At 55.3% G+C, this 70429-nt stretch overlaps 1 long non-coding RNA gene across 1 annotated transcript; it reads left to right on the top strand.

The window, feature by feature from the left end:
* The first annotated feature begins 21689 nt into the window (after positions 1 to 21689).
* On the top strand, positions 21690 to 26917 carry LOC131826011 (uncharacterized). Its single transcript, XR_009351396.1, has 4 exons — positions 21690 to 22044; positions 24080 to 24181; positions 26200 to 26342; positions 26558 to 26917. It is a non-coding gene; the product is annotated as an uncharacterized LOC131826011 (long non-coding RNA).
* Positions 26918 to 70429: the final 43512 nt, after the last annotated feature.

Below are 70429 nucleotides of genomic sequence, written 5' to 3'. Positions count from 1 at the left end.
CTGAAGGACAGACAGCAGCGCCACGGACATGCTGAGGAAAGTGCTCTGATGTTCTCCTTCAGTGTCCGCATCCTGCCCTGGCTCCCATCTCCCTGTGCTACTCCCTGCACCACTGGCTGCCACGTGGGAGCCAGAGCATCTCGCTGCTGCTGAGTGGAGCTGACCCGGCCGCGAGGAGCCTGCGTCCCATCTGAAGTTAGCCCGTCCATGGGCGTGTTTCCCTCAGTCGCTGTGTTTCGTTTCCAAAAGTTCTACTTCATTCCTTCCAAAATGCCTTGCTTTCCTGGCAGGGTCTTGTGTTCAGTTCCATGTTTCGCATCTGGAGTAACTGTCAGTGCGTTTGCCGGAAGCCATTATCCGAGCATCTTACTACCTGAGATTCTCCGGCATTTCATTTCTGTCTTTGTCGGATCTGCCACCGAATTGTCTTCCTTGCGCGTCATAATTTTGGATTGCGAGCTCATGTTCACTGGGGCCATGCCCGTGAGAGTCTGCTGCGCTTAGGCTGGGGATTCGTGGTGCTCAGACTTGGGGTTGCCCTGCCAGCCTGTGATCACCCCGTGCGGATTCCAGGGCCGAGGAGGAGCCAACACTACCACTTCCCAAGGGCCATGTTTTTTCCCATCCACAGCACAGGCCGAGATCCCCATGCTTTGGGGTGTTTTCCCTTTGCTGGAGGCGGGCATGGTTCCTTGTGGCCCCTTCAAGGGTATCACACAAGCCTCCGAGGGTGGAGACAGCGCTGGCCTTTATGTCTCTTGTCTCTTTTGGCCACTGGAGGTTTCACCCCTTTACTTTAGCTGGTCGTTTAAGAGGAGTCCCACATTTTATCTGACCTTCCTGGCTGTGCGGTAGGGAAGTTCTCATCTGAGCCCGTACAGGCAAGGGGCGGGTCTCATCCTATTGACCATTACTGGGGTGTAGAAACAGTGTAAGCGGTGGCATGACTCACTGGGTGGCTATGGGCGTGGGCAGGGTTGTTGTGAACAAGCTGAATCTTCATCTTCCATAGCTGGAAATTAATACCTAAAATACCAAACAGAAGAGGTAAACAAGTGGTAGGTAAGCATGTGATGGGCAAGTGTGAGAAGAAAGGGTGACAAGATTTGAACACGGGCTGCCTGTCTGGGAGAGTGAACCCAGGGTGGGCCAGCCGTGAGCAGGGAACACCTTCTTCCTGTGGGATGCTGAAGTACCCAGGTCAAGGGGATCTGCTTTCAGTTTTTAGGGCAGCTGCCGTGACTTTCACCATCCACACAACAAACTTTCTTCAGCATCTCCCGTGGCCGGTGACTGGGGTGGGTATGGAGAGTTTCGGGACTCTCACACAGAGGAAGGGAGGGTGCGTAGCAGTGATGTCCCTGTTGTACATCCTGGCTGACCCCAAGACCTGCCCCACTGATTTAGACTGGGTCGCCCGGCTTTGTGATTAGTCCACGGCAGCTTTCCCCTCCCTGCAGAGACACCTCAAAGGCTTGCGGTGGCTTCTTGGGAAGGCAACATGACCAGGGAGCTTTCCTTCTCATCCCTTTTGCCCCGGGTGGGAATCACAGATGTTTACTTGGCTCTGAGTAACTGGGTGGGGCTTCCCTTCCGAGCTCGTTCCTCCTGCTCTACCCCCTCCGCCCAGACTCCAGATTAGCCTCCCAAGGAAGCAAAAGCCTTTGCCTCAGACTGAGGGATCCTGCTTTTGGGCCCCAACCAGGCAAACCCATCTACTTCACGTGGCCTCGGTGGGTGGTGGAAGGCCAAGGGGCCCCACCTTTGCCAACACCGCCTGTGGCCCGCCTGGTGGGTGTTAGTGAGTCAAACACACCTTCCATTGCCTTGCATGGGGACCTTTATCATGGCAGCAGCTTCCATGGAGACAGAACACAGTACTGGGTCAGGACACCTCAGTCCCAGTCCTGGCCCTGCCTGTCCTGACCTGGTGTCCTCGGTCAAGGCTTGATGCCTGAAAACAGAGCAGATCAAAAGTTTTATGTGTGGTGGAACACCACAGGTGGCACGTACCTCAAAAGAATTGCAAGTAGGGATGCAAATATGTTCATGTACACCGTGCTCATGGCACCAACAGGGAAACAACCAAATGCCCATGAGTGGATGAACGGATAGACAGGTGTGCTCTACCCAGTCGCCGGCATGTTGTCAGCTATAAAAAGAGCGGAGTCCCGATGGAAGGTCACATATCGTACGATTCGACGTATGCGAGATGTTCAGAACGGGCAGATCCGTGAGACAGGTGGGTGGTCAGCAGGTGCCAGAGGACGGGGAAGGAGGAGAAATGGTGGGAGGGGTCAAGGGTGGTCACGTTAGAGGATGGAGATGCAGAAGCTAGACAGAGCCGCGGTTGCACAGCGTTGCGAACGTGCTGCCCCCGATTTTTACTTGGAAATGGCTTCCTGTATGTCATGTGTACTTCACGTCAATACATTAAACAAGTGTATCTTGACTCCTCAACAGAAGCAAATCGGAGGACAAGCCAGAACCCGAAGAGCACGAGCCGGTGGCCGTGGCCCGAGTCCCTCTTGTGAATAAGGTGGGTGTCGGAGTGGCTCCCCAGGAACTGAGCCCGGGTGCTCCCATTCCTTGCATCAACTCTATGACTATTTTATGATTTGCCCAGTTGCTTTTACAGGTGCATTAAGTCATGGAACCCAGCTGTGCAAGATGAAGAAGCCAGACTCAGCGTTCACTCCTTCGTCCATTTCCTCCATCCGTGGATCTGTGTTTATCTCCCAGGACCGTGTTCCTGCCAAGCACCGTGGGTCATTTCCTCTCCTCTTGTTTATAAAGAGCCCACCGCCTTCCCTGTCACTCTGTTCACCTTCTGAAGGACAGGGGGTGATGGAGAGAGCTGGCCTTGGGGAGAGCGAAGGAAGGAAGCCCAGAGATCCCCAGTCTGGAGGGTGAGCCTCCATGTGGCCGCTGGGCGATGGGCCTAGAGGCCAGCATGCCGGAGGTTGTCAGGGTTGGGCCGCTGGGACTCACCTGGATGCTGGTGGGAAATGGGCTTTGTGAAGACAGGGAGCATCCTGGGGTCACCCCCAGAGTGAATTCTGGACCTTTTTGGAGAGAGCTGCTAATGAGGCGTGAGCCTCCCAGCCCTTTCTGGCCGTTTCCCAGTCGAGAAACTGGGGCCCCACTTCTCTGGGCTGGAGGATGGGCTCCCACCAAGGTGGCTGTTCGGCTCTCTCTGTCCCCACGCTCCTCCCTGCCTGCAAGCGCTCCTCCCCAGGCAAACTCCGCGATGGGACCTCTGTCTTGGTGGGAGAGGGGCAGCTCAGGCAGGGCCCCAAGCCACAGCTTTGGTGGGAGTGCTTCTTCTTTTTTTTTTTTTTTTTTAATTTTAGTTATTTATTTTGACAGAGATCACAAGTGGGCAGAGAGAGAGAGAGAGAGAGAGAGGAGGAAGCAAGCCCTCTGCTGACTCGATCCCAGGACCCTGAGACCATGACCTGAGCTGAAGGCAGAGGCTTAACCACTGAGCCACCCGGGCGCCCCGGTGGGAGTGCTTCTAAAACAGCAAAACGGAAAGGCTCTCAAGAAGGCAGAGGAGATGGACGCAGATCTCGTGGGGGGTGAAGCGCTGTGTAGCCGCACACGCGCTGTGTGAGGCTTGGTGTTTATCAGCAGTGACAGTCATGGAGATGACGGTCTCCACTCTGGCCGCGGGCATGTTGAGGGTGGAGGGGGCTGGCATAGCCAGTGGGGGAGGGGTCTTCCAGGTTATTTGGGCAAAGTCTGACCCACTCAAAAGGTTGAAAGGTCATCCCTGGCCAAGCCTGGGGAGCTGGGTGTCTGAGGCTTCCAAAGGCTTGAACTTCTTCCTGGTTGTGGGGAAAGGAGCAGCTCAGCGGGCCTCCTACACCCTGTTTGTCAGGGCTTTCCAGAGAAACACAGCAAGAGGAGATGGATGCATGAATATTAAGGGGTTGATTTTAAGGAATCAGCTCACCCAATTATGGTGGCTGGCATGGCCCAAAGAGGCAGGGTGAGCCAGCAGGCTGGAGACCCAAGGAAGAGCCAGTGTCACAGTTTGAGTCTGAAGGTCACCTGCTGGCAGCATGCCCTCTGCTTCGGGGGAAGTCAGGTTTTTGTTCTATTAGGTCTTTCAACTGATTGGATGAGGCCCACTCACATTACGGAGGGCAATCTCCTTGATTCCAAGTCCATAGATTAAAATGTTAACCTTATTCTTAAACACCTCATAGTAACATCCAGAAATAATGATTGACCAAATGTTTGGAGACTCTGGCCCAGCCGGAGTCTGACACATAAAATTAACGGTCACATTCCCCTGACCCTTACGAGAAGCCCTGGCCACTAAGGGTGACCTGAGATTGCTAAATATTCAACCCAGGCTCCTCCTGCCCCCCCCCCCCGCCACTGGATGGGTGTCTCTGTCCTTGCTTGGCATCCAGGTGAGCTCAGGGGCCCGAGGGGACCAGCTTCCCTAGGGACATGGTGTGGCCTGGGGGCCCCCCTTGGTGCTGGGCCCTGCTTCCCCTCTGGAGAGGAGCATCGGGTGGGAAGAGTTAGCCAATAACCACACAGCTGCTGGGGAGGAAAGTCACCAGAACCGCTTCTACTTATCTGGGCACATTTTTCTCTTGTTTATCAAAGCTGGCGGTGGCCTGTCGGGACCTGTCCCAGCAAGGCCTTCCCGGGGCAGGCCGGCCTCTACCTTCCGGCAGCCTCCCCCGTCCTCACAGCCAGCCTCCCTGCATTGTCCACCCAGAGGAAGGGCTCCCTTGGGTCCCACCTCACCTTGGAGGGAAGCTTCTGAGGGCCTGCTGGAGTCTGGGCATCCCAGCCAGGGGCCAGCTTGCCCTGACTTTGTTCCCTAAAACGGAAGCCGATGCCGCCACTCCTGGGGGATAAGGAGGGGTGGGCTTCCTGTCTGTCCCCACTGAGGACCCAGAGTGTGTGTCAGGGTCCAGGGGACAGCAGTGGGAGCCTCGGCCTTGGGTGCTCACACACAGCGAGAATTGTGGTCAAGGGCACGAGGTCTGGGTGTCGGGGAGACCTAGGGCTGACTCCCAGGTGACTGCAGTGCCTGGCATGTGGGACCCCTGAGGGCCGCCACCTGTAAGGGTTAGTCACCCCCACCTCCCTCCCCCGCCCCGCACCTGCCTTCTCTTTCCCTGTCTCTACTGCAGGCACCAGTGTCCTGCAGCCATCTGGGCTAGGACTGCTGCAGTATCCCTCAGCCTCGCCCTCCTGCCTCTCTGATGCTTAGCTTTTAGAACTAGCCCTCTGCTTTCTGCCAGGCCTTAGCCCAAGGTCTAGAGCAGTTTCTGGGACACAACCAGGGAGTGTCACGTCCTCCAGTGGGTGAGGGAGACCTCAGCAGGCTCAGGGCACCGTGCCCCAGCCCAGCTGGCCTTCCAGCCTCCAGCTCCCAGGGAGGGGGCACATCTGCTCCCAGGAGGTATGTTCCTCCTTGCCCCGCCTTGGCTCTTGCAATTCCCTCTTGGGGCTCGCTTCCCTGCCTCTCTGCCACAAATAAGCAGGGCTGCCTGCCCCTCAGGCCACCTGCCATGTCCCCCAAGAAATGGCCCCAGGCCCTCTGTCCCGGCAGAGGACGCCCTCTTGCCCTCGATTAGCAGCACTTCTCTATGGTGTGGAATTTGCTTCTGCTTCGCCCTGGTCGTGGTTGCTTTAGGAAGGAAGGAGGAAGGAAAAGAAGAGAATCAAAGAACGGACGGAAGCAGGGGCAGGGGCGGGAGCGGGAGGGAAAGACCGAAAGGGCCCCAGACCACCTACAAGGCCATTTCGCTCCACACATTTTAGGGGGCTGAATGCTGTTCCGCCATCACAGCGGGTCGGCCTGGCTCCCAGCTCTGGTCTCCTCCCCCGGGGGGAGCCTGGCTCAGGGTGGCAGCGAGACCGGGACGTGGGGAGGGAGGCCCATAGAGGCCCGAGACCAGGAGACCAGCGCTGGCCCAGAGGCCCCGGGCTGTGAGACCACCCCTCCCCCACGTCATCCTCCACGATGCCTCTGACTTGGCCGGTTCAACATGGGCTTTTAGGGAAACTGGGAAAACTCCAGAACCCTCCAGAACGGAGACGGGCATGCATCACGAGACTGGGGCTTGGGTGGAAAACATCCAGATTGCTGTGAGCCACTGCCAGGATGCTAGACGTTCGTTCACAGAGGGAGGTGCCCCAAAGGGACAGGATCGCCGGTGTCTCCCCAACATCCAGGCTTGGCACGTCCTGGGCTGTGTCCCGTTGGGGGGCACGGCTTCACCTTCTCCCACTGGACTCGTGCCTGATCCATCTGCATGTGAGAGACACGGGTGGGAGGGTGGGGAGCAAGCCTGGGAGGGACCTGGTGTCCCCGATTTACAGGTGGTAAGACTAAGACCAGAGCAGGCTAGGGCTGAAGCCCAAGGTCCAGAGCAGGGGTGAGGCTCAGTGCACCTGCCACATGCCCCCATCCCTCTCAGATGGGCTCGTCCAGCGTGTGGACGCTGGCTTGTCCCGTGCAGCCCCCGGGAAGGTGTGAGCTGCTGGTGGTGGCCAGACACACCCGGTTCTTACAAAGGGCAGGCCCGTGCCCAGGCATCACGGGCTCATTAAAGCTCCTCGCAGGCTTAGCAAATAAAAACACTGGATGAGAAAGAATACGGGGTGCCCGGTTCCGTCTGAATTTCCCACAAACAATGAATCATTTTTTAAAGTATGTCCCAAATATTGCGTAAGGCAATAGGAAAAAGTTATGCATCATACAGTTTATTAATTTTTATTAGAACTTCATACTCCTTTTTACTAACATTGTGTTTGAAATTGGTTCTAAAAATGATGCATAATTTTAAGTGTAAGGATATCTCAAATATTGCATGGGACTTATGAAAGTTGATAAATAGTTTATGAATACTTATAAAAGTCTAAATATTTATAATTTATATTTGTACTTTATTATTTAGAAATGCTTATGCTAAATTTTTTTCATCTGAAATTCACGTTTAACTGGGTGCCTTGTACTGTATCTGGCAATCTTGCTTTTATAACATGTTCCTAACAATGCTTGGTTATTTGAAAAGTGTAAACCTTTGTTTTTAAATGCTCTGGAATTTGGATTTCTCCCAAGTAAGTTCATTCTGCAGGCTTCACCATAACCGGCACATTCCATAACTGTTACCGAAGACGTTATATTACCTCATTTATGTAGAATACATTCGTTGTTATTTGCAAAAGTGGAAATAAAACGGACGGATTGGGTCTCTTCACAATGTTAAGTCCCGGGTTGCCTGGGTGGCTCAGTGGTTAAGCCTCTGCCTTCTGCTCAGGTCATGATCTCAGGGTCCTGGGCTCGAGCCCCACATGGGGCTCCCTGCTCAGCGGGGCATCTGCTTCTCCCTCTGCCTCTGCCCCTTCTCTCTCTCTCTCTCTCTGTCAAAAAAATGAATAAAATCTTAAAAAAAAAAAAGTCCTTTAATGGTTAGTCCTTGTGTTGGCCACCACGGGCCAAGGACTTTGGGGTGCTGCCCATGTGATGGGGTCCAGGAAGACGCGACCCCAGGGGGCAGAGGCCGCCGGCCCCGTGGCAAGCCCTGGGAGCACATGGAGCGCAGGGACAGGGCACCAGGGCCAAGCCCGGCCACATGCCGACGGGCTGAGGGAGGCCAGGAGGGGTTATGAGGGGGCAGAACACACGAGGGGGCCGGCAGGACTCCACGGGCTCTAGGTGCCAAGTGTGAAGGCCACGGGCCCACGGTGAGCCGCTGGTCAGGGGCGTCTGACTCAGGCCTTCCTTCCTTTGAGCACGATCGGCTCCTGGGGTTAAGTGAGGACAAGGCGGGGACCGCCTCTCTGAGAGGCTCAGGGGCTCCTGGCATCCTTCCGGCTCATCCCCGGGCCTGTCCCCCCGCAGGGAACTAAGTGAGGGAAATGGACTCACCCCCAGGCCCGAGGCTCCTGCAAATCCTTCAGCAGCCTCTTTGCCCCATGAAGGACCTCCTCCCCGCTAGCTTGTCCCCAGCCCCACGGCTGGTCACCATCCCAGACCTCCATCCCTGCCCCGGGGGGTCCAGCAGCCTCGCGCCGGCCCCTCCTCCCAGCCTCACCCGCCTTCCTCCTGGACCGGCACGGCCACTTTCTCCAGGAAGCCTCCCCGGCCCACACCCAGGCGTGTCCCCACCTCGGACCCCGTAGGAGGATGCGTTTGTCCCCTGATCATGCTTTCCCACGTGTCAGCATGGAAGGATCCAGCGAGGGCGTCTTCTGGGACATCTCTCCCCCAAAGCACCAGAGAACCCCACAAAGGGGGCACCTCGCACCGGGGACGAGTGTTCTCCGTCCCGGGAGGTGCCCGGGAGCTGGATGTACTCAGTGGCAGGGCTTGTGGGTGGCCAGGCAGAGAAGGACAGGGTGGCGGCCCAGGGTGTGCTCCGGGCGGGAGCTGCGGCCAGGGACTTTCATGCAGCTTGCTTGGAGTAGGCGTTCGGATGATGAACTTTCACATGCACGAGGAGGGCGGGGAAGGTGGTGCGTGTGCATGTGCAGGCGCGTGGGTGTGTGAGGCTTCCTGAAATCCCAACCCTCCGGAACTCGAAGCGCACACCCAGCCTCTTGCGAATGGAGTTTTGACCCCTCGTGGTGTCTTGTCTACACCGGACGTGGAGTGTAGGCAGGCGCGGCAGTTACCTTTCTACCTTCTTGTGATGCGCCTGGTGCAGGAGGGAGCCCAGCCCACTGCACGTTCTCGGGACGGATCTGCGGGACGTGGGCCGGGTGGAAGGCGTGCGGGACAGAATTCTGAAGTGGCCCCTGTGGCTTCTGGCCTCTGGGGCGGGCGCACACACCTTCTCCAGCTGTGCCGACAGCGGACTGACCTCGGTGCTGCCATGAGGGGCTTTGCAGGTGTAATTAAGGTCCCGAATCCGTGGGACCTACCAGGGGATTACCCAGTGGTCGGATGGAATCACGTGAGCGCTCTGAGTCTGGGTCCAGGGGTCAGGAGAAGGGAAGTCAGAGACTTGACGCGTGAGAAGGATCAGTATGAGGGGGTGTTCCCACTGCTGGCAGTGAAGACGGAGGGCCCAGGCATAACGGAACATGGGCGGCCGCCCGGAGCCGAGAGTGGCCCTCAGTGGGGCCAGCAAGGACACGGGGACCTCAGTCCTGCAGCCCCAGGGTCTGGGTGAACTTGGAGATGGGTTCTCTGGGCCGGGCTGTTGCCAAACTGTGCCCCACTTGGTGGGGGGAGGGGAGAGGAGCCGCGCTGGGCTGCAGAGCTGGGCTGCAGAGCTGGGTGCAAGTAAGCAGGGCCATTCTGAGCTGCAGGTCTGTGCTGGTCTGTGCTGGTCTGTGCTGGTCTGTCACACAGCAATGAAGGTCTCTGATCTCGGCATCTTTCGGAAGCAAATTGAGCCGTAGCTGAACACTTAGGACACAAACACCCTTCTTCTCCTTGGCCTCCATCTGCTTCAAAATAATAAATACCTATTTATTGAGCTCCAGATTCTAGACCTACGTTACCTCTAACCTGTCCACCCCCCGGGAGCTTAGTGTTGTTCTGGTTTACGCACCAGGAAGCTCGGAGGGGGACGTGCTTGACTCCCGACCACACAGCCAGCTCGGTGGACCCGTTCAAACCCAGGACTCCAGCCTCCAAAGCCCCAAAGGTTGTCCCACACCCTGCTGCCTCTAGGACCACCTGATCCTTTTCAAAATCACTGTTGCTTTCTCCAAAAAAGTTATAAAGATGGCCCATAAGCCCACGAGGGAATGCTCAGCGTCATTCGTCGTAAGGGGAAACGCAAGTCAAAACCACAGGAGGTATGACAGTGCACCTGTCAGAGGGAGAGAACACAGGCAGGGGTGAGGAAGGGGGCTTGGATACCAGCGGGGGCGGGTCACTGCCTTGGACAACCGCAGGGCAGAGCAGTAACTACTGCTCTACCGTGTGACCCAGAAGATCCGCCCCTGGACGTGCACGCAAGAGAAATGAAGAGTCCACATGACACCGGTCTGGGAACGTCTGAGGCCACAGCTTTATGCATAATAGGCAGGAAGTGGGAACAGCCCGAGTGTCACCAACCAACAGATACACGCACTGGGGTCTCTCCCTACTGTGGAATATTATTCAGGCGTAAAAAGGAATCGGAGCCCTGACAGCCGCTGCAACGTGGGTGAACTTTGCAAACATCATGTGGAGGGGAAGAAGCGATGTTAGGACACCGTAACTTCGGACACTCAGCCTACAGACTGAGGGAGAAGAAATGTCTGCTGTGTGGTTCCCCAACCGGGGTGGGGTGTTTGCAGAGAACAGGTGACTTTCAGTCTACACTTTCAGTCTACACTCGCGAGGCTTTGCCAGAGGAGAAAGGCACCCGAAGGGGCGCAGGCCTCCTTTCCACACGCGGATGGAGCCTGGTTTCCTGTCCTAGACCTTGAAGGCAAGCCTTAGGGACCTTACTGGTACTCCGGTGCAGGGTTGGAAGACTCCAGGCTTCAGCCAGTTACCTTCCCCGGCTTCCGAGTCCCCGCTAGAAACCCAGCCTGTTAGAGCAGGGCTCGCAGGTCAGACCTGGGGTGTCCATACTCAGAGCCAGGACTGTGAGTCCTGGAGGCTGAAGAGGCAAGGAGGAAGGGCGGGAGCCAGCAGGAGGGATGGCAGGGGATCAGCGGGGAGGAAGGGCGGGAGCCAGCAGGAGGGATGGCAGGGGATCAGCGGGGAGGAGCGAGAGCCAGAGGGAAGTGCGCCGGCGGTGGGCGCAAGTCCTCTTAGACGTCTTGGGGTCGGTCTGGACTGGGTCTCACTGGGTTAAGATCAAGGCTTCAGTGAGGCGGGTTCCTCTGGAGACTCCAGGCAGGGTCCTTTCCCTGCCTTTTCTGGCTTCTGCGGGCTCCTCCTGGGCGCTCCCAGCCAGCGATTCCATCACTGGAGCCGGTTCTGTCTCTGCCGCATCCCTGTCGTGAGGACCCCGTGAGGACACCAGCCCCTCCTGGATAACCCAGGTCTCCCAGCTCGCCGTTCTCAACTGACCCTCATCAGCAAAGCCCCTGTTGCCATATAGAGTGACCTACCCAGGCTCTGGAATCCAGAAGTCCTCACCCCCTGTCGGGGGCTGGCGGCGTGGGGGGTAGTGGGGGGACGTTGCTCTGTCCACCGTCGGAGAGCAGAGACACTGGACTTGGAGGAGCCTTGAGAAATGTGTGTTGGATGAAAGAAGAGATTGTGTGAGGCCGCATCTGTGCTAGCAGGAGCAGCCGGGTACCCGGAGGGGATTCGTGAGCATCTCTGCTCACCCACCCGCCTGCTGCGCCTGCTGCCCGGAGATTGGCGGGGGGAGGGGCCTGGAACAGAACCTGTGCTCCGTGGACCCTGCTGCCCTGGTCCTACTGCAGGGGGGTGGGGGGTTGAGACGGGGTACAGGCTTCTCCCTGAGCCCCACCCTGCACGTCTTGGGGTGCTGAGCCAGCACCTGACTCTGCCCTCAGGGGCGCCCGGCCACTTTGCCTGGTGCATTCAGGAGCCAGAGAAAAAGACCCGGTGCAGAGCAGGAAGGTGGCTGGACTACGGAGGGTGAATGATAACAATTAGGCTGGTAAACAGAGGTCTCGGGAATCTGCCTCCCCTCCGGGCCCCTGGTCTGAACCTTGAACCCCACTGAAAGCTCTGTCTCCACCTCAGTCTCCACCGCAGGTGTCCTGGTCTCCACGGCAACCAGGTAGCCCCTCCCTAGCAACAGGTTGTGCCTGGCAGAACCAGGACCTTAAGGAAATCTCCAGGCACAAAGTTTTCATTTCCACCACCGTGGTAGGAAGGTGTCAGGCCAGGTCTCAGCCCAATTCTGCTCAGAATGACCAAGTGCAGGGAGCGGGCCTCCCGGCTTTGCCCAGCAGCAGGATGGCTCTGGTCAGTGTCGTGGTTAGGTTGCTTTGGGCTGTGAATAACAGAATTCCTCTCAGAGGCTGAAGCCGTAGTGTTCATTGTCTCAGATACTGTGGAAGGAAGGTATTGAGTCTGAGATTTTCTTGGTTTTCCCCACAGTGGCAAGATGGCTGCAGGGGCTCCAGGCATCACACCTTGCAGGACGACATCCACTGCAGGAAGGAGGTGTTGGCAGCCAATGGGCTTCTCTTCTCATAGCTCTTTGTTACCTTTTCTAGAAGCCCTCAGCACCTTTGCCTTCCGGCTCAGAGCCTCTGCTAGACATTCAAGAACTTTAAAGAACACATGCAGGGTTGGGGGCTTCCTGAAGCCTCCAGTCTCTGCAGTGAAAGTCCCGTGTCCCCCCACCCCCACCCCACCACACACACTCATGTGCACACACCCACGTATTCACTCTCTCTCTAGGAGCCAGAATGATCCCTCTGCTCTGGGGGCAGGGGGAGTCACTGCAAGGCAGGAAGGGGAGGGCGCAGGAGGCACAGATGTTGGCTGGAGAAAATTGGAAAGTATAAATAAGAAACTGAAAGAGGCCTCCAAGCCCAGGAGCCAGAAAGATGGGCTGTTGAGGGTTCAGTGTATTTCTGTCCAGTTTTTGCCCCTTGAGTGTCGCTCAGCGTCCCACTAGGAAATCACACGTGTCGCCACGAGGGGTGCAGGGCCTAGAGAAGCTGGGCCAGACCCTTCCTGTGGAGAGTCCTGGAGGGGACCCCAGAGTGGCCGGGTGGCTTCTGGCCATGCACACAGTCAGGTGCCAGGTTTGCGTCTGTCCTGGGTGACCTTGACCGCCGTGCGACTGCCAGTGCCTTAACCCTTGGAAAGGTGAGAGCCGACAGAACCAGGGCGGGGGGTGGGGGTGAGGGGTGCTATGGCTCCCTCCCCCCAATACAAGGGTTAATCATTCATGGGGCCCTGGGACCCACGGCGTCCAAAGTCCACCCTCCCCGCCCCCAAGCCCACACAAGCTGCCCTTTGGGACTCCGGAGCCAAGGAGGAGGGAGCAGTTGTCACTGGAATCGCTGACATACTTTCTATGAGGTGGACTTTGGCAGGAAAAAGTTAGACACTATAGAAGAGTGTAAACTAGGACATGAAAATGATCTGCGAGCCACTAACTGGAGGGAAGGGCTGTTAACGTTCTGTGTGCTTCTGGCCGGGGCCCCCGGGGGGAATCCGAAGCCCGTCTACACCTGCTGTGTTTCAGGGGGAGGGGTCGGCAGCTCAGCGACCTGAGAGCCACGAGGGCAAGCAGCGGCTTTAAGACTGCGAGATAAAATTTAGGACTTCCAGGTGTATGTGAATTCTAGATAAAACGCAAATAATATTTCAGCGTAAGTATATCCTGTTAAATGTTTATATTTAAACTGAAGTTCCACAAGGCATCCTTTTCCTCCCATAAATCTGGCTGCCTGAGGTGGAGAGGCAGGCCAGCCACCGGCGTCCCCAGGGAGACACACTCATGCACATGTAGAGTGCACGCACACACGTGTGCACACACAGAGCACAATGCACGCATGTGCACACAGTGAGAGCACACACACACATGCGTGTGCACACATGCAGAACACAGACACCTGAGCACACACACACACACATGTGTGCGTGCACAGAGCACATGCACACATGCACGCGCACATCTGGAGCACCTACAAGTGATCACACACACACATTGCACACACAGAGCACACACACACATGCACACAGGTAGGGCACACACAGAACACACACATGCATGCCCACATATAGAGCACACACATGTGACCGCACAGAGCACACACACAGAGCACACACACATTGCACACATGTAGGGCACACACACGTGATCACACAGAGCACATGCACACGTGCACACACACAGCACCCACACACGAGCACACATGTAGGGCACGCACATGTGACCACACAGAGCACACACATGCACACCCACATGCAGAGCACATGCGCACACGTGCACACGCACACCCACATTCCTCTGGAGCACCCCCTCTGCGGGTCCTGGCAGGGAGTTGACGGGACACACAGAACCAGCTCAAGGCTCGGTCTGGTGCTTTGTGGCAAGGACCACCCTGCGCGCGCAACTGGCCCTGCACTGTGCTGTACGGGCGCTGGGCGGAGACCGCCACGTGGCCCACGTCATGCGTCTCCCAGTCCCCAGCACCAAGGAGCTGGAGGAGGCAAGGAAGGGTCCCTCCCCAGAAGCCTTCAGAGAGACCGGGACCCGCAGATGCCCAGATCCTAAACTGCCGTCTCCAGAGCTGTGGGAGAATCAGTGTCCGCGGTTTGCTGATGCCTCATTGAGGAACCCAGCGCGCGAACATGGGATGGATCCGCCCAGTGCGGGGAAAGGAAGTGTCCCTTCCAAGGCCACCTCGAACGAGGAGTCGTGTGCACCCGACGATGTGGTCCAGTTTGTTAAATAGTTCTGTGTCCATCAACATTCTGAGAATATTTTCACGACGCAAAAGGTTTGCTTGCTAAGAGCCTGTCTTACAAAATAAAGAACCTCTTTGGAGATCAAATTTAGACCCTTATTTTATCGGTATGGTCGCTGGCCGGCTTGCTTTGCTCTGAAACAACAAACCTGTGCCTGTAAATGTTAGGGCATTAAAAAAACAAACAAAAAAAGGCAGTGGGTTACCTCCTCTCCCAGGACTTGGTTGCAACCACAGTCTCGCCCAACCCTGCTCTGGGAGCCACCGTGTGGGTTCAGTGCCCACCATCCCATTTTGAAAGTTTCCCTCTGCCCTGGGAAGCTGCGTGGGGGAGGCGGGAAGAGCACAATCATCTCCATTGTCCGCCAAGCTCATGCCTGCCGTGGAAAATATGATGGTATTGATTCTGGCCGCAGGTGAGACTATTTTTAGCACTTGGACTGGCCAGCAGGAGGGGGGGGGCGGGGCAAGCTTTGTGTAGGGTGTGGGGGGAAGGGCAGGGCCTCCTCCTGGAAGCCCTCCAGTGAGGAAGGAGCACCCACACTGGCGCTGGCGCCGTCTCCTGCAGCTCCGTGTGAGCGCTCCCCGCTGCCCGCTGAGTCATCTCCATCAGTGTGCTTGGGCAGCACCTGGACGGCTGTCGAAATTGGGAGAGGACACGGCAGTTTGGACCCGGTTCTGCTCTGATCGCACAGGGAAGATGGCCCAAACCTGGGGAAAGATGGTTCTGGCCTGTCTGGTGCTGGGCTTTGACCTCCGAGGGGGTCTGAAGGCTGGGGGCACTCGGGAGTCCGGGCTTCGCCGCATCTCACCGCGCTCAGAGATGACGGCCGCGCCTCCTTCAACGGGTCTTGTGCAATGGACGCCCAGTGCTCAGCCCAGGCATGAGCGGCCAAGCAGTGTTCACCTTTGTGATGGTGGCCACAGTCCCCTGGCCGGCAGCAGGCCCCGAGGGAGGGGCATGTGCTGTCCCCAGGCCTGGCCTCAGCATTCCTCCCCTTGGGGGAGCCTCCCTCTCCCAGCAGCCCGCCCTGCTTCTTGGTCTGTGGGGCTGGAGGGAAGGCCGTGCATAAAAGCGTGGAGGAGCTGGCTATCCTCAAAGAAACCTAAATGCTAAGCCTGAGTCCCCTGCAGGGAGGCCATGAGCCCACACCAACCCAAGGTCACCGACGAGCTCACTGAGGGGCTCCACATCATCCTGAGGCTCGTTAAAGCCTGTCACTTGGAAAAGGATTTGGAGAACAAATCCTCTTGGTTAAATGGTTGGCAGGACTTCTCAGTGCCTTGTCTGTGCTCAGGTGCTCAGGGACTCAATGAGCAGGGATCCAGGTGCAGCATATCCCAGGTGTTTCTGACTTTAACTGATGTTTACAAGTCAGGTTTACGGAGACTAATTCACATACAAGAAGACTCCACTTGGGGCGGCTGGGTGGCTCAGCGGGTTAAGCCTCTGCCTTCGGCTCAGGTCATGATCTCAGGGATGTGGTATTGAGCCCCGCATTGCATCCGGCTCTCTGCTCAGCGGGGAGCTGTCTCCCCAACCCCCCGGCCTGCCTCTCTGCCCACTTGTGATCTCTGTCTGTCAAATAAATAAATAAAATCTTAAAAAAAAAAAAAAAAAAGACGACGACTCGGGTTCTGAGTTTTGACGGAGGCACGTGCTGTAGAACCGCTCTCCTAATCGAGACACAGAGCGCAGCTCTCAACCCTCAGAGCGCCCCCACCCCCAGTTTGCTGTCAGTCCCCTCCTCGCACCGCGGCCCCCGCAACCACAGATTGGTTCCCAGGCTCTACCGTGTTGCCCTTCCCAGAAGGGCATCTCAGCGGAGCCCGTAGCGTCTGGCCTGTCATTCAGCCGTGGGTCCGAGCATCATCCGTGCCGTGGCTGTATCCGTAGCTCCTTCCTTTCTGCTGAGTGTCACCCGTCGTCGGTCGCCAGAGTCTGCTCAGTGATCAAGTGAGGCGGATAAGGGTCGTCTGCAGTTTGGGGGTGAGTAGAGCTGCCGTAAGCACGTGGCTACAGGTTTCTGGGTAAACATTAGTTTGTATTTCTCGGGTAGATACCTAGGATTAGGATTTCTGGGTCATTTGGTCAAATATATGTTTAACTTCATAAGAAACTGCCCACCTGATTCCCCCAGGGCTGTGCCGTTCTGCATCGTTATCAGCAATTTATTCCTCTGCTCTGCCTCCTCACGGGCACTTGGTTTTGTGCAATTATTATTCCTGTTATTATTATCATTTTAGTCACTCTTGTGGGTGTGTAATAGTATCTCACTGTGGTTTTATTTTAATTTCTCTAATGATTAATGATCAAGTATCTTTTCGTGGGCTTCTTTGCTGTCCGTTCATCTTTTTCTGCCATGCTTGTTTTGCTTTTTGTTTTCTTGCCAGAGTATCCCGTGGGAAATGCTTTCCTCACCCAGTGTCTTCACTTTAAAAATGAAGAGGAGGGGGAGCCCGGGGGGGCTCAGTCCGGGAGGCATCTGCCTTCGGCCCAGGTCATGATCTCGGCGTCCCAGGATGGAGCCCTATGTCAGGCTCCCTGCTCAGCGAGGAGCCTGCTTCTCCCTCTGCCTCTGCCCCTCCCCCTGCTGGTGCTCTCTCTCTCTCTCAAATAAATAATATCTTTAAAAAAAAAGTTATAAAACAAAGTGACTGAGTGAGATTGTTCTTCCTACTCAACACAAAAGAAGAAGTTTCCTGACTTACAAGGAAACAAATTAGCTCCATGGGCCTTGACCTTTCCTGGGGCATCAGGTTAAACATCGTAGATTGTACTTTGATTTTTTGATCCTGCCGAAGAAATCTGGAAAGGTAAGAGGTCAACTCGGCAGAACAAAGGGAAGGGAGAGGAGGCACCAGGGGAGGGCTGCTCGTGCAGATTCCTGTAGTCGGCCTGTGGCGGACAATGCTAGTGGTCTCCTCAAACCCCTTCTCTCTTCCTCCTTGCAGACAGAATCCCAACATCAGTGCTGGCAGTCGTGTTCCAATTAACTTGTTTCTCAGCATTCGTTGTGCCTAAAGATGGCCGTGTGACTCTGTATACAGAAGTCTGCTGGGGACCCCAGGAAAACCCCGTTCCTGACATTGGAGCCATTCGTTCTTCTTTACTTTGTTACTTTTCTCTCTTTCTCCTGACTTGGAATGTGGACATGCGGCTGGGGTGGAGGGGCTATCTGTGGCCATGAAACGGCCCTGAGGATGGGAGTCACCTGAGAAGACTGTGCTAACCACAGGAGGCTGCTGTCATAGCCACGGATTGCTTCGTTCCGGTAAGAGAATCAAAATGCTGTTTGAGCCATTGGATGGGATTCTGTTACATGCAGCCACATGTGATCCATAGATGGTGAGCTAGCACAGCAGACCCGTGAAAACCGAAGCGGAATTGATGCTCACTGACCTGCACGAGGTCAGTGAGATCTGCACTGCAGATCTCCGGAATGGCTGTGAAATTGGAGATACCAGGCATCTTTGAAAGTGGAAGTGAGGAGTTGGGTGAATACTGTAGAAATCAAGTGCTGAGAATATGCTGTAAGAAACATTTAAACCCTAAGATCTCCTCCCTTGCTGCACAGAACCAGACAACAACCCAACTGCCCCTGCAGAGAGCTCAGGGAAATTAAACCAGACACGCTCTAAACCTGGTGCCTCAAGAAAGATCAAAAAGAAAAGAAAGTCATCAAGGGAGCAATAGGAGAACTGTACAGTCCCAGAACGGTAGGACATCAAGTTTCCTGATCGAAAGAGCTAACTAAGTTTCTAAACAAGAAATGCAAATAAACCCACATCATTTTGAAAGATCAAAATGCTGGGGATTTAGGAAGAAGGACCATAAATATTTATAGGACAGAAATAATAGAATATTCAGAAGATCAGAATTTCTCAGTAGCAATACTGGAAAGCAGAAGATAATGGAGCAATGTCTGCTAAATTCTAACTAAGAAATGTTTCACCTGGGAATTTTCTTATTAATACAAGCAATCAAAGAAAGATGTTCAAAGATAGTTGAGATTTACAAGTTGTACAAGTTGTACCTTGCAGGCATCCTTTTTTTTTTTTTTTTTTTTTTAAGGAGGTTCCTGGAAGATGTTCTACTTGAGCAAGAAAGTAAATCCAGAAAAAGAAAGACAAAGATTACAGGACACACTATAGCTAACATGGAAAGCTAAAAAGAGGTTCTCACTGAAGTTGAAGGGAGTCCTCAGGAGGGCAGAGCTGTGTCACAAGCCAAGAGATCAACCAGTCCAGATACATACAGGAGGGCAGAGATCTCCAGAAGGGATATCGTGATGAAAAAAAAAAAAAAACAACAAAACAAAGTAAAAATGAATGATTACCTGATCAGTGTGACTTTGCTGAGAGGAGCTTTTCAGCTTTATCAAATAATTTGGGGGAGTAGTTGGGAAGTTGTATATAAAAAATGAAGGATATGAAAAAAAAAAGTGAAGCAACAACGAAGTCCAGGCAAACCCAAAAAGTTGCATCAGAAAGAAAAGGCCGTCTGAGTGTCCTAACTGGCCGACTTGGAAGAGTATTTATGGAGTCATTGTAATGTCAGTGCTAATTGTTGTTGTGGCTGAAGATTGCAATATAACTAAAGTATGGAGATGGGGGCAGCATGAAAGAGGTTAAGCGTGTGTGTGGAGTGGTGGCCAAACTGAAAAACCAAGAAATCATAAGGTAAGTATGTGAGTTAAAAATGCAGAGGTAAAGATTTAAAAAACAACTGTTAAAAGACTTGAAAAGCAAGACTCAAGGTGGGCGGGAATGGGAGGTGGGAAGGTGCATCCTGACAACAACAACTGTTTATCACGAGCTTTGCAACACGATTTGGATTTTCAGACAATTAAATTTTAAAAGGAAGGAATCATAATCTGGTGAAAGTTGTGTACTCTCCCCTCTGGAGAAAATCAGTATAAGCACACCCGAGTGTATCCTCTGAGTTGGTTTTAGGAGCTCAAGCCCCGTGGTGTGGACCTTGAGGTAGGCACCGTAGGTGGTCTGAGAGTCCCCTCTTTGCTGTGTCCAGCGGCACCAATGGTGGTGGCCGTGAGCACGGGCACATGTACCAAGGAGGAATCATCTCTGGCTTTTGGCACATTTAGAGCCTAGTATGAGTGGATTTATGGTTATGCCGCCAGCCACCAGTTAACAAGGGTGGGGTCCCGACATGTCCTACTAGCAACACGGGCAGTGGCAGAAATGGAAACTGTCCCTCCAACACTGTCTTCTTCTCCTCACTGTCTTCTTCAGAGTCTTCTTGTTTTTCTCTGGGTGGAACCCAAACCCTGGTGTTTAAAGCAGCAAACGAGCTTGGAAGCTTTCTCCAGCCAGACAATGGGTTTCCTGCTTGTCATTTCTTGTCCTGCTCAGACACTCCAATGTGCCTCCTTTGGACACTGGATGGGGGAGTCTCCGGCAGCAGGGTCCCTAGAGGGTCCCTGGGGTTCCTGCTGCCCTAGGGGAGAATGCAGAAGGGGCATCCCTCTGCTCAGACTACAAGACCACGTCTGACTGTGGGTCCCATGCTGAGAAATCCGAGCTGAGCTGTTTACCTTCTGCAGGAGTTCGTGGGGCTGTCCTAACAAATCATATAAATTTAGTGGCTTAAACAACAGAAATGTAATATTTCACAGTTCTGGAGGCTGGGAGTCTGTAATCCGGGGGCTGTCAGGGCCCTACTCCTTTTTAAGTCTCTGGGGGAGGACGCTTCTGTGCTTCTCTACTAGCTTTTGGTGGCTGCCGGCCATCCTTGGCGATCCTCGGCTTGTCGACGGCTCACCACGCTCCCTGCCTCCATCTTCACGTGGCCTGCTCTTCGGTGACTCTTACACTGTCCTCCGCCCTGTGTGTCTGTGTCCCAAGTCCCTTATCTTCCGGGTCCCCCAGTCATCGTGGTCCCTTTAAACACTAACTCCCCACGCCCTCCCGCCGCGCCTGTCACCCTGTCCTACCTTTTGTCTCTGCAGATCCGACTCCTCTAGTTACCTCATGTTAGGGGAATCACACACTCTGGGTCCCTTTGTGTCTGGCTGGCGTCACCGAGCGCGACCTCCTCGAGGTTCGCCCTTGCTGCGGCAGGTGTCCGAATGTCCTTCGTTTCTAAGGCTGAGGGCGACTCCCTGGCCCGAAGGTTCCGGGTTTTGCGTCCCTCGAGGGACACTCGGTTCCTTCCTTTCTCCAGGTCTTGCGAACGACGCTGCTCTGGACACGGGTGTGCGGACAGCTCTGGGAGACCCTGCTTCCGATTCTTTCGGCTTTATGCCCGGATTGGATTACCGACCATTTAGCAATCTACGTTTAATTGTTTCCGGAGTCGTGAAAGTTGCCTTTTAGAGCAGGGGTTTAAACCACTGTCCAAAGTGAGACACTTAGGGCAGAAGGAAAAACGTGCCTGAATCTCGTCAGCCCTACAGAAGGGCATGATTCTGGCTCTTCGATCACGGCCAAACGATCTCACTTTTCCGAGCCTTGATTTTCTTGGCTGTGAAATGAGAGCGCGTCCATCCGCCAGGGTTGTGTGGGGCTTTGAGAACATTGAGCTTTATTGGGAAAGTGCCCAAGGCTCGTGGCTCAGAGCTGGGGTCCAAGAGCCATCCCCAGGCCCCTGTGGGGTAAGAATGATTTTTACACACTTTCAGGACTGTAGCAAAAAAAAAAAAAAAAAAAAAAAAAAGAGGAAGACTAGACAGCAGAGTCCCTATGCTCCCTACAAACCCTAAAATATTTACACCCTAGCCCTTTATGGGAAAAGGCTTGAGATGGCCCATTTAGAGAACAGTCTCCGATTTCAGAGCTCAAGGTCAGCCTTTGCTGCATTGTGAGCCTCAAGACCTTGACCAAGCTATTCCATCCATCTGTGCCTCGGTTTCCTCACCTGTAAAGTGAGGATAACGCCCCTCCCCCGGGCTTGCTGTCTACCCCCATCACATCTCTGCTTAACACAGCCACACTGAGCTCCTTCTAGCCCATTCCCTATCATGTCTCCTGTTTTCTGGGCGGTCTGTCTCCCTAGCTAGGATGTGAGGTTCACAGGCACGGGACTTCCGTGTGCTCTGCTCCCTGATGTGTCCCCGGTGCATCCAGCAGCCCTTTGCAGGGAGCGGGTACTCAGCAAATATTTGCTGAATGAGTTCTGACCCCATCCGTGGGGTTTGGGGAGAAGGAAATGATATAACACACAGAGCATGGGGAGACGGTGCTAGAGGGATGGCACAAGCCCCCTGGGGCGCATTGAAGGTACCTTCCCACAAGGCAGGTTCTTGGGGGGGGTTCTTCTCCGGGCACCGCCGTGGCCCAGCACCACTTGGTAGTGAAAACAGGAAGCATGGTAGAAAAGTCCGGCGTGCCTCCCGGAGGCTGACACATGGGGTGTGGCGCCAGCAGGCTGTGGACCAGCCCAGTGATCCAAGGCAAACACGGTCAGCTTCCTGGGGACCAGCCCAACGAGTCCCCACACCTTCCTGGGCATCACCCAGGGGCCAGCCAAAGGTGCTGAAATGGCAGGTCCTGTTGCTGCAACGTGCTCGGGGACCTGGAGCTTCCCCGTGCCGCAGCCCGCATCTGCGGAGTTGGCAAAGCGTCCCTCCACTCTGTGACACGGCCCTGGGCACGCACCGACCCCAGCTCACTGATGGAGGCTCGGAGGCCCTCGCTGAGGCTCGCTGCTGCCGTGTGACGTTGCAGGGACTGGGTCCCAGGAGGGTACGCGGTGGGGGCTGCTCTGACGCGGGGGATGGGTGCGTCGAGAAGAGGACGGGAGAGTCACTGCATCTCTGACTTTCTGGAGAAGGAGGGAAGGCAGAGCATCTCTCCTGCCATGCTGTCTAGCCATGGTGCTTCCGGAGCCGAGGGTGGGGCTGGGGACAGGAACGGGGCAGGGGTTGGGGGGGAGGGGACCTGCTCTGATGAGCGGCAGCTGAAAATCTGCAGAAAGACGCTCCGACTCGAGGGGGACCCCCCGACTCCGTCCCTAGAGACGGCCTCCCAGGGACACAGGACTTTCGATGTCAGACCCAACAGGCGAGGAGCCCCCCACGAATCTCCACGGCCTTCCGTCTTGGCTGCGCGGGGACTGACACAAGCTCACAAATGTGCTGACCTGGTTTTCATCTCACGGCCCCGGTTCATTTCCTGCGGTTCTCCCCAGGGCAGGCCACGCTCCCAGCACCCAGGCTGGGTGGCGCACGGGGCAGGGAGGGAGGAGGGCGGAGGAGCAGAGACACACGGCTTTGTTGACAGATAAGTAAACTGATGTCACGGAACACAGGTGTCTCCCTGAACAGGAAATGCAAGAGGAGTGGCATGCCTGAGGTTTGAGAGCGTTCGTTGGTACACAATCCGCTAAGACAGGCTAACAGGACAGGCCCTGGGCTCCAGGGCAGCAGAGGAGGCAGGTCAGGGAGGCCCACTGTCTGGGGCAGAGGAACCTTCTGGCAGCTTCTCTGCCGGCTCGGGGACGCGGTGAGGTTGCCGGGATGAGGAGCCAGAAAAGGAACAGCTGCCCAGGGCCGAGAGCACGATCTTCATGTCACAGGACGGCCACACTTAGACGGTGCGAACATACTGTGACCACAGACTTTCTGCTCAGGCCCCTGCTGTAGCAAGTCTACTGGGGTTAAGATCTTTGGTGCAGACAACACCTGAACACGCAAGGACAAGCTGCTGGCAGAGACCGGGGCCGGCTGGTGGGGCTCCTTACTGACCGCAGTCTGCACGGGGTCCTGTCCTCCAGGCTGTCCCCGGAGGAGGCGGCAAACTGCTCTAGGAAACAAGTGTTTCTCGAGCGTGTGTTAGAGGCCCGGCGCCCACCCAGCCCTGCAGGTGCACAGCCTCAGTGGCCCTTCCCCGATCCCCGGAGCCGCGAGCTTCTGTGGCCCAACACAGAGAGGAGGAAGAACGGGATGAAGAAGCTTGTTTGTCCGAGCAGAGAGGGGCTCCCCAAATTCACTGCGGCTGACGCCAAAGTCACTACGCGGGCTGTTGGGAGAAAGTGAGATATGGGTGATTTCTAATTTGCTTTTGGATTCTGAGCTCCTGCTATTGGGACTCCGAAGGGGGCTGTGGCCATGCTCACCGCGGCGCAAGTCCTAGAGCTCTGCCCTCAGCCCAGCCTTTGCACATCGCAGAGCAATGGGCCTCATTATTCTGCTCAGAGGGTCAAGGGGCACCGACGGCGGGCACATCACACCCATTCACGATGGACATGGTCACGGCCAGTCTGGCTTGGGCAGCTGGTCAACCACAGGGACCCAGGCCATCCTCGGAAGGGGCCCGGCCAGTGGCCTCTAGTGTGGGGAACACAAGCTAATGTGGAAGTGACCGGGAGGTCAGGCACGACCAGCTGTGCCACGCAGACACTCCTTGTGCGGGAGCCCAAGGCCAGAGCCAAGCATTGTGCAAGCAGAGGGTGACGGGGTGGGGGACAAAGGTGTGACGGGTCTGGGTGAGAGAGAAACAAGAGCCTTCCCGCTCCCACCAGTGCCTGCTGCGTCTGGGCCGTTTGGGAAGGTGAAGACTGCTGGTGTCTCAGTGCTGGGAGCTGAGTGTGCCAGAACCGTGGGGACGCAGGAAGGGGGCATTTGTGGTGCGTGCCATCTTCGAGGGTCTTGCGCACTTGGATGGGATTCTCAACCTCCCTCCTCCTAATGGTGCCCCAACAGGCAGCGGGTCGTCAGGTGTCGTCAGGTCCCAGATCCACTCATCTGCCCTGACCTCTCCTCCTTATGCTACTGTCTAGGTTGACCGCACTGCTTTTCATCGAGACCATCACTTTGGAAAAACGCATCTCCTTGGGTCTATCACTCCTTCTTCTGGACTCCATTCCTGGCTCTGACTGTGGGTAAGTTCCTTAAACTCCAGCTCATGTCTCTGGGTGGTCATGAGCTCGAGGGATTTAGGGTGTGCAAAGGCCCAGAGCAGAGCCCGGCCACAGGAAGGACTGAGTACCAGTTGGCTATGTTTAAGATCGCTGTGGTCTCTCCTGCGGCACGGGAGCCAGCAAGCTGTTGAAAACATAGCTAATCACGTTGCCTTCTGCTTTTAGGTCCATAAAAAATTATTCCCCAAAAGGTTCTGTGAAAGGGTCCGGTGTGATCCTCTCCGGTAACTGAGACCAAAATAGTCTGCCCGGGGATGTAAGAGAGAACACAAAAGAATCATAGGGATTTCCCTCCAAAAAGGGAGAGAAACTATTTCATGGCTCTCGGTTCCGGGAAGGGATTATTGGCATAGAATTCATGGAAGGAATCCTCAACAAAGACACGAGTATGTTTGTCTACATAGAAGGAAAATGTCATGGGGGTAGAAATGATACAAGGTCAAAATAAGTGGAAAATTTTGCAAATATATCAGCATAAATATGACAAGAAAAGGGTTGAACTCCTTGATATACAGCAGAGCTCTTACCAATGAGTATGAAAAACACACTCCACCAAAACCAAACAAACAAACAAACAAAAATCCACAGTCAAAAAGCATACAATTTGCACATAAACACTAAAGTCTCAGAATTCCGAAAATGCTGATCACACAGGTCATGTTTCTGGAGGACCCTGGCCCCAGACACCAAGCTGAGTGTTTTGCATGTACGTGTTGATTCGGTCCTCACAAGGGCTCCATGAAGTGGGCCCGCCTGACCCCTGGTTTGTTAATGCACAAGGAGGCCAGACTTTCCCCCAGGTCCCCCGGTTCTAATCAACAGAGCCAAGAGCTGAGCCCCTCTTGGACTCTGAAGCCTGGAACCATTATGCTATATAATTGAATTTTTAAAGTAAGCCAATTTTTTTTTTTTAAAGATTTTATTTATTTATTTGTCATAGAGAGAGAAGCGAGAGCAAGTACAGGCAGACAGAGTGGCAGGCAGAGGCAGAGGGAGAAGCAGGCTCCCTGCCAAGCAAGGAGCCTGATGTGGGACTCGATTCCAGGACGCTGGGATCATGACCTGAGCCGAAGGCAGCTGCTTAACCAACTGAGCCACCCAGGCGTCCCAAAAGTAAGCCAATTTTTAAAGATATAATCTCACGAAGAGTCAAACGCAAATCAAACCACTTGAAGTGGCATCTTCAGCGATGAGACCAACATATGGTTTTGAAATGACGGCGTCCACTCGGGTGGGACATGTACACCTACACACCGGGGCCTGAGAAGAAGTTGCACGATCTGTTTGGAAAGCAATTCTGAGATATGTAGGAAGAGCCTTAACAAGTGTCCTTCCTAGGGGACGCCTGCATGGTGCAGTTGGTTAAGTGGCGGATTCGTGGTTTCGGCTCAGGTCATGATCTCAGGACCAGGAGATAAAGCCCCACACCCAGCTCTGCCCCGGGTGTGGAGCTGACTTGAGGGTCTCGTTCTCCCGCTCCCTCTGTCCCTCCCCCTCTATCCACCCCCCTCCCTGCTTGTGCATTTGCAGTCGCTCTAAATAAATAAATAAACAAATCATTTATTTATTTATTTATTTGACAGACAGAGATCACAAGTAGGCAGAGAGGCAGACAGAGAGAGGAGGAAGCAAGCTCCTGCCGAACAGAGAGCCCGATGCGGGGCTCAATCCCAGGACCCTGAGGTCATGACATGAGCCAAAGTCAGAGGCTTTCACCCACTGAGCCACCCAGGTGCCCCTAAATAAATCCTTTAAAAAATGTTCTTCCTCTATGACCCGGGGATCCTAGAAATCTATTGTAAAAAAGCAGAGATGTGGGCAAAGATTGCGAATCCAGAGGGTTTATCACAGCATCACTTACATACAAAAGTTGGAAACAACGCAACTACCTACCACGACCTGAGAGAACAAATCATGGTGCCTCTGGGGGGGTGGGATATTGCACATCCTTCTTACAGCACTTTTTTTTTTTTTTTGAGGGACCCGGGAAGAGCTCGCAGAATCGTGGGAGCAGACGAATGGTGCTGTGAGATTCAGAAGTGAAGACGTTTAAACCGGGTTTGGGGGAGTAAAGGGGGGAATTCCCAAGCAAAGGAGGAAAATGCTCCAGACAGAATTCAAGGTGAGCGAGGACCAGAGGCCTGAGAGAGCCTGGCGTCCTGGGTTTGTGAAGTGGCCCTGCAGGGGCCCGGCCGCCCAGGGCAGTGGCGGGCGGTGGGCAGGAAGAATCAGTTAGGAAAGCCGCGGAAGGGCCCGGGAACCAACCAGCCTTTTCAGCGATAAGGAAACAGGGTTTTTTTTAAATCTGCCACCCCCCCCCCCCAATAAATTCTGCAGGTACAGACAATCTGGAAACTCCAGCAGGTAATAAACGGGAGGAAACAACGTTGCTCTCATCTCGCACGCGGTGCAAGTGTTTATCACCGCAACATTCTGTTCTAGGCATGGATGGATAGGCGGATATTTTACAAAAGGAATAACTGGAGTTTTTAACGTAACATCAGTAATTCTTTATGATTCTGGGGGCACCTGGGTGGCTCAGTGGGTTAAAGCCTCTGCCTTCGGCTCAGGTCATGATCCCAGCATCCTGGGATGGAGGCCCACCTTGGGTTCTCTGCTCGGCCAGAAGCCTGCTTCCCCCTTTCTCTCTGCCTGCCTCTCTGCCTACTTGTGATCTCTGTTTGTCAAATAAATAAATAAAATCTTTTAAAAAATTAATTCTTTATGATTCTGTCTCCCCTCACCAGAGTGTGAACAACTCAAAATTAGGAACCGTGTCATGCTTTCCCAGCATCGGGGACGATTCCTGTGGGTGGGTGGGTAGGACTTTCTTCTGCGACATCATATTTACAAAATCCGCCCCCCAACTTCTCCCCACCTTGAACAGCCTTGCCTCCCACTAAGGAGTGCTTGCAAAAGGCCTCAATTTCTTTATCCTGGAAATGGTGAGAGCTTGTATGACAAACAGATGTGGGGACCCATTCAGGACCCGCCCCCCAAGTTGGCATAACGATTATTCTAAGTTAAGACATTTGAGATTCAACAGAGGCAGAACAAAGCCTCTTTGGAGCTTCCCTTAGTTGACTAAAAGCAGCAACTTCTGAGAAATGAGGCTGTCATATATCCCCTCCCTGGGGACATACAGCCCTGAAGAAGACAGAAAGACCATTCATACCTGTTAAAGCAAACATTATCGCAAATTCTCTCCTGCCTGTTCTCCTAAAAACTCCTTTGTCTTTCCTAAAGAAACCTATTTGTTTTCCCCACGGAAAAAGAAGCCCATCGAAGCTGTTTCTTCCCTTTCCTTATTCCTCCAAAGTTAGCGGTGTCCATTTTTGACCATAAGCAGTTCAGGAGTCCGCTACTGTTGTGTTGGATCCCACACGCATAGGAAAATCCCTCCCATTGATGGCTTTAATATACAATAACCTGAGAGGGTAGGGAAAAAGCTTTTCCTCCCCTACACAGGCAATGGCCCCAACATACACGGCAAGAGAATGAACCACAACTTCTGTACCATCAGCCCAGAATGGTCAGAACTCGGTCAGTGAGTGCCAGCTTCCCTAACTTGGGTCCTCGCTTCTAATTTAAGGCCAACCGGAGAAAGTCAAATATGCTCCCCTAACAAAACACAAAGGATGCCCCACTTCTGGGAGCCTGCTCCCGCTTCCCGTGGTGACAGCCTCCACCCAGGGCACAATAAAGCTCTCCTTGCTTTCCCCATGAAGCGTTCCCGGTCCCCTGCCTGCCTTTGAGTCTCTGCTGAACGCACATGATGGTGACTGACGCCCCTCATAGCGCAAGACCTAAACATGCAGACTTTTTGTGTTCTCTTTTGGGTGTCGTCATCATTCCCACGATGGGGATAATAATCGCTTCACCCATGTTGGGCTCTGACAGTAACTGCTAGGCAAGGAGCCTTCCCAAAGGCACCTGTCCACCCCCTGGAGCCATTGGACAAGCTGGAGAAGATTTGGCAGATGTGTATGTTCTTGGAAATGCTCTTTCCACCAGCCACTACTCAACAGAGACAGAGTGAGGAGTGAGGGCGAGAAAACACTACATCTGGGGGTTGAGAGATTCTAGCAATCGGCAGGAAGGTACAGGGTAGCTTTTACACACTTGGACTTTGGATTCAGAGCTGGATTCAAATCCTAGCTGTGCCAGTCAATAACCTTTGCCAGATACTCCCCTTCTTGCTAAAACAGGCCTAGGATGAGTGCCTGCCTCCTGATCTGCGTGGACTTGGAGAGGGCAGGCGAAGGCTTGGCCCAGCCTCAGGAGGACCGCACACATGCACTGCTCCCGGGTCCAGGGGAGCCCCTCACCTGCCATCCGACCTGGGCCAGCCCATGGCTCCAGGCTAGGGCTGAGCCTGGGAAAGGCATTTCCAAAGCAGCATCCAAAGGCCTGGTGGGCGCGGGAAGTGCAGATCGGAATGCTTATCTGCCCACATCAGCAGAAGGAGAGAGGCTGCCAGCTCTTGCTGGGGGGACAGGATGAGGTAGGAAGCAGGTTAGGGTTCTTGGAAAGGCGAAGACCCCTGAGCAGAGCCTCACTTCTGCCCTGCACATGCCAGGAGGGCTCAAGGGGGAGGGTCCCTGGGGACAGGGGAGCCTCCTGTTGTTGGCTTAGACCTCAGGCCTGGGCCCCTGGTCTGGCTGGAAGCAGAACTTTTCTGGATCTCAGCCTCGCCTTCCAGGAGAGCAGGAATCATCTTTGCCTTCCTGCCCTGCAGCGAGCTGGTGTGTGTAGTGATGGAAAATCACCATGTGAAATGACATATGGGTGTGAAATTCTTCTTTCTTTCTCAAGATTGATTTATTTATTTTAGAGAAAGTGTGAGGTGGAGGGGCAGAGGGAGACCATCCAAGCAGACTCCAGTCTGAGCGTGGAGCCCAACACAGGGCTCGATCCCACAAGCCGTCAGACCACAATCTGAGCCTAATCCAAGAGTCAGATGCTTTCCCAACTGAGACACCCAGATGCCCCTGGGTCTGAGGTTCTTGTTGATGTCCAGACTGGTTACTTCCGCTCTCTAGAGATGGGGGCAAGGTATCTCCAAGAATAAGGGGTTCAGAATAAGCTGGGTTTGAAGGGTTCCCATGGACCCCACCTCTCTTGCTTTAACAAACTCCCACTTGGAGAGACAAGGGGCACCCCACAGTTACCTGAATTTTTAACCTGCCAGAAGCCATGGAGCAGATACTGGGATGATTGGGCCCAGTCCAGGGGGTTCCCCAGGTGTGAGGGGTCCGGTTACGATGTCTACAACCTCATAGCCAAAGGGAAAGACGGTTTCAAACCCAAGTGGAGAGGATCCACGGTCTTGCCTTCAGATGAAACGTGACCTCTAGCAGGGCGTGACCACCGTATTTGTTTCCTGTGGCGGCTGTAACAAATACCACACATCTAGTAGCTTAAAACAGCACAGGAGTGTTCTCTTACAGTCCCAGAGGTCTGAAATGAGTGGGAAAGGGGCCACATCAAGGTGCTGGCAGGGCTGGCTCCTTCCAGAGGCTCTGGGAGAAGTCTCACCTCTCCCAGCATCCACAAGCTCCTGGCTGCACCTCTCTGACCATTGTGAATGCTGCTAACTTGCCTCTTCCTCTTACTTGACCCTTCTGCCTCCCTTCCTCCTATAAGGAGCCTGGAGATGATGCTGGGTCCACCTGGATAATCCAGGAAAACTTCCCCATCTAAGGTCTTTAATTTAATCCAGTCTGTAATGTCCCTGTTGCTATGTAAGGAAACATATTCAGGGTGTGAAGATAAGGACATGGACTTTGGGGGGGGGTCATTATTCTCTCTACTACACCCACAGGGGAAAGTAACAGGACTGCCTTTGGGGTGTAACTGAGGGATGAAAGGGCCACCCATGGGCCACGGCATTTGCTTGCTCTGTGGGTCTCAGGAGTAGCTCTTCAGAAGTGGAAATTTCGGCCAGAAGAGTATCATGTCTACATCATCTAATGAAAGACAGCACCCGAGCCAGGTTGGTGGAACAAACTTCTTCCTAGAACCGAATCCAAGCACACATGTGTCAGCCCTGGGCATCAGAAAGCACACATCTCTCTCTGTTTTCCACCTGCAGTGGCCAATGTCCCAGTGTGGGTCAGAACCCATGGAGGGTGGGCACCTCTGTGGGGGTGAAGCAGCGTCCTCCAGGTCTCTGGCTTTCTGCACGTCCAACCTAGCTCCGGAGCAGAATTTGGAGGATGTTTGCTGGCACCTGGTGGTGGTGTCTTCTGCTGGTGGTCTTCTCCTGAGACCTGACATCCTACATACACCTGGGGCAGGGCTGTCCTGAGGTTGCTGCAGGCTGGAGGTATGTCTCCAAGAAGCATCCTTGTGGGCCATGGAGAGCAATTGCTTCAAGCTTTTTAAGAAATACGTGTTCTCGGTGGACACAGATGCTGCCATGGTTCAGCATCTGTCTGTTCACACTCTAACACAGAAGTAAGGGGACACCGCCTTCCAACCTGGCTTGGAGCACATCTCTGGCCAGGAAACCGAGTGGAGACAGGACCCCCCCGCCCAATGTCCTCCATGGGGTGCAGCGTGAGGCAGCGTGGAAGAACACAGAGGGGAAAGGAAACGGGTTGGTGGGAGCTGTGTGGAATGACCGGGTCCCCGGGACAATCTGATGGCTCTCTTGCATTTAAAATATCTGGGCTGTGGCAACAATCACCACCTGTCCATTAGGAGCCTACCCTCTTATAACTATCCTAGAGAGAGTTCACTGCAAGTAGTGGAAAGGAATAAAAGAGGTAAAGCAGAAATGGTAGAGGGTAGAGCGTTGACCAAAGCTGCCTTGGCAGGACACCTCCGCAACAGCTGTTGACCAGGTGCTCAGAAGCACCATGAGAACCCAGGCATCCAATACGCAGTAGCAATGGGAGTGGTGGGACCATCCAAAGGAAGCGTGTTAGTTATTTTTTAAGACACCAGCTACATATGTCAGAGTCAGGCAGTCAAGGCAGTGACTCTGGGAATAGAGATCCCGGTCTCTAGCTTTGCTGCAGGAATGTGACACATCTGCCATAAGACGGACAGTTGGCTTGCCAGGATGGCCCGGCCGTCTTCTGCTCCCAGGATCCTCTGGGCTCTGGGTGTGGCCACACACCACAGATGCTTAGTCAGCCCTGGGAGAAGGCGGTGTGAGTGAGGCTGCACCAGGGAAAGGGCAGGGACTTTCTGGGAGGGCTCAGCAGGCATCAGCAGGCACCATCAGCCTTGTGCATGTGGCCGCCATGTTTGCTTTGCCCAAGTGGAGTTCCTGGGGGTCTAGGCAATGTCATTAGACATCTTTCTTGGCTTGACTCCCGCCCCCCCACCCGCTTTTTTTTTTTTTTTTTTTGAGAGAGAGCACATGTGGGAGTGGGGAGGAGCAGAGGGAAAGGGAGAGAGAATCTCAAGCAGGCTCTATGCCCAGCACGGAGCCCGATGCAGAGCTCGATCCCACAACCCTGAGATCATGACCTGAGGTGAAATCAAGAGCCAAACGCCCATCTGACAGAGCCACCCAGGGGCCCCTGAAGATTTGAAACAAAATCATTTAACAACAGGGCACTCTTGCCCACACGCCTCTATCTCGCTAGAGTCAGATACCACCCACCTTTTCCATATGGCTCTCCAATGTCCCCCCAGTCCCGCCAGCAACCCCCACTCACTGGTTGGCCCTATCACGGGGACCACGAATGCATTTCATTCTTCAAGGCAAGATGAAAACCCCTTGTCTTTAAATCTGAAATCCAAAATAAACAGAAAAGCTTTCTCTATACCTCATTTGATGGCAAAATCTGACCTGAAATGTGGCTCCTTTTTGACCAGAAATGACTATAAAAATATCATTTATGCCATTTACTGATCCCTTTCAGGGTGAAGGCTCTAGATTCTCTTGCAGAAATACTACTAGAGGACCGCACCAGACCCACTGGGGGTGGGGGGTTACCCAGTACCTACACCACTTTTCCTTCTTGAAATCCAAAGATCCTGAACACCTCTGCCCCTAAGTGTGTAGAGGGAGCAGGGCAGGTACAATAGGAGAGGCTCGTGGGCTTCCAACCGAGAACCTCTCCCACCTGGTGCTCACGGTAAGCCTCAGTGATCTTCAGGATCGCCGTTGGATGAGTGGCTTAGATCATCCCCATTTTACAGATGAGAACACTGAGATACGCAGAGGTAAGTTGCTCAAGTACATAGCCAGAATTTGAACTCAGGCATTCTGCTTCCAAGATCTCTGCTCTGAACCAACATGCCGTGCACGATACCTGACCTCAGGTAGTAAAATACACACTTTCCAAATTCATGCTGGGGCTGTGGTTTCCTAATGGCATGTGTAGAGTAAGCTTTCCCAGAGATTCCAGGCAGGCTAGGAAAATGTGCCCAGCTCTAACCGTCCAGCCGACTGATTCCCAAGGATGCACAGAGGCTCTGGCTAGGTCACCTGCCAGGTAAATCCCCAAGACATTCGGAGGTGGGCACAAAAATTGGGAGAGGACCCTTTAACTCAAGTGGTCGCTGGTGAGAAGACCCAAGTAAGGGTATCCGTTGGTTCTCCCAGAACAGGGTGACGGAAGGCTCGCAGTCGCTGCATTCAGCCGGAGGAAGGTGTGAGCCCAGGTCAGTCACTCAAGCCACGTGTCCCACGCAGCGACACCCAGGCCCCCTGAGCTGCAGTGCCCTCTACACTGACGGCCAGCATGACACCCTCATGCTTCCGAGGACTGAACCAGTGCAGAGCCTTGACAGCAGAAAGAGCAGACTGCTCTGCTCCTCCCCTTCTTTGGCTGCTCAGAAGACACACCTGCGTCCGGCCCGCCCTCCTCTTACTCCTGCTGTTTCTCTGGCATCACCTGGCCCGAGGGTCTCTTCCAAGAAGGCTAGTTAGCCAAGGCAGCTGATGGCTTGTCTTGGGTCTCCTTGGCAAATTTGCCTCCAAAGCATTAAATACAGGGCTTTCCACCGCCTTCACCTACTGGTTTCCCCTTGCCTTTGCCTAGACCGGGTGGTGTCCCTCCCCACGAAGACCACACGGCCGTTGGCACTGTGGCTGCAACCCGCACACCCCCCTGCCTTCCTGCTTCTGAAAATAGCATCAATCCATGGCTTTGATGGGGCTGGGGCCCTGGCAGCTGAAGTCCGCTGGTTCAGGTGGGCTCAGCAAGGGAGCCCGTGGTGCCCACTCCAGATCTAAAAGGATTCTGGCTTTGGAGCAGTGACCGTGTCACTGAAGACGGTAAGTTCCGTGGTGGAGTTCAGAGCCACATTGGCAGGACTGTGGCGCCCAGAGGTGCAGCTGTGTGGGTCCCCTTCCCTGGGGCAGGGGCTCCACCAGAAGTCCCTCCTGCAGAGTCAGTGAGGAGGGGGTGCTCAGGGGTGCCCTTGGCGGGACCTGAATCCTCCATGCTCCGGGAGGTGGCCCTGAGCCTGAGAAACTGAGGATTGGAGAGGCCGAGGAACTGATGACCCGGGTCTCTTTCAGGGGACACATCTGACCCTCCCTGGAGGCAGTGGGTGACACACTCCTGCTCGCAGCTCCTTCGAGGGGCCCCGTCGGCTCCCTTGGTGCTTCCCTGTCTGGAATTTGGGATCGCACGCATGTCCCCACCTCTCCCACAGCTTCCTCCATCCGCCTTCCCTTCCCCCGCTCCCCCTGCCCGTGACTTTGGGGCAGACACACAAACCTTGAACATTGGTGACCTGGGAGGGGGGGGCTGGGAGGCTGGAGGTGGAGGTGGGAAGGGGGCTTCTCACCCATTGAATCACAAACAATTTGTTTATTGTAGTAAAACACACATAACACAAACTTTACTATTTTAAGCTTTTTAAAGTACGGGTTAGTGGTGTTACGTACACTCACACTGCTGTGTAGCCGTCTCCGTCATCCACATCGGGACTCCGTTCATTCTGCAAAACAGACCCTGTGTCCCCATGAAGCCCTTCCCCCAGCCCCAGGCTCCCTCTGTCTTCCTTTGGGTCTCTCTGCACTGGACTCTGCTAGGCGCCTCGTGGGGGTGGGATCCCACAGTATTTGTCCTTCTGTGACTGCTGATTCCATGCAACACAGTATCCTCCAAGATCATTCACGTTGTAGCCGGTGTCAGAAGAGACCACGTTTTACGCACCCACTCGTCCGTCCACGGACCCAAGTTTGCTTCTGCGTTTTGGCTCTAGTGAACACCGCTGCTATGAGTGTGGTGAGTCCCTGCTTTTGCTTCCAAGTACACACCCAGAAACAGACTTGCTGGGTCACTGGTAGCCATTTCATCTTTTGAAGCACTGACCTATGGTTTTCCCCAGTGCCTGCACCATTTCGCATTCCCACCAGCAAGGCACGAGGCCTGTGATTTCTCTGCAGCCTCGCCAACACAGTATTTTCTCTTTTTATCACAATGACCACCCCTGAGAGTACGAGGGCTATTTTGAATGCCCCCACCCCACTGATTTCTGGGTTTTATGTTCCAAACAGTTCCTGAAGCTTGTTTTTGTAAAATGACTTCGAAGTCGACTTACGAGCCACACGCAAGCCCAGGGCTACCGATGGCCCCTACTGCTTGATCGTCTGTCTGTCTGATTCATCAGTGTCTGTACATATGTTGGCCTTTTCCAAAAGTCAAATCCACAAGTTCAAGCAGCCCCTGAAGTGAGAGGTAAAAAGCATCCACCGTGGGCTCTGCCTCGCATGGTCAACCCTCGCGGCAGTGTGTTCCCGAAGGCCCGTGACGACCAGCCATGACGGTGTGGCCCGGCCACACACAGTGGATGCCCAGTGGCTCTGGAACCTGGTCCCCAGGCTGAAGGCTTGAAAGCGCTCGAGCTGGAGCTCCCTGGGGCCTTCGGCTCTGCGAGCGAATGGAGCTGCCCTGCTCCTAAGTCCTGGTTATCGCTCTGGTTCCAGGAGCTACGAAGACGAGTCAGAAACGCCAGCATTAAATCTCATGCCAGTTTTCATTCTTCTTACTGTTTTTTTTTTTAATATATAATGTTCTTCACAAGCTGTAAGTTCCCCTTTGGGCTCCCTTCCCCTCCCCAACCCTTCCCTTCCTCGGTGGAGGAGGCACCGTGTTGGGATTCCGGGGAATTGAGCAGAGAGCTGTGCTCCCTGCCCTCGAGAAGTTCACCTGTAGTAGGTGTCGGAAAAGGCAAAATAGTGCTGGACCCCGTCAAAGCGGGAAGGACAGGTTTAATCGGAATGCGGCCTACAGCAGGGAGGAGGGTCCCAAGGGCGCTGTGTGCAGGTGACCCGGCATCTCGGCATCTCGCTGTGTGCAGGTGACCCGGCATCTCGGCATCTCGCTGTGTGCAGGTGACCCGGCATCTCGGCATCTCGCTGTGTGCAGGTGACCCGGCATCTCGGCATCTCGCTGTGTGGAGGTGACCCGGCATCTCGGCATCTCGCTGTGTGCAGGTGACCCGGCATCTCGGCATCTCGCTGTGTGCAGGTGACCCGGCATCTCGGCATGTCGCTGTGTGCAGGTGACCCGGCATCTCGGCATCTCGCATCTCGCTGTGTGCAGGTGACCCGGCATCTCGGCATCTCGCTGTGTGCAGGTGACCCGGCATCTCGGCATCTCGCTGTGTGCAGGTGACCCGGCATCTCGGCATCTCGCTGTGTGCAGGTGACCCGGCATCTCGGCATCTCGCTGTGTGCAGGTGACCCGGCATCTCGGCATCTCGCTGTGTGGAGGTGACCCGGCATCTCGGCATCTCGCTGTGTGCAGGTGACCCGGCATCTCGGCATCTCGCTGTGTGCAGGTGACCCGGCATCTCGGCATCTCGCTGTGTGCAGGTGACCCGGCATCTCGGCATCTCGCTGTGTGGAGGTGACCCGGCATCTCGGCATGTCGCTGTGTGCAGGTGACCCGGCATCTCGGCATCTCGCATCTCGCTGTGTGCAGGTCACCCGGCATCTCGGCATCTCGCTGTGTGGAGGTGACCCGGCATCTGCAAGGGAGGAGGAGGGAGAGGGAGGCAAGTGGGCTCCGCAGGCTCAGGGAGGAGCTCATCGAGGGCCGCCCCTGGGAACCCCACCGGTTTGCTCACCAGCACATGCAGGGGCCCCATCTTGAGGTGCCGGCTGGAACAAACCGCGAATTCTTCTGGCAGTCTTAGCTTTTCTCAGGGAGGCACGGTGAGGGGCCGGGGTCCTCCCTCCGTGGCTTTCGCTCTCAGGTGCACTGTTAGCATTTGTTCGGGTCCAAGTTTGAGTCCTGGTGGGGAAGAGGGCTCAGAGGAGCCTGGCTACTTTGGACAAGGAGAGAGTCTTTGTCACAGGCATTCAGGAGCTTGCAAACACACAGAGCCTCTGGGATGGGAACACCCTAATGTTGTCCTAGGGTTGGGTATGAGGCTGGGCACCTGAGATGCTGTGCAGGCAGAAGTACCCACGGACGCGCAAGCCCTTTCACTATTGACAGCATCACGTACACATCTGGCTCCCCCTTCGGGGAAACAGTCATGGTTGCTCGCCAACAAGGTGTGGGTTAAGTTCAGGGAACAGTAGCTGTGCACCCCGAAGCCAAGACTAGACCACCCCACCCTCTACCACCTACCGGCTGATTAGGGAGCCAAAGAGCCAGTGACCCCTGGTACCCGCGCTCCGGGCTCTGAAGGTCTGTCGTGGGCATCCCCGGCTATCAGCTGATGGCCATGTCCATGGGCATGGGACCTGTCCTGAGGCTGACGCTGGACATTCTGCAGCATCCATGGCCAACGAGCCATCCTCACAGGTGCCGTGTGTGGCTCACGGTCCTGACACCAGCTCAGCCTGGACCACGTGCATCAGACTGTGGGTGGGTCCCAGGTGGTACCCAGAAGCCGGGTGTGTGGCTGGGAGAGCTTCCAGGCACAGGAGACAGGAAGAGGCAGAAGCAGCCCGGCAGTTGGTGGGGTGGGGTCCTAGGGAGGTGTAGAGGTCGTCCTGGAAGTGAGCAAAGCAGGAGGAAGGGTCAGCGGGTCGAGGGTGTAGGAAGTTTGGGGGCAGGGCATGGAGGAAGGAATTGCCGTTTGGGAGGTGTGCTGGGAGCTGGGGAAATGCCACGGGCCTGGGGCCCAGGGTGGGCTCCGACACCTGGAAAAGCCTGGAGTGTCCAGGAGTATCTGGTGAGTATTGGGGCCTAGATATTCTAGCTCTGGAGAAGCAGGGAAACTTGACAGGGGCCTAGACACTGGGAATGTGGTGGAGACAGACGCTAGATCACGTACATGATGTGTTTCTTAAGGAACTGAATGTGCAGGTTGATGTGGTGCCAGTGGGCTAGTCCAAGGGCCCTCGGTCCCACCCCAGGCTTGGTCCTGGTGGTCGACCACAAGACGGCGACCAGAGACAGCTTCATCCTAACCCCTGGAGTGGGACTTTATGTGGCCAGAAAAGGACTCTGTGCAAGGATGATTCAGTTAAAAATCTTGAGACGAGCAGATGATCCTGCATCTTGTGGGTGGACCCTAGAGGCCAACGCATGCGTCCATCTTAGAAAGAAACAGAGGGAGACCTGACTACAGGGGAGGCGGTGGCCACGTGACCGGGGAGGCAGAGCCTGACGGGACGTGGCCACAGGCCTGGGGGGTGCAGGTGGACCAGACACTGGACCAGGTAAGGAAGGACCGTCCTGTACAACCCCGTGATTCAGCATCTCTGTATGTCAGGGTGCGCTCAGCTCGAGGACAGCCACCGTCCGTCCCCACACCGTGCTGTGTCAGCAATGAGCTCTATTCCCGGTGCCTTTCACACCCTGACTCACTCCCTCCCTCCCTGGAATTCTCTGACTTCCGCTCCCCCCACCCATTTGTCCCCCCCATACCCCCCACCCCTGCCTGCCTCTCCCCTCCAACAAGTACCACTTGTTCTCTGTTTATAGGTCTAATTCTTTATTATTATTATTATTAACATATAATGTATTATTTGCCCCATGGGTACAAGTCCGTGAATCATCAGTCATACACACTTCACGGCACTCACCATAGCACATGCCCTCCCCACTGCTCATCACCCAGACGCCCTATCTTACGCCCCCACCACTCAGCAACCCTTAGTTTGTTTCATGAGATCAAGGGTCTCCTATGCTTGGTCTCCTTCCCGATCCCATCTTGTTTCATTTTTTCCCTCCCTGCCCCCCACAACCCCCTGCTCTGCATCTCAACTTCCTCATATCAGGGAGATCATATGATAATTGTCTTTGGCTGATTGACTTATTTCGCTCAACATAATACCCTCTAGTTCCATCCACGTCGTTGCAAATAGCAAGATTTCATTTCTTTTGATGGCTGCGTAGTACTCCATTGTGTGTATGTATCCCACATCTTTATCCGTTCATCTGTGGATGGACACCTAGATTCTTTCCATAGTTTGGCTATTGTGGAAATCACTGCTGTAAACATTCGGGTGCACATGCCCCTTTGGATCACTACATTTGTATCTTTAGGGTAAATACTCAGCAGTGCAATTCCTGGGTCGTAGGGTAGCTCCTTTTTCAACTTTTTGAGGAATCTCTATGCTGTTTTCCAGAGCGGCTGCATCAGCTTGCATTCCCACCAACAGTGTAGGAGGGTTCCCCTTTCTCAACATCCTTGCCAGCATCTGTCATTCCCTGACTTGTCAATTTTAGCCATTCTGACTGGTGTGAGGTGGTATCTCATTGTGGTTTTGATTTGCATTTCCCTGATGCCGAGTGATGTGGAGCACTTTTTCATGTCTGTTGGCCATCTGGATGTCTTCTTTGCAGAAATGTCTGTTCATGTCCTCTGCCCATTTCTTCATTGGATTATTTGTTCTTTGGGTGTTGAGTTTGCTAAGCTCTTTATAGATTTTGGACACTAGCCCTTTATCTGATATGTCGTTTGCAAATATCTTCTCCTATACTGTCAGCTGTCTTCTGGTTTTGTTGACTGTTTCCTTTGCTGTGCAAAAGCTTTTGATCTTGATGAAATTCCAAAAGTTCATTTTTACCCTTGCTTCCCTTGCCTTTGGTGATGTTCCTAGGAAGACATTGCTGTGGCTGAGGTCGAAAAGTTTGCTGCCTGTGTTCTCCTCAAGGATTTTGATGGATTCCTTTCTCACATTGAGGTCTTTCATCCATTTGGAGTCTATTTTTGTGAGTGGTGTAAGGAAATGGTCCAGTTTCATTTTTCTGCGTGTGGCTGTCCAATTTTCCCAACACCATTTGTTGAAGAGACTGTCTTTTTTCCATTGGACATTCTTCCCAGCTTAGTTGAAGATTAGTTGACCATAAAGTTGAAGGTCAATTTCTGGACTCTCTATTCTGTTCCATTGATCTGTGTGTCTGTTTTTGTGCCAGTACCATACTGTTTTGATGATGACAGCTTTGTAGTAGAGTTTGAAGTCTGGAATAGTGATGCCACCAACTTTCATTTTCTTTTTCAACATTCCTCTGGCTAGTCAGGGTCTTTTCTGGTTCCATATAAATTTTAAGATTATTTGTTCCATTTCTTTGAAAAAAAATTGATGATATTTTGATAGGGATTGTATTAAATGTGTAGATTGCTTTAGGTAGCATAGATATTTTCACAATATTTGTTCTTCCAAGCCATGAGCATGGAACATTTTTCCATTTCTTTGTGTCTTTCTCAATTTCTTTTGTGAGTACTTTATAGCTTTCTGGGTACAAATTCTTTACCTCTTTGGTTAGGTTTATTCCTAGGTATCTTATGGTTTGGGGTGCAATTGTAAATGTTATCCACTCTTTAATTTCTTTCTTCTGTCTTGCTGTTGGTGTAGAGAAATGCAACTGATTTCTGTGCATTGATTTTATGTCCTGGCACTTTTCCAAATTCCTGTATGAGTTCTAGCAGTTTTGGAGTGGAATTTTTTGGGTTTTCCAAATAAAGTATCATATCTGCAAAGAGTGATAGTTTGACTTCTTCTTTGCCGATTCGGATGCCTTTTATTTATTTTTGTTGTCTGATTGCTGAGGCTAAGACTTCTAGTACTATGTTGAATAGCAGTGGTGGTAGTGGACATCCCTGGCATGTTCCTGACCTTAGGTAAAAAGCTTTTAGTTTTTCTCCATTGAAAATATTCACTGTGGGTTTTTCGTAGATGGCTTTGATGATATTGAGGTATATAACCTCTATCCCTACACTGTGAAAAATTTTGATTAAAAAAAGATTGCTGTACTTTGTCAAATGCTTTTTCAACATCTATTGAGAGTATCCTATGGTTCTTGTTCTTTCTTTTATTAATGTATTGTATCATGTTGATTGATTTCTGATGTTGAACCAACCTTACAGCCCATGAATAAATCCCACTTGGTCGTGGTGAATAATCCTTTTAATGTACTGTTGGATCCTATTGGCTAGTATTTCTGGTGAGAATTTTTGCATCCGTGCTCATCAAGGATATTGGTCTGTAATTCTCTTTTTTGATGGGGTTTTGTCTGGTTTTGGGATCAAGGTAATGCTGGCCTCATAAAATGAGTTTGGAAGTTTTCCTTCCATTTTTATTTTTTGGAATAGTTTCAGGAAAATAGGCATTAATTCTTCTTTAAATGTTTGGTAGAATTCCCCTGGGAAGCCATCTGGGCCTGGGCTCTTGTTGGGAGATTTTTGATGACTGCTTCAGTCTTCTTACTGGTTATGGGTTGTTCAGGTTCCTGGTTTAGTTTTGGTAGTTTATATGTCTCTAGGAATGCATCCGTTTCTTCCAGATTGTCAAATTTGCTGGCATATATTTGCTCATAATATGTTCTTATGATTGTATTTCTTTGGTGTTGGTTGTGATCTCTCCTCTTTCAGTCATGATTTTATTAATTTAGTTTCTTTCTTTCTCTCTCTCTCTCTCTCTCTCTCTTTTTTTTTTTTTTTTTTTTTTTTTTTTTTTGGTAAGTCTGGCCAGGACTTTATCAATCTTATTAATTCTTCCAAAGAGCCAGCTCCTAGTTTTATTGATTTATTCTACTATTCTTTGGGATTCTATTTCATTGGTTTCTGCTCTGATCTTTATGACTCCTCTTCTCCTGCTGGGTTTAGGCTTTCTTTGCTGTTCTTTCTCCAGCATCTTTAGGTGTAGGGTTAGGTTGTGTACTTGAGATCTTTTTTGTTCTTGGGAAAGGCTTGCATTGCTATATACTTTCTGCTCATTACTGCTTTTTTTGTGTCCCAACGATTTTGAACAGTTGTGTTTTCATTTCCATTTGTTTCCGTGAGTTTTTTCAATTCTTCTTTGATTTCCTGGATGACCCAATCATTCTTTAGTAGGATGCTCTTTAGCCTCCATGTATTTGAATTCTTTCCATCTTTCTTCTTGTGATTGAGTTCTAGCTTCAGAGCATTGTGGTCTGAAAATATGCAGGGAATGATCCCAATCTTTTGGTACTGGTTGAGACCTGATTCGTGACTCAGGATGTGATCTATTCTGGAGAATGTTCCATGTGCACTAGAGAAGAATGTGTATTCTGGTGCTTTGGGATGGAATGTTCTGAATATATCTGTGATGGCCATCTGGTCCAGTGTGTCATTTAAGGCCTTTATTTCCTTGTTGATCATTTGCTTGGAAGATCTGTCCATTACAGTGGGGGGGTGTTAAATCCCCTACTATTATTGTATTATTGTCAATGTGTTTCTTTGATTCTGTTATTAATTGGTTTATATAGTTGGTTGTTCCCAGGGTTAGTGGCATAGATTTTTAAAATCGTTAGATCTTCTTGTTGAACAGACACTTTAAGTATGATATAGTGTCCTTCTTCATCTCTTATTATAGTCTTTGGCTTAAAATCTAATATATCTGATATAAGGATTGCCACCCCAGCTTTCTTTTGATGCCCATTAACATGGTAAGTTGTTTATCACCCCTTCACTTTAAATCTGGAGGTGTCTTGGGTCTAAAATGGGTTTCTTGTAGACAGCATATCGATGGGTCTTGTTTTTTAATCCATTCTGATTAGATCTGATTCTTTTTGTTTATTCCTTTGCATTGTTTTTTAGATTCTATATATGAGTGAAATCATATGGTATTTGTTTTTCTCATTCTGACTTATTTCACTTAGTGTAATACTCTCTAGGTCCATCCATATTGCAAAGGACCTGTGCTCATCATTCTTTATGGCTGGGTAATATTCCAGTGAGTGTGTGTGGGGGGTGGGGAGGGCATGTCTTCTTTATCTGTTTGTCTGTTGATGGACACTTGGGTTGCTTCCGTATCTTGGCTATTGTAAATAATGCTGTTATCAACATAGGGACATTTCTGTTGTTTTAAGCCAATGCTTTGTGGTATTTGTTACAGCAGCCATGGGAAACTTAGAGTCCAAGGGTGGGGGCCTGGCTGAGCTCCTGGTTGGGCTTGGGAGCCCCCCGTGGCTTTTCGAGGGAACTGGGGTGTTATCAGCCCGCAGACCCCCCCCCCCCACTGTCTCAGGCGCAGAAAATGTGGGAAACGTTGCAGAGGTGGTAGTGTGGAGCGAGGCTTTCTCCTGCGGTTTATACCTTCCTGTAGCGCTTGGGTCTTTTTCATTTATTTATTTTTTAAAAAGGTTTACTTACTTTAGAGAGAGATAAGGAAAGCACACACGAAAGGGGTGGAGTAGGGACAAAGGGAGAGGGAGAGAGAATCCCAAACAGACTCCTCGATGGGTGCAGAGTCCTACGCAGGGATCGATCTCACGACCCTGGGAACATGACCTGAGCTGAAACCAAGAGTTAGATGCTCATGGACTGAGCCACGCAGGTGCCCCTCGATGTTTTTATTTCTACAAGTGTCATTAGGAGTAATTCTTCAGGGGAGACCTTGTGTTTCCTTATTTGTGCTTGTCTCGAGAGGGTACCTGGGACTCCCACCACCCGGGTGAATGTTACCTTTGTGAGTGGGTTACTCCCTCCTGGAGAATTTTCACCCCTCCCCCACTTCTGGCTCCTCCTCTTCCTCCTCCCATTCCTCCCTCTTCTCAGAAATCACCTGCTTCCCAGGCCTGGAGAACCACCTCCCTGCCTATGGGCACCGGGCCCTCGGATGCCTTTTCTAAAGGTGCATTTCCCAAACAAAGACGATCCCTTTTCCCAGCAGAATGCCTGCCTCCAGGTCCCTTGGCATGTTTTCACCTTCAGGCGTTTGTTGCACACTTATTTGGGGCTGTGCCACGTGTTCAAGGCTTTAAAATATTTTTTCTATCTTCACAACCATTTCACCAAGTGTCTGGCATTACCCCAGGTTTAAAGACGAGGAACAGCAGCTGTGTGGACTGCAGACTAGCTTTGGTCTGGGCTAGTGACCCCCCAGGGTGGCCCTCGTGCTTGCCTCCCCACCCCGGGGGGCTGTGGGCTCGCTCTGGGCTTGCCGGCTCACTGGCAAGGGAAAGAAATGTTCCAGAACAGATGCAGGAGGCACCGGCCAGGTAGGGGGCCCGTGAGCAGCCACAGCCGCTCGGCTGTGGGCATGCCCGGCGCTCTGCCCCGTGCTCTCCCCTCCCTGCGTGTGGGCTCCCCTCCTGCCTTTCCACAACTTGCCCGGCTGTCCGCGAAGACAGTGTGGGGGGCCACCTGGGCTGCCCAACGTTTGTTTTTCTCATCCCAAGAGGCAGATTTCTGGTTTCCCTCAGTCTCCGTGGGAGAGCCTGTGCCAGGATCTTCTCAATCTTCTGAGTCAGAATTAGACCCATTTTGCAGATAAGGAATCAGGGGCTCTAAGTGAACTAACGTGCCCCAGCTCGTCAGTGAAGCTGGAGCTCGGGCCCAGGTAGGCAGAGCCCTGAGTCCTGCTCTGGAGAGGCATGGGTCAGCGGCCCCCATCCGACGAGGCTCGTGTGTCCGAGCTCAACTGCCCGGTGAGCGTCAGGCTCACCGTGGAGCCTTCCATTCTCAGGAGCTCAGAGGCCGGTGAAGGATCCAGACCCGTGAGCAGATACTTTTCCAAACTGGGGTCAGGGCATGGGTACAGGGAGCAGCCAACAGGTGAGGGTGACTGTTCGTGTTCCCAGAAGCAGCCCGAGGGGAAGCCAGCCTTGGGAGTTTTCGGGATGGACCGTGCAGGGGGGGTTTCCTTGGCGGGTGACAGCAGGTGCAGAGGCTTGGACGGGTGATGGTCCCTGCTGGGAGGCGGGGACAGGCGGTGTGGGATGGGGGTGGTGGGCGGGGGCTGGCTTGTGAGGAACCTGTGTGCCTTCTTGTGAGCATTGCACCATGGTCAGGGTGGCCATGGGATCTGATCATATTCCAGAATGTTCTCTAGCTGCTCTGGTGGGGGCTGAAGGATGATAGATGGGCAGGAAAGTTCTCGGTCCCGGGCTTGTGCTGTCACAAATGCAGAGAAGCCACCAAGGGCACAGGACGGAAGGACCTTCATTTCCTGGGGTGTCAGGTGTACAAGAAGCGGGCGCGGGTGTCCCTTGGAGCATGTTGGCTACAGAGCCTAGCGCTGGGCCCTGAGCCTGAGAGCAGAGGCATCTGGGGGGTGTCCTGCCTCCCTCTGGAGCCCTGCGGGGGGCCGGGGAAGTGCCTGGGTGTGGGTCCTTCCACCACGGAGCCCCTCCTCGCTGCCGCCCTGGGGGGTCCTCACGTACCCTCGCCTTGCCTCCTCCTCCGAGCATCTGTGCTGGGCCCAGAGAAACTGGCTCTTCTGGTTCCGCGAGTTCAGGGGATTGAAGCAGAAGAGTCTAAATTTGACCTTGAGCCCTGACCCACAGTGGAGGGGGTGGGCCAGGAGGGCCCCGGGCTGCTCAATCTGGCTGCAGGGAAGGGGGGGTGCGGGGCAGGGGGAGGACAGGGACAGAGAGTAAGGAGGGAAGCAGGGGTGCGGGGGGCTTCGCAGCCTGCGCCTCTTCCCCGTGTCCGTGCTTCTGTTTCAAACGACGCGGACCTGCCATCTGCGGCGTGAGCCGGGTGCGGACACCAGGCAGGGAGGGGCTGAGCAGCGTGTCCCCGTTCGTGGACGTGGGCAGCCCAGAGCTGCACCACAAAGCCAGGCCGTCTGCCACCAGAAGCACACTCGTCTCCACTAGGCCAGGGGTTCTCAGGTTGGGTTCCCCAGGCAGCAGTGGCCACAGCTGGACGCTTGGGATGAATGCAAGTTTCTGGGTCCCACACCGACCTATGAATCTAGAATCTGGGGGGCGCTCAGCATTCCAGATTTGAATGATCCCTCCTGGGGACGTGGGGGCCCACCGAGGGTTTGTTCAATTAATTGCTGAGCGCCGACCGACCACAGGATGGTGGTAAAGACAGCTGCCACCATGAGGGGACCCGCAGAGCTCCCCTGTCTTCTCAGGGCCTGTGAGGAAGAGCTCTAGCCTTCCAGCAAAAGCGTCTGTAGTCAAGGGCAGTTTTGGAGCGTTCTCCGCATGCTGCGGGAGTGCCGGGAGCCCTGCAGACTGCCGACCATGGGGCGGGGAGCCAGGCCAGGAGCCAGGCCGGGAGCCACCAGTTAAAGAGAGCTGAATCCATGGGACAGAGGAGGGTGTTTCAGGCTGGGATCCCGGGGCTGGTTGAGCATGCCTGGAAATCCTTGTTAGGTGCCACCTGCGGACTTATTTCTAAAACGTAAGGGCCAAGAGGAGATTAGCCACGGTGCTTGGCCGACCCCGTGTTTCTGCTTTTGCGCTTTGGCTACTGCATGATTTTAAGAACAAAACAGAAGTGTTCCTAGAAGCGCCACGGCACGAGCTATAAGCCGGTTGCTCGTTCGGGGACAGGCTCCCGTGAGCATCTCTTGCTGCAGGCCACACCCACGCCCCAATACTTCCACATGGTCACTGGAGACCCAGAAGTGCAGACCCCCAGCTACAAAAACTATCACTTTTTTTTTTTTTTTTAAAGATGTTATTTATTTAGATTTTATTTATTTATTTGACTGAGACAGAACACAAGCAGGGGGAGTGGCAGGCAGAGGGAGAGGGAGAAGCAGGCTCCCCGCTGGGCTGGGGGCCTGACGCAGGACTCGATCCCGGGACCCCGGGATCATGACCTGAGCCAAAGGCAGATGAGCTGCCCAGAACATCATCTTTTGCACAAAAAGCAGGGTTGTGCTGAAGAGAGCCCAGCAAACAACCCTAAACTCTCCAACCGTCCTTGTCATAAAGACAGCCCGTGGGGAGTTAGGTCCAAGCCTAGCCCTGCCCCCAAATGCCTCTCAGACCCCACTGTGCCCTTTCCAAGGAGGGAAGGGGGTCCTTACAGTGTTTCTTAGGTTCTGCCTAGTCTGGCAAAGGGGCTGTCCCTGGAGACACCACCTAGTAACCCAAGGACACCTGTGAGCTGGGGAAACCGCCCCCTAAGATTCCAAACCCCACGGAACATTCTGCTGTCTTCCTTCGCATCTTCCAAGAGCCCACTCCCTTGTAGGCAACATTCCTCCTGGGCAGAGACGCCCGAACTTTGGCCTCAGAAGGTCCTTTGGGGCATCCCTCTGGTCCCTATCATGTCCTCGCCAGCTGTCCACGGTTCACCCTCTGGGCACAGCCACCGGCAGAAGCCGCGGGGCTCAGGCCGCACAGCGTCCCTTGCGGGCGTTCACTGGTCGCTTCGAGTCACCGGCCCAGCCGGGTTCCAGGCTTGCCGACCCGACGGGGCCCAGGGCTGTGGAGCGACAGAGGCACCTGGCCAACGGGCGTGGATCCAGAGAGAGGAATAACTGCGGCTCCTTTTGCAAACAGGAGATTGTTGCGTTTCATTCTCAAAGCAGCCCTGTGGGTCAGACGGGGAAACTGAGGCACGGAGCAGTTAAGTTCCTCGTTCTCATCAGGAACTGGCGGAGCTGGGACGTAAGCCCAGAGCCTGGGCTCTCACTCCCTGTATGGTGGGTCTGGGCTCTGTGCCGGGGCCCCCAGCCTCACATTCCAGGTACCAAGGTCCTCCTCGGGGCCCCTGGAACGCGGCGGGAGGCAGGAGTGGGTGGGCCCTTCCTCCTCCCTCGTCTCCCGCTGCCGGGGAAGCCGGTGGTCTTTGCCCCCGCCAAGGCCTTCCCGGGCCGTGCTCAGGTGTGGGGTTGCAGACGGGCTGTGCCCTCGGCCCTCACCAGAAGCCCATCCATCTGGACGCTGCTGGGCTTGTAAAGTCCTCGGCCGGCAATTACGCAGGAGCAAGCAAACAGCCAGCACTCCCGGCGAGGGCAGGTTGCGACACGAAGCGGGTGCGTCATGGTGCGGACGGAGAGGCAGGCCTGCGGGAAGTCGCGGAAACAGGTTGACACGGCCAGTGTCACGGTGGGCTCGGGACCGCGCTCCGCTCGCAGACCCTGCGGGCCTGGGCCCTTTGTCCTGGTGCTGCCCCGCAGCCCCCTCCACTCCCGAGGATGGCAAACTACCCCCCCCCCCCCACGTGTCAGCCTCTGTCTCGGCCACGGGTAACCTGGTCACACGTCCGTGGCAGCCGCCTGTGACTCAGAGAAAGAGCTGAGAACTGGCGAGACACTGGCAAGGGGGGCCTGAGAGCTCCCGGCAGGGACACCCCCGGTCTTCCTGTACCGGGGGAAGGACAGTCCCTGTGGGGGACGGCTTGCTCTGTCCCTGCCAGCTGGGGTCACCTACCCGGCAGCGGGCGTGATTGGCAGAGACCTGACCGGTCCCTTCCTGCTCCGGCCATGGGGGCCGAGCCCTGGGCCGTGGCCCGTCCCCTTCGGCTGCCTTGGCTCCCACCTCTGCCGTGGCTTGTCTCTGTCCCATCTAGAGAGGCCCCTTCCACCGGCCACCGGCAGCTTTAAGAAAAATAGGGAAAGAAGAAAGAAGAAGGAAAGTCTGCGTAAGAGCCAGGTCTCCCGCGGGGCACGCGAGCAAGCCCGGCACCGCGGGCGGTGTTGTGTGGACTCTCCTGTCCCTCCGGCTTCGGGCACGTGGAGTGAAGCTCTGGGCGAGACCCTCTGGTCCTCAAGCCCCCTTCACAGTCTCCGTCTTCCGCTGGCCAAGGCCGTCCTGGCGGAGGTGACAGCTTCTCCCGCCCAGTGTGTGCCTCCCGCCGGGCACCCTCCTGGTTGCTGGGGGCTCAGGGTGCGGTGGGGGACGAAGGCTGGAGGCGGGCGCAGGCGGCCACACGCAGGTGTGCGGGGACTCTGGGTGCACCCGCCGGCCTCACTCGCCAGCTCCCGCGTCACTAGCGCAGGCACGTGCCCGATCGGGGCATTGGGAGGTGTGTCCGCTGCCCCAGACCCTGGGCACCACGACTGTCAGCTGTTACTAAGCTCTTTACGTCTTCCTTTTTAGCCGTCACAGCCATGTCCGCCTTCCCCAGGGACAGCCATGACCCTTTTCCTGATTCCATCTACGCAGACCATTTCCTCTTCTCTTCTCGTCGTGGGCACTTGACAAAGAGCAGACTTCTGGCGCCTGCGAGCGGCCGGAAGAGAGGGACGCTCGGGGGGCGCGGACGCTGCCCCGGCGGGACCTGGTCCTCTGTCCTGCCCCTCGCTTCCGTGTCCTGCTCACGCGTTCGTTCACTTCTGCCTGAAAGCGCCTACGTGGTGTTGGTCGGACACTCTCTGTGCCAGGAAATCCACTCCCTTTGATCCAGAAGGACCCCTGTCCCCAGAGTGCATCAGGAAGGGTCACTTTACTCTGTGCCAAAGCCCCGAGACTCACCAGCAGGAACCGAGATGAGAAGGATGAGCTCGTCTTCGAACCGTTCATGTCCCCGGCTCAGAATCCGGCCCCTGCGGATCAAAGGGCCCCCCATCCCGGGCAGCTCCCGCCGCTCCCCGTCACCATCCCCAGCCTGCAGAATGCCAGGACTCCGTGTGTGTCCTGCACCGTCTTCTGAAGGACGGGCGGACTCGGATCCGTGTGGTCCCGTGACACGCGACACGTGCAGCTCCTTCGGGACGACCGTCAGACACAACCACACATCCCCGCAGACAGGACGCCATCGCTTTGAACTTCTCACTTTGTTTCAAAGCGGCGGCAGAGGTCCCACAGGGTCACCCCAAGACGGTGACCCGCACACCATGACGACGGTCAGCGTGGCTGTGACCCGCAGTCCTCTCTCTGTTCTTGGGGCACTCACAGCCTTGGGGACCGGATTCTCCACACGGGGTGGTGCCTCCCACTTGCCCCCCAGACCAGTTCTGGTCCCGCCACTCTGTCTCGGACCCAGTGACCTCCCCTGCCCCAGCCAGGATCCGGGGCTGGTGCCATCACGCCTCGCAGCCTTGCCAATGATGTTTGCTCCTTCGGGTCACGGTGAATGCTTGCCGTTGGCACAGCGAGTTAATTACAGTAAAGTATAAAATAGCCTTTATTTTATTTTTTAAACTTTTTTCAGATTTATTTATTTATTTGGGGGGGAGGGGCACGGGGAGAGGGAGAGAGAGAATCTCAAGCAGACTCCATGCTGAGCGTGGAGCCCGATTTGGAGCCTGATCCCAGGCCCCCGAGATGGTGACCTGAGCGGAATTCAGGAGTCAGACGCTTAACCGACTGAGCTGCCCAGGTGTCCCTAAAAATAGCCTTCAAACGGGTTACCCACTTGGTTCCCCAGTGGGCGAGGGAATGTGTCTGGCCGCTCACTCGTTGGGGGCACAGAGGCAGAGGTGACTTTTTTATGGTATTTAATAAGTGCGTAATGAGTCCTTTTCCCAGAAAGAGGCGTCTTTTCAGTTTGCCTCGATCTGTGCGGGAAGAATAAGGACCATTTATGGAGCTGTTACTGGAATTAATTGCTTTTTGAAATTTCGTATGCTCCGTCTTTTAAATCCCCATTTCGGCCGGAGGTTCTCTCCACTCGGTAGAGGGTAAAGGGACCTTGGTTGTTTGTCACCAGAACATGGTCTGGACAGCCTCCCCTGCCCCTTCTGTGCTCTGGGTTGGGGCAAGTGTCACCTCCACCTCCACCTAGTTCCTGAGCAGAGGACAGGGAGCCCTGCGTGGGCAGCCGGGAGCCCCGCCCGTGACCTGGAGTACAGCTGTGTCAGTCCTAAAACGAAGCACTTGAAATCCTTAATCTCTGCATTGTTTCTCCTCATCTGTCTCAGGAGGACCTCTACCTCCCCACACATGCCCCCAGACCGCTTAGGTGATAGGGTCTGAATTTCCAGACTTCTCTGTTGATAAACTCTTGTACCGGGGCCAAGACGCCCTGAAGGGAACTGCATTTCTCTCCTCTAAGCCTTTGTTTTGCTTGGTTACTCAGGACTTGGCAACACCCACCATCATTCTTATCTCCACCCACTGAAGCACTACCGCTTCCTCCAGGAAGGCTTCCGGGAGGCTCCGTTTCCAGGGAGAGACAGCTCCCTCTAGCGTTCTCGGGGGTCACCTGTGTGCGCGTGACCCCCGCTCCTAGAGTGAATGTCGGGGGCAGCTGGACTGTCACTTGCTCATCGTGTCCCCTCCCTTAGATCTTTGGACATAGGCGTGAAAAAAATCAAGTTTAAATGGGGGCTGGTGGGACGAACGTCAGTTTGGCATCTTGAAGGAGCCGGAAGGATGAGAGAAAGAAGCCGCTTGGCCATTCCCAGTCATTAGACAAAGACCCCCAGAGACCTGCGTATACACTGGCTTTATCTAGTGCCCAAAGAGGGGATTTGTCCATAAGAGAAGCCCAGGCAGAACTAGCTTCCTTAGGGAAAACACGCTGCCTCCCTCGAGCCGGGACAACTGCCGTCGGCCCCCGCTCCGTCGTGCAGGGACTGTGGTCCCTTCAGCAGCTCAGCAGCGTCCACAGGACCAGGTTCACTCCAGGGCTGCACCCCAGCCCTGTGGGTGGCGTGTCCTTTTTGTCGGGACCCCGCAACCGATGCCGAGACGGCGGCCGCTGTTCTGAGCGTCAGATGTCGACCACGATCTTCAGAGAGGAAGAGGAATTCCCCGACCGAGCCCCGCATCGGGCTCCCTGCTCAGCGGGGAGTCTGCTTCTGCCTCTCCCTCTGCTCCCCCTGCCTGTGCTCTCTCAATCTCACTGTCAAATAAATAAATAAATAAAATCTTAAAAAAAAAAAAAAAAGAATGAGGAAAAATATTCTCCCAGAGGCCCCCAGCAGGTCTCTCCTTACATCTCCTTAGCCAGAACCGATGACGTGCCTGTGCCTCTATTTATTAATTTTGTTTCAGTTCTTTTAAAAATAAACTTTTCAGGCAGTTTTAGGATCACAGCAAAACTGAGGGGAATGTTCCGAGAGCTCCCATCCCCCCACCCCCGTCCCCTGCACGTGCGCAGCCTCCCCCCCCCCCCCCGTCAGCACCCCCTCCCCGGAGCCACGCACCTGTTACAGGGCGAGAACCTGCGCTGACCCGCCTTCAGCACACGGAGTCCACAGGAGGGGGGGTTCACCCCATGTCGCCCCCTTTGTGGGGCTGGGTGAGTGTGTAATGCCGTGCACCCGTCACTACACTGTCACAGACTAGCTTCACAGCCCTAAACTCCCCTGTTCTTCCCTCCTTTTGTTTTTCTTTTGGGAGAAATGTCACACCCATTCAAAAGTGAATCCAGCCGTCCTGACCCTGACCTCCAGATTCGAGGCTTACCAACTCTGCACCTTGCCTTTGGTCGTCTTTTTTTTCTTCACTCTCTGCTTTGCTAAAGCATTTAAAGCAAACCCAGACATCGTGCCACTCGCCCCCCACGTAATTCAGTATCCACAGAGATACAAACGAATTACCAACATTTCTTATATAAGCACAGTGCCACTTCCACGTCTAACAAGTCCACACTAACCCCCAGTTGTACTGGAGGATGAGTTCATACCCACATCTGGCAGGCTGGCTGGAGTGGAGATCCTACGGGGTCATGCTTACTACGTTTGTTTGTAAGAGCGGTTTGTCCTGCAGAATGTCCCGCATTCCGGAGTCTTCTCTCACCTTCCTTGTTATGCCGTTGAAGTTCTTCCTCTTGCCCTCGCTTTTCCTACAAACGGAATTAAATCCGAGCTGCAGTTTTGGCCATCTCTTCATACCGTGTCACAGGAGAAGCATAGACTGTCGTGTCCCGGTTTTCGCACTATTAAGCCTGATCACTGGATTCGAGAGGTGACAGCCCGAACCCTCCATGGTCACCTCCAACTCAGGGCCAGTAGCCATAAAATTCCTTGTTTCCAAATCCCCAAATGCATTGTTTCCAAATCAGGACTCTGTCCCCACCCAGGAACCAAGGCGGGGGGGGGGGGGTGGGTTTAAAACAATTGAAATGGTATATTTTCAAAATCTTATGCACAGACTGAAATGCTCTTTTACGCTTGTGAACCAAGATCATTTTATTCAAACTGATCTACACATTCGATGCATTCCCCAAATCCCAGCAGGGTTTTCGGTGGAAATTGACAAGCCAGCTAAAGTCCACGTGAAACCCAGAGGATGGAGAGCGGTCGACCCCGCTTGGGAAAGGAGCAGCACCTGCCTGGTTTCCAGTGTCTGGCTTCAGCGATCGGTTTGGAGCTGCACGAGCCACAGCCACGTGGTGCCGGCATCAAGATAAACATGGAGCCGAGGAGAGAATCCAGAAACGGAGGGACTTTGTAAGGTCCGACTGCAAGACCCTGTCTCGAATTACCCACCAGTTGAACGCAGACGGATCGTGCCTCTGAACGCCACGCCTAGAACTCTTGAAAAGCGAGAAGACATGACAACGTCTTAACAACCCTGGATTAGGCAGAGGGTCCTCAGATACAGCCTGTGCAAGGCAAGCCGGCCAGCTGGACGTCGTCAAGATTAGGGACGTCTGCTCTTTGAAAGGCATCGAGAGATACACAAGAAAGGAAGTCACAGACGAGAGAAAAATACTCACAGGTCACATGTCTGGGGAAGGACTTGTACCACGTGAAGACCGTTGCACCAAAATTCACAACAGTTTTGCTTGTAGCTCGCCCCCAACGGAAACAACCCAATGTGGAACAGGTGAGATGGGAAATTTGTGGTCTGTCCACTCTGTGGAAGGACAGATGTGAGATGATCTTTCTTTTGACTGCCGTGATGGTTTCACTCGTGTGTATATATGTGAAAACCAATCGAACTGTACAGTTTCAATATATACAGTTATTATATGACAATTCTATCTCGATAGTGTTGCTTAAAATAAAAAAAAAAAATGCATACAAGATCAACAGTCCTTAGGGGCAAGGCTCCGCAGAGAGGCACAGGGAAACTTTTTGGAGTGACAGAAATGTTCTGTACCTCTACTGTGGTAATGGTTACACGACTGCTAACAATCACCAAATTCAGCAAATTTGCAAGCTTAAAATGGGTGGGTTTTATTGGCTATAAATTATCCCTTGATAAACCTGGGGAAAAACCTGTTTTCTCTGCCAAAATTCTTCGCTTATAAAGACAAAAAAATACAATGATGTTACGGAATTGTCATTTCTAACAAAGTGAAAATTGTGTTCATAGAGAAAAAAATACTTTCTGAAAAGCAAAGATAACATTTGTTGTATTATATTAAAGCTGAAAACAAATACCTTCTTTCCACCAATTGTCTGGATGTCAGAAAGCAATTCCTGGTGGATAATTTTTTCTGATAAATATTGCATTCTTCGGTTTTTAACTTTATGTGATTTAACGCCACGTTAGTGGTATTTTTCAGAGAGATCTATTAGTTTTTAAGTTGCCTCATTACTTTTTTAAAAGATTTTATTTATTTATTTGACAGAGAGAGAGCACAAGCAGAGGGAGTGGCAGAAGGAGAAGCAGGCTCCCCATTGAGCAGGGAGCCCAAGATCATGACCTGAGCCGAAGGCAGAGGCTTCACCGACTGAACCCCCCAGGCATCCCTTGCCTCATTACTTTCAGCTTCTACAAAAAACTGTGTGGAATCTTCTTCATAGATGTCTGATTACTTGTGTGTTGGATAGTTTGATTAAAGGTTTCCAACCGATTTTGCCCAAAATGCAACCAGAGCCTAGCAGACCCAGTTGGGTGCACACGTGAACCTAGGGTCACTGTAAGCCGTTCACGGTGAATTGAGAACAGCTCCTTGAAGGCGCTATTTCTAACATCTGGTGTATTTCTAACATCTGGCGGACGATGGGCTTCAGGCGAAAGCACGCGCCGCTGGAGGAAGGGACCTCCTGCTCATAGGAGCTGTCGCTGCAAATTTTGAGTTCAGTCCCTACAACTCTTAGATGGGTGAAGATTGGTAAGCGTTGATATCTGCTGGTTTTACGGCAATTAAATTTAAATTGCGGCTTGCTAAGACTCATTTCTGAATTATGTGTTCGCTACAAATAATTCCAGCTGCGTTTCTGCTCGACGCTTTCTTAATTTAATAATAGCACCTGATTCCATAATGCTGCGTGGCACCGGCGTCTGTGTCCACACGGAGGCCCACAAACAAATGATGTCGTCCATGGCGAAGAGTTACCTGAACTTACATTTACGTCTCACTTGGAAAACATCGCGTGACACATCTTCAGCAGAACAGATGTTCGCGGCTTTACTTTTATTTAATGATTTGAATAAAAATTAAGCAATTATTTCAAATGGGCTTAATTGGCTTTTCTATTTGAGGCATCTGATAACACACGTTATAGTAAGCCGTCATCACATTTCTGCGAAATTCTGCTCATGGAGATCATGCCATGGGGCATGGGGTCCACCACCCGTTCTGAGCGCACAAGAAACCCAGAAAACAGATGAAATTGTGAGAATTGTCATTGGCCCTGAACACACAGCCTCCCAGACGGCCGGCAGACCGGCTGCACGTGCGCAGTCTCGTCTGGTCGCCAGCACGAGCTACGGACGTCCCCGCCCGCCAGCGCCGGGCTGCCAAGGGCCACCTTGGGGCGGAGGCCCACGTGCCCCCGCACTGCCCACGTAAAAGCCCCAGGGACTGGCTGGGGTGAATAAATGGGGCCACCCACCCCACCCCCGAGGCTGGAAGGGGTGACCCACATGACCTGAGTGCACTTGGCTTTGTCAGGAAGCTCTTCCCGCTTTCCCTGAAGAAGAGGTTTTAGTTACAGAAAGCACCCAGTGGTCCACGGGGCCAATCCTCTTCCAGACCCGGCCACGTTAATGTGAGACCTTCGCTCCCCGCCCACGTCTTGCGGGAGACCCACAGAGCCCCCCTGCCAAGTGGCCGGTTCACCCAAACAGATGCTGGGGCCCAGCGAGCACACGGGTGCGGCCAGGCTTCCCCACATCCTTCTGGCCAAGGCCACCTGCCAAGGCCACCGCCTTCCTAGTCCTTCCTCAAGGGCTGCGGAATGGGGTTTTCCAGTTCTGTTCCATTCCTTTTATCAGCTCGAGTTCCCCGTAGGGAGGAACTTCCCTGCGTCAACCAGGGCTCTCTGGGTCAACCCTGACCTGCAGCCCATCCGGGAAAAGTCAAACAGCGGCTGGTTTCAGAGGAAGAGGAGTCCACTACGTTGGGCTTGCGGGGGTGGGGGGGTAGCATTTAGACCTCTTGGGTGTTTTATATGCCGAGGGTCCTGGTGCATAGCATTTGCTTTCTGCGCATGCCCAGTCAGGCCGGCGAAGTCCTTTACCTTTGGCCTCTCTGTCCTCCTGACCTGGCCCTTGGTTTCTGTCCCCAAAGGATGCCCCAGGTTCACCTGGTGTGACTCGTGCTTGGGACCTAGGGCTGCGTCCCTCTAGGAGCTCATAGTGGGGGGTGGTAGGTAAGGCCCCAGTCAGGGCACTGCCCCCCAACTCCACTCACCATCAGCTTATCGGGAGCCTGCGCTCCTGACCCCATCTGTTCAGTGTCCTTTTCCAGGGACCCCAGCTGGTCCCTGGGGCCTTCGCGTGAGCAGTGTGGGGTCATGTGGACCTCTGTCCTGAGGTGGCTCCTGGCAGCCCGGCGCCGGTGGCACCGGTGAGGTGAGATGTCCGTAGCTCGTGCCTAGGAGGGGGTCAGCGCAGGTTTGGAGGACACAAGCCTGGTGGCCACAGCCCCTCCTTGAAAAGGAAGGGAACCGCAACCAGAAACCGGGCTTGCCCAGCCTTGTTCTGTGAGCGTGTGGGGTGTGTGTGTAAGAGAGTCGGGGGGCATAGTGTGTAGGGGTGCTGTGGTGTGTGGGGACAGTGGACACCCTGCAGCTGGCGGCCCTGCAGACCGGGCCGGGCCAGGAGAGACCAGGAGGATGGCCGAGGGATGGTCCTCCCAGCAGACGGGCTGGCCCAGGAGCCCCCGGGCGGCCTTGGCCATGGGGTTCACCCGCTGGGCCATGTCCTTGGGTGTCTGGAGCCTGCCCCCAGCCCCTCCTCCTCCGGACTGTTCCCAAAGGAAAGCCGGCTGCAAACCCCACATCTGAGCTCCGCTCTTTGCCTTTAACCCCTTCCTGCCCTGGGCAAGTCTTATAACCAGCCCGTGCCTCAGTTTCCTCAACGCTAATGGCCAATTAATTCCTCCCCGCCCCCTCCCGACCTCAGAAGGATCTGGCATGAGAACAAAGGGACAGTGTGCCCAGTGCCTGGTGTGGCTTTTGCACACGGATGCTCTGTAAAGCCAAGTTATCATTATAATAAAGCCCCAGCCTCCCTGGCAGGGCCTAATTAGAAGATGACGTTGAGAGCCGGTCTCCCGGCAGACAGGTGGGTTGTACCTCAGAAAGACTACGGCCGCCACCGGAGGGACCGGCGTCCCTCTTGCCTGGCTTGGTGGCCTGGGGTGATTTCGAGGCCATTCCGGCCTTGCCATGGCCTCTCTGGGCGCACAGTCTCTCTGCTCGTGAATCCAGGCCCCGATAGCCCGCAGACCTGGTGCCTGCCGTCCTGGTGCCTCCCCAGTTCGGGGTGGGGGTTGATTTGCGGCCCTCCCATCCCCCAAGATGGTCTTGAGGAGGGTGTGGAGAGAATGTTCCGGGTCAGAGCTGCCCTCTGTGCGGCTGCCAGGTGTCCCTGGCTCCCGGCCCAGGCCAGGCTGTCCCGAGGCTCCCGGTCGTGGTGGTTACAGAGATGCTCTGACAGGACTTGCGCCCGGGGTAAATGTGGTCCTTTTCGCCCAAAAGAAAAATATCTCAAAAAGTACTGAACCTTCTGGGAGTGATCAGATCTCGCTTCGGGGCCATTTCAACCATGGTTCTCAAAAGAAAAAAGAAAGAAAGGGAAAAGAGACAAGGAAAAGCACACAGCTGACCCCAGCTCCCAGCCAGGGTCCTCCTGGGATGCCGGCGGCGGCACTGCTGTCCCCCCCCACCCCCCGTCTCTGTTCATCCCCCTCCCCCCGCAGCCGGCCTTGGTCCCAGCACAGAGGGGTCCTGCAGGCTGCGAGCCGCTGAGCCACGGCCCGTGTGCCCTCGCTCCGCAGGAGAAAGGCTCTTCCGCGCGGCTCCCCATCCCCTGCGGCCTGAGGGGGCCGGCCACACTGACACCAGCACCCGGGGACACATTGGCACGTCCTCCAGCTTCCTCAGGAACTTCATGCACAGGAAAGAGGGGCTGCGTGTCCCTGGGGCCCCAGCAGTCTCAGGCTCGTGGCCGCGGACCTGGTTGAGAAACGCAGGCTGAAGGCAGAGGAGCAAAGGTCATAGCAGGAGCTCAGCCCCGGGCCCGTCTCCCCGAATACAGAAAAGGGGGTTGATGCACCTGTAAAGCATCTTCAGCGCCCCGCTCCCAGCGCCCCAGGGGACGGACAGACGGCCACCCACCCAAGCGACGAGTGTTACAAGCATTGCAGTCCTCTCCGGAATGCTAGCCGCAGTGATGACCAGCGTCCGCGGGGGCGGGGCGGTCACGAGTGGGGTGAAAGCAACTGGCTCCCAGCCCCAAGCCCTGCCAAGACATGACCCTGGGCGGTCCGGTAATTCTTGGTTTGGGGCCGCCTGTGCCTTAATTCCCCGGCTCTACCTGCTAGAGGCGGGGAGCAGCCCCCCACTGACATGTGACAACCAGAGATGCTTGGGGACGGGACACTGTCCATGTCCCCTGGGGGCCAGAATTGTCCCCACTTGAGAACAGCTGTGGCAGACAAATCACTGGTTTTGTGTGAGCCTCAGTTTCCCTTTTAGTAAATGAGAGGACAGACAGTTCTCCCTCAGGCCTCCGGGGTGGGGGGCATGGTGGCGTGGGGTTCAGGGGGACCCTGCGCTGATGCTGGGAAAACGGAGCGCTCCCCGCTGGACGGCAGTGTTTCCAGGAGCCGGAGCACACGGCACTGTGTGGGCACAGGGACATCCTATTGTGGCTGCCCCAGCCTGGCAGGTGGCCCCTGTCATCAGTGCTCGCCGGACCGTCAGCAAAAGCTGCCGTGCCCACACGGGGTGCTGGCTGTTGCTGGGGGTTCTTTGAGCTGTGAGGGGCCACCCATGCTCCCCAAACTAACAGGCTAATCGGGGAGGCAGAGGGGGCACCCAGGGAAGGAGCTCAGGAGGGAGTATGGGTTGCCTAGAGTGGGGGCCACGGACCCTGCACATCTGCGGTGCCCAGGGCAGGCCTCTCAACATGCGTGCCAGGAATGAAGGGGTGCCGGGTGAGGAACACGGTCAGAGTGGAGGTCCCCAGGGTAGGTGTCCCTCCCCACGCCCCCGTTCACCTCCAGGGACTCAGGTCCCAGGGTCACCCTCTTCTTGCCCAGCAGGCCTTAATGGACATTCGCTGAAGCTGACACAGAGCCTCTCCTGTGGACTCAGGCCTGAAGGGCTTCCTGGAGGAAGTGTGGGAAGTCCGCGGGAAGGCTGTGGGGTGCTCTGCTGGGTAACTGTTTTGGGAGGCACTGTGTCCTTCTGCCCCAAATTCTTATGTTGAATGTGACTCAGAATGTGAGTGTCTTTGGACATAGGGTCTTTAAAGAGGTACTTCGGGTAAAACGAGGTCTTTGGGGTGGGCCTCACACAATCTGACCGGTGTCCTAAGAAGAGAAGGACATCGGGACACAGACAGGCTCAGAGGGAGGGACACATGAGGACAGAGGGCGAGCACAGCTGGCCACAGGCCCGGTTGGGCCTTGGGAGGAGCCAGCCCTGCGCACACCCAAGTCTCAGGACCTCCACGCTCCAGCCCCAGGAGGGAACAGACTTTCCGTGGTAAAGCCGCCCAGCCTCTCCTTTGTGGGGCAGCCCAGATGCGGAGCTAAGCTGCCTCTGGAGGGGGGCGGGGGGCGCTGGTCTGGAGGTGCGCTGGGGGGTCCCACGGATGGCAGTGGGGGGAAGCGACGTTCCTCCAGCTCTGGGAAGCCCTGCTCTTCTGACACAGTGACCCCCACTGTCCTCCCGTCTGAGAGGTGCCTGGTGTGACAGAAGGGACCGTGCAGGCTCACGGAGTCTCCAGGGGCTGCCGGGACCCCTGCTCTCATGTGGTCTTATGGTGCCCAAGTGGGACCAACTCTTTCCCTGAAGAAGGTCGCATCCCCCACACAGGGCTGTCTGGATGAGAGGGCTGGGTCCGCCCTGTCCCCTCCAAGCCTGAGGGTGCAGCAGGTAGTTCCCCGAAAGGGGAGCTGCCCAGCCTGTTCCCCAGAACCTCGCCACATCCTGACCCATGGCGTGCAGGGTGGGCGGGAGTCCAGCTGAGCTCAGGGCTCCCCAGGCCCAGGGCCACCCGTCTCAGCCTCTGCGGCTGAACATGGGGAATGTTCTGGTCGAGGCTGTGGGGAAGGCCTGTCTGAGAGCCCCCAAGGCCAGAGCCAGCACCCAGCGAACTCCCAGGGCAACGAACCTCTGAGGCCTCAAGTGGGTTGGGGGAGGGGCGCGCAGTCCATTGAGCAAAGATCCCCACACCTTCCTTGTGAGGGAAGTGCTATTATGTCCGGTTTCCAGGGCCAAGGAGATAAGACAGGCTGGAAGGTGTCATAAACCAGACCGAGGTCTGCCGGCCTGGGGCAAGCGGGGTGGGGGGGGATGAAGACTGGGGGACAGCGGAGCCACAGCGGGTCCGAGCCCTGGCCCCAACAGGCTCTCGACTCCATTCACCCCATGCCCTGCAGACCCCCTATGTGGCTGGGGGCTTGGGAGATGCCCTGGGGGGCCTGGGGGCTATAGGCAGCACTGATCAGGGTTGGTGGGGTTCAAAGACGAGGTGAAACGGGACAGACCCTGGGGTCTTGGACCAGCGCTGGTGGGTGTAACCACACCTTCCCCCAGGCATTTTCCTTTGAAACGGAGCCTGATGCCTTTGAAGACACCTTGGCCCCCCATGGAGAAGGTGTTCTGAAGCCCGAGGCTGCTTCCCAGGGATGAAGCCAGCTTCAACACACCCCAGAGCCCCTCCATACCCTCCCCTCCTCGCCGGAGGGTGGGCCCCACCCCTGCCTGGCCCTGCTGGGCTCTGGTTATTAATGGGTATTTCTGTCCCAAACACCAGCCGGGCTGACCTACTCCTCCCTGTTGCTCTGGACACATTCACGCAGGGACTCCTGCCGACCCGCTCGGGACAACAGTGGGAGGGACTCAGGAGTCAAGGGTTCTGGGTTCGAGTCTAAGTTCTGGGCCCAAACCATCCCTATCCCAGCCTTGGGTTCCCAGTTGGGACAAGGGGAAGGTGCTGAGCGGTGTCAGCTGTCCCCCCCACCCCGCCCGCGACCCTGTCTTCCACTCAGACAGTAGGATTCCGTCTCTTCTAATCCCTCGAGGGCCACTCCCACCATGCGCCCCAACAGCCAGGCTTCGGGCTGTGGGATAACCTCGGTGCTTCTCACGCCCCTGACCTCCGGTAAGGCCCATCGTCCCCACCTCTCTACAGGCGCTCTTAATTTTAGGGGAAAAAAAAAATGTCAAGAGAAAATAATGAAATCCTATTTTTACCAACGTCTGTGTGAAATTTCGACCCCTCACGTCCCGGCAGCCCAGCCGCCCTCAGGCAAGCTCAGATCCCATCACGAAACACCCTTGACGGTCCGTGCGGCGTGGAAATGGCGGTGCTACCAGACCCCGCGGCCCGGGCTTCCAGCCACACGTGCCCACCGAGGCAGGTGCGATGCCCTCTGGCTGGCTTGTCCCCTTTCCGGTAACTGCGCTGTGACCTCCTTGGTTTCCTCTGACATCCTGCGTGTCGTCTCCGCAGAACGATCTGAGGAACATCTGGGGCCTAAAAAAGGTCTGCCCCCTTCCCTCCCCCCTGCAGAGCCTCTTGTGAGGGAGGCCGCCCTCCCCGCTCCTGGCTGGCCTGTCCCACGGCTCCAGGTGACGCATCCGTCTGCCCGGGCCCAGGTGTGGCCACACGCTTCCCAGAGCACTGATCTTTACCAAAAACGGCTCAGACCCCCATCCTGGATGTCCGGGTCCTCGGCACGCTGCCCCCCGCTCCGACCCGCCCCCCCATCTGACTTATCTGGTCCCTATCCCTAAGCAAAGCATATTTCATCCAGAAGGTGTCTGACGTGTGCTTAGCCATCAGCACCCAGGAAGCCAGGATGACCAGTCGTGCCTGGGAGAGGCTGATAGGCTGGTGCTATTTGCTCCCCCATAGGGATTCCCTTTCCCCTTCTAGAATGGGAGGCCCAGCCCTGTTTTCTTGGCTCGTAGGTAGTGGCAGGGGTGAGGTCATCCTTGGAGCTCCCCAAGGAGAGGAGGGAGAAGGTGCTATTTAAACCTTATCAGATCCTTTCTGTTGGGCTGCTGGAAGGAATCTTCCAGGCCCCACCCACTTCCCAACTGCCTGCAGGGAACCGGTGGGGGGGGCAGCTGGGAGCAGTCATCCCCTCCAACTCCCAGGGACAGCCCCAGCCGCGAGGGGTGCCCTCCAGGTCTTCTGCGGATGTGGCCTTCCTGTCAACCATCTGCTAGGTTGGCTGCATCCAGTGACGGGGTGTCCGAAGTGAGCACGGGTGCCCGGGGGTTCCAGCTGGGAGAGAGGGGGTTGGGCATGGACCAAAGCTTTGGGTCTGCAGCTCTCCACCCCCAACCCTGGGACGGCCCATTCCTTGGCCTCACTGACCATCAGTGCCTGCATATGCAAGATGGGGCTGCTGCCGTCTGGTGGGGTACAAATGCAATGACATGGAAGCCCCGGCCCCTGTGGCTGGCCCAAGGCGGTGGTTAGCATGGGGACACTTCCCTTACAGGAAGGGTGCTGCGGACTGGCCCGCCGTGGGAGGCCGCCGGGGCAGTCCTGGCCAGGGACACACGGGAGCCTAGTGGACGGGTCCTGCTCATACTGGTGCTGTGGTCACAGCAGGGTGATCACGGCCAGCAGGGTCCAGGCCGGCCACTGGGCCCCCCGGGACTCAGGGCAATGAACCTTCCCCCCCTGGGAATGAGCCCTGCCTGGTAACTGGTCCCTAAGACCTTCAGCACTGTTTAGAAACACAAGCCACCTCCCCGCCATGGGGGGCCTTCCGTGACTAAAGGGGCTCCCCTACCCCAGAGGGAGTTCGGGGCCCTACTCATGGACAAGGGCAGGCTTGCTGCTGGAACAGCTGCCCTGGGACTTCTGGCCTCAGGTCAAGCTCCAACAGGCCCCCTGAGCAGCTGCTTCTCAGATGTTAACCCCCAGGAGGAACCACACGGGGCCTCCCCGCACCTGCGGGCCCGGCTCCAAGGAAGGGGGAGGAGGAACCTCCCAGGGGGCTGGCAGGGACTCTGGGGGCTCTTGCTCAAAAGAGGGGGGGACCAGCTGTGGCAAAGGCTGCCCCCAGGGATGGGTCCCGCTCCGTCCTATGGCCGTGATCCTGCTCACAACAGCCCTAACCCTTGGGTCCTTGGGTGACCTTCAAAGAGCTTTGAAGCCAGAGGCTACGGGGGGCATTTTCAGCAGGTCCAACTCTCTCTTTCTTTAGCGGAATCCGTGGGGGCGCCGAGTCGGTGGAGGGGCCCCCTTCCAGACGTCTTAGTGACACGCGAGGACACAGGGGTCCTGACTAGGGGTAGGACCTCCCTCTCATCCCCAGCGCCTGAGCACAGATCCCAAACGAGTCCCTGTAATTCCAGCACCCGGGGTCCGGCCTCTGCCTGCTCTACACGTAAAGCTTTATTGGAACCCAGTCATGCTCAACCATGCCTCCTCGTCCACAGTGTTCTGGAAACCAGCAGAGAAGCGGTGGCTGGTTTGGGGGCCGGGAATGGGTCGCTCCTTGGCCCTGGGCACATGCAGGGGTTCTGAGAAAACCTTCTGTCTGGGCAGGTTCTTGGGCTGCCGAGGTCAGTGGGCCCCATGCGTAGCCTGGACCCAGAACCTTCCCTCTGGTGAAGGATGTCCAGGTCTGCACTGCTGGTGGAGGGACCCCGGGACCCTCTGCGGGAGACGAGTCCAGGCTTCCCACCGCCCTCTGACTGAGCCTTCCAGAAGTACCCGTGGGATGAAGGAGAAAGGAATGAGCAGTGGAGACTCTTACTCAAAGCAGACACGCAGTCGTTTTGCTGACGTGAAGGCCGTTCCACAGTCCCAGCTTTTCCTTCTCTTGCTGCGGCCGCTGCAAGCCTCCTCCATTGCCATGAGCCCCCTCGAAGGCAGGGCCACTGAACCCAGAGACTAATTCCCCAGGCCTTGGCGACGAAGCAGATCCACGCCGTCTCAGCGGGCGTGGGGCTCTGTCAGGCGGAGTTGAAACCGTTTCTACCAACACCGGTCACTGGATGTCCCCCAGCAGCCACCCATGGCCCTGTGAGGACAGAAGCAGGGGGAGCTCTCGGGGACAGGGGCCTCTTGTAACCCCCGTGTTAGGCGCTCTGTCCTCCTGCTTTGCGGGCTGGAGCACAAGCACGCAGGCGACCCTCCCCTCCGTCTGGGTTTATGAGTTGGGATTGAGATGCTGAAAGAGAGGCCGCCGCTGAGACGGGGTGGGGACACCCCTACCCCTTGCCTCAGGCACTTTTTTAAAACCGTGGTAAGATATGGCTGAACAACACCATCTGAATGTTTTGTCCCCCCAAATTCATGTGTGGAAATCCTAACCCCCATGTAAGGGTCTTGGGACACGGGGCCGTGGGTGGTGATTAGGTCAGGAGCATGGAGCCCCCACGAATGGGATCAGTGCCCTTGGAGGGGACCCCAGAGGGCACCCCTTCCCGCACATGCAGACGCGGGGAGAGCTGCGCCTTCACCAAACACCGTTACGGGTCTTCTCCACTGCTCCCAGGGGGTCGTTGAGCAAAGTGTCCACACGGCTGTGTGTCCATCTCTGGGATGTCGTCTTGCACAATCGAAGAACTTGGGGGACGGCCCCGCTGCTTCGGGGAACTGTTCCTAAACTGCCTCCTGGCGGTCTGAGCACCATGGCAGAGGCCCCAGGGAGGTCAGAATCGCTGTGGGACTCTGGGAGCCTTGGTTTTTTAAATGAAAGCGTGATGTCATGGTCCCCACCAGGCCACTGCCCCTCGCTCTGCACCGCCGGGTGCCCACACGCACGCAGCCCGCCCAGCGCCCGCTGCGCTCCCCTCCTGCTCCCTCCCTGAGACCCCACTCAGGACACCGCTCGTCCCCGCAGGCCCAGGTCCCCGCGCCCCCTTCAACGCGCCGGTGATGGCCAGCGGTCATCCCGAGGGAGCACGGCGAGTAGGGTTCAAGAACCCAGACAACTCTCAAGTCTTGCCTCAAAGCCAGGTGACATGTGGGGGGCATCCAGGCCACTTTGGACAGAGGGGGACACAGAATGTCAGGGGACAGGCTTGGGGACCTTCTAGCCACAGACCAGCCAGGTAACTGCTGCTTCCTTCGGGCAAGCTTGCTGCGGACGGGGTCCCTTCCCAGTTTCCGGACGCTGTACTCACTGCTCTTACCTGTATCCCCTCTCCTGATTCTCAAAGCGACCTTTTTAAAAGTTCCCATTATGATGCCTTCATGACAGATGGGGAGTTTGGGAGGTAGGAAATCCCCGGTTGTGGCCGGTGTAACTTGGTATCGGTGGCTTCGACCTCAGGCCCATGGGACCCTGGGACCTGCCTCCCTGACCACGACGCTCGGCTCCCTGCCCCCAAGCACCCGGCCGAGGGGCACACTAGCTCTGGACCCGGCAGGCGGAGCTGGCCCGGAGAGGGGTTTCCACAGAGCAGAGCCCTCGAGACCCGACCCAGCCCCGGAACAGGATGAAGGCACCGTCCTGTCCCACATAAAGCTCCTTTTGTCAGATTCCTTGGCTCTGGCCGACATTCCAGTCCCGTATCAGGCTGCCGATAAGGAGACACTTCAGGTCGCTCTTTGTGCTTTGTTTTGTCCCTGTGAGGAGAGTGAGTTTAAATGACGCCCATTGATCTGCACACTGGGCGTTGAGGGGCCCCAAAGTGTGGGGTGAGGTTTTGTTGAGTCGCGTGATGTGGGGGGCGAACTAGATTCCCCGTCCCCGCAAGCCTCTCCGGAGCAGCCGCTCTTTCGAAAGCTGGGGGGAACCCGAGCGGACGCCTTCTGTCCCCTGCTCACACCCGGGCCCCAGCTCCCTGCCTGTGGTCTGGCTTCCCTTCTGAGAACACCAAGCACCACCCCACAGGGAGCCCCGTCCCCCAGCCGAAGCCCCCCCTGTGGCGGGAGGCACCAGGCCTCCTCCGTGCTCGCTGTGTGCACCCCTGCAGGCAGCTCCTGGCCAGGGCTGCCTGGCTGGGCGCTTGCTTCACTCCGTGTGGGAGGCCCGCCCGGCCCGTCCACAGGCCCGGGGCAAAAGTCCCAGCTGTTAGGACATTTTTCTTATGCTGGTGGGGTTGAGGGAGGACGGGGGAGGCAAGGCAGTGCTCCCAGGAGGCCACAGCCACTGATCTGGAGCTCACGGGGCGGGGGGGGAGGGGCACGCTCCGGGCTCCAGAGAAAGCGGTCGCTACGCTGACCAGGCTCGGAAGAGCGTCTGTGCCTTGAGCAAGAAAAGCAGGAAAGCAAACTGCAGAATGGTAGGCAGGAGTGAGCGACGTCTGGGAAGGACCCCCAGCAGGGCCCCAGCATCGCACTCCCCCATGCCTGTGCCTCTGGAGGCGGGGGGAGGGGGGGGCGGGGGGGGGCTGCCGATGGCTTCCTGAGCCGAGTGGGAGCATGGACTGGGGTTCTTTGGTTTTCTCTGCTTCTGGGTTGCTTGAACTTCTCAAAACCCACATGCATCACTTCCGATTTTTTTTTTTTTTAAGTTGCAAAACAGACAGACAAAGGCATCCCCAAGGTACAAGAAAAGCTTCTGTGGCAGCTCTATGGGTGGACCGGGTTTAGAAACGCCCACGTTACATCCCAGAGCTCGGACCTGGCCCAGGGGAAGCCATGGGGCTGGCAGGCAGGTGGACGGAGGGAGGGTGTCTGGCCCGGTTTGCAGACAGGAGGTCCCGGAGCCAGGTCTGGCCGCCCTGCGTCCCGGCAGCGTGGTCCTCCTTGGTAGACAGAGCGGGAGCACTCCCACTCCGGTCCACCGCAAGTCCCGCCCCACGGTTAGGGCACCTTAGACGCCTGCCTGGCCCGAGAGGCCCTTGGCCCTGCAGTAGCCATGGTAGGCAGCGGGGCAGCTCTGCCCTCCTGGACACGGGGAAACCTCAGAGCTGTCACCAACGCCATGTCACCCAGGAGCAGGGCACGCCGCGGTCCCTTGCTCCCCGTCCAGGTCCCTGCTGCTCCAGCTGCCAAGCGCTCCCAGATGTCCCTTCTCCAGAGCTTCTGGAGGTGACACTCACTCCCAGCAGGGCACAGCCAGGGACTTGCCCCCACTAAAACCGCCAGCCCCTCGCCCCCAGGAGCCACAAGGCTCCGTTGTCTGGCCCCCTTCCTCCGCCTCTCGTGCGCTGTCTGTTTCCTGGGGCGCCCGTCCATGGGCGCCGGCCCCGCCTCGGCTCTGCACCCGGGCAGTGGTCCAGGGAAGCGGACGATGAGAGTCGAGAGCGAAACCCCCACAGATGGCGGGGAGGACCCCGCACGGGCAGCCCGGAAGACGGATGGTGGCCCTTGCTGGTGGAGGGCCTTTGCCCGGCAAGCTGGGAGGGGGGAGGAGGAGGGCTGCGGCGTGGGTGAAAGGTCCCCGGGCCGGAGAGGAGAAGGGGTGTGGGGTGGCCATCGGACGGACCGCACGTGCGTGGCAACGGCTTCGAAGAGGACAGCTGACCGTCTCAGACGTGCTCATCAGCCCCTTAGAGCGACTGCTCGGAAGAGCGTCCACACCCGCGGCCGGCGGGGCCAGGGCTCCGGACCTGGGGCTACAGGCGCAGCGTGTGGAGTGGGCCTGGGGAGCGAGAAGGGATGGGTTCCCTGCACGCCCCGGCAGGACATGGGCCGCTCGGGGGTCAGGGCCAAACCTAACAGAGAGTCTGGAGCCCGTCACACTGGTGCATCTTTTTGAGGGACCTGGGACCTGCCAGCATCAGCCGCCCCCAAAGAAAAGGACCCGCTCTTGTGCCTGCCCCTCCTTTCCGGGAAGTCCAAAGCTCCAGGCTCGGTGGGCATCTCTGGGGTTTGGAGACAGCGTATTGGGTGCCTTGGAACATGACTCTGACCCACCTGCCGGGGGTGGACACTGCCAGGGCAGAGCGAGCCCCGGGGAGAGAAAGCGCGACAGCGGGCTAGACTGCGGCACGACGGTCCTCCTGCTCCGCGGGTCCCGGGACTCGGCCAGTTCCTGTTCCTCCAGCGGCTGTAACTGAGGGAGCAGAAGGTGTCAGGCGAGCCTCCAGCAAGACCCAGCAGGCGAGTCCAGAGCAGACCCCCAGAGCCCCAGAGCCAGGCCACTCAGGCTGGCGCAGAGAACTGCCCACTGTTCCAAGGGCAGCAGGGGGGCAGGAGGCATGGGTGTGTGGTGGGGCCTCGGGAGGGTCAGGATGTGGCCATAGGACGCAGCCAGCGGATGGGAGAGCCCTCCTGCGGGCTGTCATCCACCACAAAATTCTGACACCCACCACGACGTGGCATCCACGATCCCAGAGGACATGGCGCTTCTGGAAGCAGCCGGAGGGAAAAGAGCCACATTCTGTATGATTCCAAGTGTACGGACTGTGCAGAAAGTACAAATCCACGCGGGGAGAAAGCAGCTGCTGGTCGCCTCGATCCGTGGGGAGGGCAGGGGGACTGGAGGGGTCAGCCAGGGTGCACATTTCTCTCGGAGGTGATGGAAACGTTCTCAAGTGGCCCCGGTGTACACACTGAATATATTGAAACTGAGTCTGCCAAAAAGCGTGCTGCGTGGGTCCGCCGTACGGCACGGCGCCTGGGTTGTGTTCTCTCCCCGACCGGTTCCCCTCGTGACTCTGTGCTGCCAGGGGGGCCTGGATCCCCCCGGACTGGAACCCGGGCCTCGGAATGACCACCCACTGCTTCTCCTGCAGGGCCTGGCCCTGACCGTTCTCTCTCCATCCCACGGACAGCTCTGCGTCAGGCCTGGGAAGTGGAAGGACAGGATTCCAGCCCCGGTTCCCGCTGCTGGCTGTGTGACCTTGGGCCAGCTACTGCACCTCTCTGGTTTGTCCTGTCTGTCTTCACCGTGAGTCACTGGCAGTGCCCACGGTCTAAGACCATGGGATTGGACTTGAAGGCTTTAACCATTTATAGGTCTGTGCTCTGTCTGTGGGTCTGCTGGGAAATAATGAGAATATGTTATGAAAATTCCATTTCTCTTTGCTTTCAGAATTTCTGGTTTGTAAATGAGTAAGACATTTGCCAGTCCCTGTCTCCACTTTGAACGGCTGGGAGTGACTTTCAAGGAGCGCACGGAAGAGACGGGTCGCGTCCCTGAGCAGCTCTCCCCTGCGACACCCTCAGTCTCCAGAAAGGGACAGTGCCCGTGTGTGTCCTGGGAGCCTGCCCCCTCCAGCCCAAGCCCTGACTGCTCAGCCCTTTCCCCGCTGCAGGCCCCGGGGCGCTCACAGAGGGAGAGGGGGAGAAAGCCTGACGTTGTGGGAAAGTATTTTGAAACCAACACAGAATCATCATGTTTATCCCTTGTTGCTTTTCAGAAACACGGCTGCCCGTCGGGGGAGGGACCCGATGAGCGGAGAGCAGCTTCTCCTCTGGGTTTTGCTGAATAGAGTACAGCTCCCCGTCCCTTCCCGGAGCTTGGAAGCCAGGATGCAGGGATGAAGGGGGGCGCCCTCCACGCGCCCCAGACCTGTTCCTCCACCTGCTCGATTGTTCCCCTCTAACCTCCTTCAGCTTCTCCAGGGCTGTTTCCTTTGGACACACCTCACCCTTGAAGAATTTATGACAAAATTCATGCAGCAGGAGCCAGGCTGAAGGGGGCGGCGGGCAAGGCAGGCTGCAGACTTTGCAGAGCCCGGTGCCAAATAAAATTGCGGTGTTACTTGTTCAAAACATATTGAGAACTCCAAGAGGTGGCCAGCAGAGCTTTAAACCAAGCCTGGGGTCTGGGTACGCGCACCCCGGGGACAGGCTGTAGGTGTGGCAGCGTTAGGAGCAGAGGGAACAGAACAGACAAAGCCGTGTTCGTGTGTGACCCTCCTGTGGGGATGGGCACTCGTCATACTTCCGTCCACCTGCTTGCCGAGGCGCGCCCCTCGGGGAAGGCACAGATGCCCCTCCCGGGCTGTGTAAGCTGCACGAAGCCACACCACGGGAAGGGCTTGGACAGACCTCATTGGGAGTTACAATAGAGCTGGGCTGGGGACATGATTCAAAGTCAGTTAATGAGGCTTAAATAGAGTTACCAGCCTTTCCTGCTCGGCTTCGATGAGATAAACATGTTTTAGAACACGTAATAAAAACAGATTTCTTTTTTTTTTCCCTTCTAACAGTTTGAGGAGCAGAGACAAATGCTCCACGAACAAATCAATTAAAAAATGGGCAGAGAGGGATGCCTGGGTGGCTCCGTGGGTTAAGCCGCTGCCTTTGGCTCAGGTCATGATCCCAGGGTGCTGGGATCGAGTCCCACATCAGGCTCCTTGCTCAGCAGAGAGAGAGAGAGAGAGGAAGAAGCAGGCTCCCCGCCAAGCAGGGAGTCTATTAAAAAAATGGGCAGAGGACCCATGTAGACAGTTTTCCAAGGAAGGCGGACAGAGGCCAACAAAACCATGAAAAGATGTCCAGCATCACTCGTCATCAGGGAAATGCCACCAGCTCACACCGATCAGAAGGGCTAGTATTAAAAGGACTAGAACTAGCAAGTGTTGGCGAGAATGCGGAGGAAGGAGACTGCTCGTGTACTGTCGGTGGGAAGGCAAACTGGTGCGGCCGCTGGGGGATGCAGGAGGGAGGGTCCTCAAAAGATTAAAAATAGAACTACCACGGGATCTAGCCATTCGACTTCTGGGTATTTACCGAAAACACGAATTCAAAAATACATTGCACTCTCGTGTTCACTGGAGCATTATTTACAATAGCCAAGATACGGAAGCAGCTCAAGTGTCCAGCCAAGGACGAGTGGATGGAGAAAGTGTGGAAGGTGTGTGTCTGTGTACATACACACGAATGAACCTGTATAACGGAATATATATGTGGATAAGGTGTGGAATGTGTGTGTACATACATATGAATGTACAACGGAATATATATGAATATGTCAATGGAATATTACTCAACCATTAGTGAACGGTTGAATAATAAATAATGAATGCTTTCTGGTTCCATACAAATT

This window comes from Mustela lutreola, chromosome 2, assembly GCF_030435805.1.
Source record: "Mustela lutreola isolate mMusLut2 chromosome 2, mMusLut2.pri, whole genome shotgun sequence".
Lineage (NCBI taxonomy): Eukaryota > Metazoa > Chordata > Mammalia > Carnivora > Mustelidae > Mustela > Mustela lutreola.
Note: the sequence above shows the minus strand (reverse complement) of the source record. Positions and strands in the feature narration are given on the sequence as shown.